The following is a 72,089-nucleotide window of genomic DNA, read 5'->3' as shown; positions in this document are numbered from 1 at the left end:
ACATAAACTGAAATTCCAACAACAATGGACTGTAAATTGACCATGCAAAATTATTAACTCAACTAGTCAATCAAAATAAAATCCATGGAATATAAGAAAAGTAGGCATCAAAATATTGAATTTGCTGGAAAAAATGTAGTCTCAAACAAAAATCCATGAGTAAAAAACAAAAGACAACCTAAGTTTCAATTTTAATTGCAGTACAACTGGTTAAAAATACTCCAAATATAACAACTCAATTGCGCTTGTGCGTGTCTTCTTGTTGTGATTGCCAACTTGGTTGCAGCGGCTACATCTCATCCTCCTCGCCACACTCTCACCCCTCGAAGGAATCATTTTTGTCTATTGTCTACCGCGTTTTGCTTGGATCGGAAATCAGGTGGATCAATTACAGCCAACAGATGACCTGCAATAGGTCAAGCAAAAGGAAGAATTGTTTTAACATAACTTTGTCTGTACAACGAAGGATGAAAGTAGTTGTCCACATAATTGAAGCCGTGTTCGCTTCGTACAATACATAAGCAGCATGAGCGCATGGAAACCCCAAAATTTGCCACGTTCCGCACAAACATACTCGGTTACTCGGTTCCATAACTCTACCACAACAACAAGCTCACTTAGTACCTCATAGATCGAGTCAGATACTTCACCAGCAACCATGTCCTAGATTCATGGACCAATGTGTCATAACATTCTTCCACCAACGGACACAATTCAGTGTGCCAAGGTAGCAGTATCGTACCTCAATAGTATTCTGATAATAATACGAAATAATAAAAAAAAATAATATATGTCTATAGAATATTGTTCATATAATCTTAGTAATGGCTACACATATATAATCTTCTTAATGGCTCAACAAAAACAACAAATAATATGTACATACCACAAAAAACGACAAAAATCTAACACTGAATAACATAACATAAGACAGACTAGCAAACATGTAAACATGATGAAACCTGTTTATCCAAAAAAAAAATCAAAATTCATTGTAAACAATTACATATATAAAAAAAATTAAATCGGTGGCAATTGACGAAACTATAAAAAACAATCATACAATTAAATTATGTAAAAAAACCACACGAATTACCAATCCAAACCCAAACAAAAACACACCTCTCACATACTGCTACAAAAATTGTACGCGCAAAATACAAAAAAAAAATAATAAATAATAAATGAATAAAATCTATCGCATCAATTAAACACAATCAATTAGTGAAAACGATATAAAAAACCTTCTTACGGCTGTAGACAAAAGAACGACTCTCAAAGATTTGTTGAATACCCAGGGTATTGATTGATATCTCCGTTAATCTCTTCGTATCGAAGTGATATAATATTACAATACGGTTACAAGATTCTATGAGTAGATTGATATGTGATCGCTAATAAGAAGGAACGTGAGATTTACCAAATCGATGTAACTCTTATTAACGCTAATACACGTTCTGTTAAAATTAAGGGTATGATGTAGATATTTAAATAAAAAAGCCTTTATTACATTTATTATACATAATGAATGATTTAGTTACGAAAAAAATATTAGGCTTGTATTCCACATCTTATTATGGTTTGTTTGAGGGACTTCCTGCATATTAGCCCTTATCTTATCTAAACCACCTACACTTAATAGAATCCAAATTTATGGGGGGAAAATATATTTTTTGCTTACTAAAATTTTGTCATTATATGTGAATACCCTTATAAATTTAAAAAATCGGGGCGCTGCCCCTTAAACCCTATTATGTTTTAGGGCTAGATTCACCCCAAAATTCTTCCTTTGAGATACCCCCTAAAGAGGCAAAAGATTATGTTGCCCTTACATTCAATTTTTGCCCTAATTGCATTCAGCATTTCCACCAACTGCATTTAGCATTTTTTTTAAACTTTTTTATTGAAAAAAATGAAATATAATTTAATTTTGTTTCTAATTTGTTTTTCCCGAAAATTTTATTGTTTCAAATATGACTATATAGGATTATATATGCCTATAGTCGACTATAGTCATATTCTTGCTTCTATTACCATTTTTTACACTTGCAACTGGAAATTGTATATTTACGATTATACGTATAGTCATATTTATCAAATTATATAAAAAAACGAATATTATTTACGAAACAAATCCATCAACGTCACTGTACATTAGAAAAAAACATACATATCTTATATATGACTATAGATGGCTATATATGACTACAAATGACTATACATGTATATGACCAAATGTGATTATATATGACTACATGTATATGACCACATGTGACTACATGACTATAGTCATATATAGTGTAGTTTGTAGTTTATAGCAAAAATGGGGAGTGATGAATCAAAACTATTTTTCATTGGTATGTGACAACAAAAAAAAAAAGGAAATAAGAAAATGTAATGTAATTCGCACACATGTAACTATATGCTACTACACGTGACTATAGTTATCTACAATAATCTATAGTTATATATAGACTATTGTAGCATGAATCCAACTTCACAAGGTGCGTCTCTGTATCTTATTCTCTGTATCTCATGAAGTTATACAAATAACAAAACCTGTGACGAAAAAATACTAGTTAAAGAAAACGAAGAGTAAAATGGAACATGCGAATTACATTACATGAAAAGCACAAACATCAATATCCAGACCTCAAATCTCTCCTAAAAAATCCATGGTAAAAAATCGAGGCTTTTTTTTGCCAAAATAGTAAAAATCTAATAGTTAATTACAAAGCCTCAAACTTTACTCAGATCTCTCTGTCCGACGATTCTCCCTGTACATTTTATTTCAGTTGGGGTAACTAAACCCTCGAGAGAGAAAAGCTAGACCATAAAAACTAATTTTGAAACAAATCAACTAAAAACCTGGTACTAATCATCTGTTTTCTCAAAATTTTCGTCTAAACGATATCTATCTTTTCAACATCTTCGTCAACGACAGGTTTGAAAGTAGGTTTGGCGGTGGTGGAATCATCAGGGTCAGAAATCATTTATGGCAGATCGGGCCTTGATGAGTAACGGCTTGAGAGCGAGCTCTATCGTGAGCCCGTAGAAAGCCAAGGCTCCAAATACAATTCCATCCAAGCGTGATTTCGCCAGCTTGATTTTGGTAGAAATATATGTAGCGAGAGAGAGTTAGAGAGAGGGAGAGATGAAGAGAGAGAAAGAGAGACGTAACGGCGTGATGTAGGTGTAAGTGGAAGAGAGAGAAGATTAATAGGGTTAGGGCAACTAAAAGGGCAAATCACGTACTTCAAGTTTCTCAGGAGGTCTGTCAAATTAAGATTGAAATTTAAGTTTTTGACTAGGACAAAAAATTTATTGGACCTCTTTATATATATTTTCAAAACTAGTGGTATCTCACATTCTCCCATTTTTTTAAATATACCTACAAATTACCTTTTTTTTTTTTTAATCTTGGAAATTCTTGTGCCAGACAAATATTGCGAAGCTTTCCCAACCATCCTTGAATTTGATGTTATTCTTGCAACTAGGAGAGTTTTCCTATATACACTAAGGTAGAAGTGACAAAAGATATATTAATTGGTAATGAAGTAGTCAAACAACTTAAACTTGTCTTGTAAGTATTGGCTGTATCAAATCATTTTGCGAATTTGATAGGTGGGGAAATGCAAGAAATATTTGTGTAGTGTAGTGTAGGTTGTAGGTTGCTGTTAGGGGTGAAATGTAACAAAATGAATCGGAAATGTCTTCTTCGATTTATTTTAATTTTTTCTCGAAAGAAAAAATGGGTTCCAATTTCCTTTCCAATGAAATCAGAATTCAAAAATTCATTCCGATTTCAGAATGGCTCGAAATTGTCGGGATTTCCATTTTTTTGGAAATTACATTAGATTATAATCTCTTGTTCCAAATTCGGATAAAATTGGAATTTTCACAATATTTTCTAGTTTTCTGAAATTTTACAGAAAAATGCAAGAAAGTTCAACAAAAAAGTAATAAATTTCCTGTAATAAAATTTAAAAAAAAAAGTATTTTCGGACTTTTTTTATGGACTCCTCAATTTTAAATATGGAAAGATAGTAGTAATGTTCCGGTGTGGATTCGATTACCTAAACTTCCGATTCCGTATTTCAATATTACATCGCTACACAAGATTGGTGCAGTGCTGGGAAACGTGCTTCAAGTAGATGACCGCACAACTGGACTTGCTCACACGATGTATGCCAGACTATGCGTAGAAATAGATGTTTCGAAACCGTTACAGAATAAAATACCCCATGTTTTCGCCCTAGATTTTGGGTTTGAAGGTGGGAGTTTTGAAAGAAATGTGAGTGCGAAAAATTAGGGATTTGAGAAACATGAATATAGCAGTTCTTCAAAGGCATGATTCATTTTCCATTTTTCCCTAATTGAGTCATGGCTTCTAGAGGGGTATTGTTTGGTTAATGAAGTAGTGGATCTGCTCATAATATTGAAATAGTCGTTGGTTCTAGACACGGTCACCGGGCGGGTCGAGTCCGGATCTGGGTCGAACCCGCCGGGCCGGCTCGACTTTTGAGGGGACCCGAAACCGACTCGTGGGGAGGCGGGTCCGGGTCCGGGGTGGGTCCATCCGGGTCCGGGCCGGGGTCCGGGTCAGGTGCAGGTCCAAACCGGTGTTTCAATTTTCTTTTTTTGTTTTTTTTTCCAAATAATTACAAGAAAGCAAAAAAAACTTAAATCGAAACTTGAAAAAACTTGAGACTAACTTTAAATTCAAAATTACACAAAAAAAAAAGAAATAAAAAATTAATTTAAACACTAAACAATTTTAGAAAAAAAAAATGAAATGATTAAAACCTTGAGACATAAACTAAATAAAATGAAAGCTGTGAAGATTGGATTAGGGGTATTTATAAGTGAAAATAATAATTGAGAAATTTTTCAAAATTTCAAAATAAAAATAAAATAAATCAAAATTCAATCTTTCTTTTAAATTAAATCGTAACTATTTATACTTTTCAAAAATAAAAATATATATGCATTTGTTATTAGTGGAGATTTTTAATATTAATAATAGTGAACATGACAATTAATAATTTATTAAAAATTAGTTATTGTTATAAAACAAGGGAAATACAAGAAGAGAACAAGTGTGTGTTGCATTTATTCTTATTCAAGTGTATCTCATCTTCATACAATGGTGTCCCTTTTATAGTACAAGAAGACCATTCAAAAGGTCATGAGTTACAAGAGAATGAATGGCCTTAACATCCACCATTATCACCTCTAATTACACAAACTACTGATTTTGTAACTCCTATAGACATCCACCATAGGTTATATAATACTCCCCCTTGGATGTCTATGACTATTGAGAGTGTGATATACTGTCTCATATAATACTCCCCCTTGGATGTCTATGACTATTGAGAGTATGATATACTGTTTCGTTAAAACCTTGCCAAGAAAAACCCATTGGGATAAAAACTTGGTCGAAGGAAAAAGATTACAGTGTTGGGTTATTAATCCCACTCCCCCTTATGCTGGCAATAGATCAAGCCAACGAATTCAAATATTGTAGATCATGCTCCCCTGATTTCAGCATGAGACATTGGAGTACGATCGCCAACGTATGGATTTGCAAACTCGTTATTAATTTGATTGTCATCAATAACTGTCAATGTCATCTTTCTTCTTTAACTCTTGAGTACTTTAGAAAACTTGAATAATTTTTCGGCCACCTCCCTTGATATAGCCAAAATCTCGTAGGTGCAATTAGACAACATTATCCTCATATATTAGGACCAAGGTCTTCATTATCTTCTCGAAGAAGAGAATATATTTCTTATGTCCAAAGATCGGATAATCATATGTTTACTCAATGAATGAGCTTTATCATATATATAAATAAATAATTGGTAAATATTTCATTCGACTAATGCTCGATCTGCAGATCAAGGCAAAATATATCCTCCCAAGATATTTTCACTTCGGATTCTTTCATCAAATAATTGATGATCTTTGTGAGCCCTTCATGAGTCTCCACAAGATTTAATTCGCCCCAAATGATAATGTAAATCAATTTATTTGATTATTCCTTTTGTAAAGGTGACAATACCGTATTCTTGAATAGATCATTCGTAGAGTCTAACTCATGAGACCTCTTATTATATGCTTCAAGCATTTTCAATTCTTTGAAATAAAAAGTTATGATCCATATAAATATGCGGTAACTGCATCCATATGGTGCATGTCAAATAATTTTGAATACCATCATAAAGTGATTGCATCATAAAAATATATTTCCAAAAGGCATTCAAATTTACCGCAATGATTTTACCCACCTTTGTACTAAAGGCTCCGCAACTTATGTGTGTTGACTTCAAGTTGATGTACAATTCATTTCATCAATAATATCAAATAATCATAGTCAGTTGCATTTGTGAATGCATATACTAATGACCAATTAGATGTCGACATTAATTAAAATGTACGAGCTTCAAGCTCTTCACATTATAAAAATAATTGTACATATAGTTATTCGATAACATGTTTCGTACTCCCCATATTTCTTTATAATCAATCAAGAGCTCACTATTTCACTTTCCGGTACCGGATTCTCCTTAGATAATTATATTCATATAAATGGGGAATGTAGCCTTGCCTTTGTGGGTACGATCTCTTGTAGAGATCCATATCTTTTCATGTACCATGTATTTTTCTCTTATAGAGAATTTTCTATATTGCATCAATAAAGTTTTGCATAATACTTTATGTGCTTGAGCTCATTATTTATTTCAATAAAAATGTCCTACATGGACAAAATGCGCGCTTTTGAGTTTCACAATGTAGAGGGAGTATTTAGGACTGCATGTCCACCTTATTTTCAAACGAAATATTATCAAATTCAATTTGGTACATGAATATGCATTCAAAAAGAATTTTCAATTCTTTAAGATATATATCGGTACAACAACAAAATTGAGAATTAATGTCTCAAATGCCTCTCTATTCACTTAGAGAGCAAGCTAACCATGATTTATTTGCCAATCAACTCTTTATTGGCACATTATGGTTCGATTTAAATGATATCGATAGCTACTGTGTAATCATCAATGATTTGCTCATCCAAATATGGATTTATGCCACCATAATTGGCAAAAAATTATCAAATCATAGTAATGGATATTGGTGTTGAGGCGTCCCCCAACATCGTCTTTAAGACGAATCCTTTCATGAATGAGATAAGTAATAGGATGAGAGTATGATGCTACTAGCGCTAGTAGACTTTAATTGAACGGTATTCACACCACTTATAAGGGTGTTAATCATTCGAACCAACATATATATCTCCCCCTCTTATATGTATAAAGTATAATTGGTTAGTTGTGTACCATAATTAATTTTCACCCATTTAGGGATTCACGATGCAATCACAATGTGAAATTTGTCTTTCGAGGACATTCGTTTTCATGGCAAAATCTAATGTGCAATGTGACCTTCTTGGACATTTTCTCTTGCACTCATTTGCAACATATGTAATACTTTAAAGTTGCCATTTTGTCGATAAATGCATCTAGCATTTTACACATTAAAATTGTTGCAATTGAATTCTTTTTTCTTTTGTGCTTAAATATTTCCATGCACAAATTTAGATGAGACAAAGATCATTTCATATAATTGACGCCGTTATACACGAACCGGCTTCTTATCTCCCCCTTAACGGCGCGAAAATTGTCTCGTTAAAATGGCAATTGACAATGTATCCCCTAGAAATATCTCCCATTAGGGGGGCAAAATATTGCATAGCATAAATAATAAACAAACCACATGATATCATGTTATGTGGCTGAATATAACTTCGTTTGAGAATCTAACAGATTCAGAACATAAATTGTCAAATTTCAAAACTTTGAAAATTCAGGGACCAAACTGTAAATATTGAAAATTTGGGGACCAAATTGTAAATTTTTAAAACTTCAGGAACAAGGCTGAAATTTTAAAAAATTCAGTGAAAACTGAAAATGTTGAAATAGATTCATAATTGCGGATGATGAAAGGAACGAGCTGCATATTCTGAAAAACATTTGGACTGACTCGTAAAAAAATTTAAATCTAGGGGACTAAAATGAAAATTTTGAAAATTTTGAAGGACTAAAATGTAAAATTTTAAAAATCAGAATATGCAGAGGTTTCGAATTTTAACAAGAAAATGAGATCCCACTTTTTATCGTTTGGTTTGAAATTTCGTGTCATCTCATCTAAAGACCAACTATAAAAAATCATGCACATACATCCATCCATAGATATGGATTTTGAATGAAATATGCATCACTAAACTTTTGTGATTCAAAATTTTTAATTGAATTGGTCAATACTGTGACACCAAAATCAACACAATTTCTTTTTCTCTTCTATTGGTGCTTGATAAAGCTTATCAACATGTTGTATCATAAAATGGATATGACCAATCATTTTTCATATTTCTCATCTCTCTTCCACTTGTAATGATGAGATAAAATTTATAGTAAATAAGCTTTAGCACCATGATAGTTTTTCATGTCAACATCTCTCTTTCAATTTTTTAATATTGTTGTTTTCACTTTCAAAGAATAACAATAATTGAACGAGTTTTGTATTAGCTCACAACTCGTATTATAGTACGATATGCTATTAAAAATCTTTATTTTGCTATTACGAGTGCAACTTGAGTTTTTATGTTGTCACTTCATGATCATAATATAGATCGATAAATTAGAGAATATTTTCTCTTACAATTCTTCATTATATGTTTCTTCAAGACACATATATCAATATGAAATATTTTACTTGTCGTTTGCAAAACAACAAGTCAAGATTTAAAGAGAGCAAATTATAGAGAGGATCAAATATTTATCTCTCTTCTTCTTCATAAGTAACTAGATGTAATGTTACTTTTACTTATGTGTTCAAGACACATACCCCAAATTAAGTACTCGTTTCTTGAAAAATGAAACAATAATATTTTGTTGGGTGTCTTCTAGACACATTTTCATTATGAAATATTTGGCTTGTGTCCTCAAGGCAAATAACAATAACACAAATATTTTGTGATATCATAAGACATAAATGGATCTTTAACTTCAATGATCCAAATTTTATAGTTATGTTCATTCTTGAACTATCAAAGATAATTTTAAACTTCATGATATTTTTGATATCTTTGTATCACAAATGAATACTCATTTTGAGTACATTCAAATCTCAAGGATTGAGTTTTATACCTTGAATTTATGTACTTGATTTGAGCCTGAAAGCTTCATATAAATCATTATATAGTACTTGTCATGAAAAAATGGTACTATAATTAACTCAAATCTTCACATATATATCATTGAACCACAAACTGAATCGTTCTTTCGAGTACAATATATTATTCAAATATCAAGGTTTGAGTTTTATACCTTGAATTTATGTACTCGATTTAGGCCTCAATCCTTTATAATTGGTACTTAGTCGGAAAATAATAGTACCTTGAGCGTGAAATACCCATTAACTCAAATATTCAATTTTGAGTATCATCACTTAGACCTTGAGTCTAATATATTCAATCGAGACTTATAGTCTTCAAACTTAATCAAGGCCTCAAAACTTTATATTTTATATTCCTCCATATAAGCTTTCATATTTAACTAGGCTTCGAGCCTAAAATTTATGAACTTCGAGTTCTTTTTCGATTGATGGAGCTTTTCAAGTTGCATAAACTAGAGAGCAAGTGGTTTTTTTTTATTCTTAATATACCACTCAAATCTTCGAGTCACTTGATTGCACGTGCTCGATTTGGCCTTCAAGCATCAATATATAATAAAAATAGTTATAGTACTTTGATCATGAAAGAATAGTACCATAAATGGGGAATACCCACTAACTCAAATGTACAAGAGTCTTATCATTTAGACTTAAAGTCTAATATACTCAATCGAGATTTCTAATCTCGTATGTAATCTAGGCTCTAGGCCTATAATCGTCCCTTTTATTTTTAGAACATTATGTTCATCTAAAAAAAAAATTGCACAAGGGACAGCTCTGGCATAGCTGAGTATTTTAAGCATATCTCTCTTGATCGAGATCCGATTTTGATGATTCAAAATGTTCCGAACAGAAAACAGAAAATGCTACAAGTTTTGAATTTTGCATTTTCTAAAATTCGGATATTATCCTGTCTAAAACAGACATCGAAGTACAGACTCGTGAATTGCACGAAAATTCACCTACAACAAAAGTAAGATGGTTAATATTTTATCAATTCAAAACAAGAATAAAATATTTAAAATCAACTCCCTTTCATCTTCTATGGCTAAGGAGTCATCTTCCTTGGATCATCTTTACTCGAAAATTTAAGTAGAACAATCGTGCTGATAACGTGTTATAAAACAAGGGAAATACAAGAAGAGAACAAGTGTGTGTATGTATTGTATTCTTATTCAAGTGTATCTCATCTTCATACAATAGTGTCCCTTTTATAGTACAAGAAGACCATTCAAAAGGTCATGAGTTACAAGGGAATGAATGGCCTTAACATCCACCATTATCACCTCTAATTACACACACTAATGATTTTGTAACTCCTATAGACATCCACCATAGGTTATATAATAGTTATACAATTATTATAATTATTTTACAGTGTTATTTATATTTATATACTTATAGTTAGGATTAATATTACATTAAGTAATTTTGCCGTTAGTACACAACTAAATCGCTCGGGCCACCGGGTTCGAACCCCAAACTCAGCATATTTTGTGATTATTTCACTTAAAATTTGGGTTGACCCGACGGGTCCTTGGGTTGGGGCGGGGTAGTTAACGGGTCGGGTCTGGGCTGGGTTCGGGTCAAAGCCGGCCCGTGGCCGAGTCTAGGTGGATCCACTCTTTTTAAAAAGGCACTTTACAAATAACCCCATCAATGGGTACTTTAATTTTTGTAAAAGACTAAAATAGCCCTTCATACTTTAATATGCTCCAATTTCATCATTTAATTTAATCTAACCTCAATTTGACCCCAAATTTCATAAATTATTGAATTTAGACCCAAAACACATTTTTATGGACAATTTCGTTCGTCACCGCCGTTGACCGCCGGCCTCCCCTGGGCAAGCCGTGATTAATACTTTTACACAGACTACGGGGAATAAGAGCCAGTATTCTCTAGTGTCAGCTGTGATATAGATTCATTTCTCTTCTTATCTAAGGCATCTGTTAGGAATGCCCAATGCGGGAAGTCAGAGAAAGAACCCTCGGCACCAGGTGGGATATCGTAGGTGTAGGAGGTGGTAGAAGGGATTGTTCAAGTTGACATATTTATAAGGTCTCTTTACAAATAATCCCATCAATGGGTACTTATTCATAAAGAGATCCAGACAGTAAATTCTTGTACAAAAAAGTCCACATATGTTCCATATTTTTGTAAAAGACTAAAATAGCCCTTCATACTTTAATATGCTCCAATTTCATCCTTTAATTTAATCGAACCTCAATTTGACACCAAATTTCACAAATTATTCATTTTTTACCCAAACCACATTTTTATGGACAATTTCCTCCGTCACCGCCGTCGACCGCCGGCCAACTGCCGTTGACTTTTTTTTTTCTTCCTGATTTTTTCGCCGGTCTCCGGCGTTGACTTTTTTTTTCTTCCTTATTTTTCAGTCACTGGTTTCCGGCGTTGACTTTTTCGAAAAAAAAATTCCTTCCTTTCTGTGACATCTTTTTTTTCCTATTGCTGTGATTGACAGTAATATTAACTATATTACTGTTAAACACAATAAAATTAACTATACTACAGTTTAACATAGTAATATTGCTATATTAATCTCTAGCACAGTAATATTAACATAACAAAACTCATTATAATTGTGTAATAGAGTAATATTACTATGTTGACCATTCAACAAATATAAACATAATAAAAAGCCAAAACAATTAATATTAATGTGAGTGACAGTAATATTACTATAACAACAGTCATATTACCGTCAACCGCAGTAATATTACAATAATAGACAGTAATATTATTACGTTACTCCATGAATAACTCAAACAAAACAAAAAAAAACCCAAACAAAATAATAATATTGATGTGGTTGACAGTAATATTACTATAACAACAGTAATATTACCGTCAACCACAGTAATATTACAATAATAGACAGTAATATTATTACGTTACTCCGTGAATAACTCATACAAAACAAAAAAACCCAAAAAATAATAATATTGATGTGGTTCACAGTAATATTATTGTGTTTACAGTTATTTTACTGTCAACGACAGTAATATAATTACGTTGACTTGTCAACAAATCAAACAAAATTAAAAAAAAATAATAACCAAAAATAAATAATAATATTACGTTAATTTACTGTCAACGGCAGTACAATTACATAGATGTACTGTCAACGGCAGTAGAATTACGTTAATGTACTGTCAGTGGCAGTATAATTATGTTAATTTACTGTCAGTGGCAATATAATTATGTTAATTTACTGTCAGTAACAGTATAATTACCGTTAATAACAGCCCTACGGGCAAAGAAAATAATTAAAAAAAAATCAACGTCGGAGAACGGCGGTTAACGCCGGAATCTGGCGGCGGAAAAAATAGACTTGAAAGAAAAAATCGAAAAGTCAATGCCGTAGACCGGCGGCAAAAAAATATTTTTTGAAAAAAAAAGTCAAAATTGGATTTTGTTGTCAAAATTGATTAAATAGGGGTTACAATTAAGAATTGGGTATAAAGGGTTGGGGGTAATTTTGTCATATACATGAATTTTTCCTTTATTTATAATAAATATTAAATGGATGGGCTTATTGGTGAAAGAGATATAGCCCCTAAACCTAGAATAATAAAAATGTTTGGTTAGAGACTTATGCACAAAAATCCCTGTTCATAAAGGGGTCCAGACAAAAAACTTTTTTACATAAAAGTCCACACATTGTCCAGAGGTTTGTAAAAGACTAAAATAGCCTTTCGCATTTTAATGTGCTCCAATTTCGTCATTTAATTTAATTTAACCTCGGTGGGCAGCTGACGGAGGGAGAGATGTGTCTTTCACAAGACATATAAATCATATTTATATGGTCATTTTGAAAACCCTAACAAGCTTAAGTTGGGTTAGAGCCAACAGCTTAAGCCCACTCTCTTTCTCGGTTCGTTTCTACCAAAATTTTGATGACGAGCACAAAATTCGTGTCGATACGAGTTCCACTTTGCAATTTACCAATATACGAAATTGGAAACCCTAATTTAGGACATGCTAATTGGGAAACTTCCCAATTTAGAAAGTTCACTAAATTTCCGTCGAATTCTTTTCCTCTACTTATTCTCATATGTAATTAAAAATTACAAATGTTGGACTCAATCACATTGACTTCCAATTACACTAAGATTAACTAATTATTTTAGCTCGTTGCGATTAAGGATCTCAGGTACACGAGAAGTGTGATCCTCGATGGTTCAGGTGTAAGCTAGCCGTAGGGACACATCACATTGTAGTTTAAACTCGTCCCTAGAGTTTTAATTAAGATGAAGCTAGTTTCAATTTAATTGCCCAACAAATCAATATTGGCGCCTAGCAATTACGCATCATGACTCCCTAAATACCAATGAAGTGCCTGCAAGAACCGTGTGATATAGTTCACGTACAGTAGGATCCCTTTGATACATATATCCCGACTGAACTAGAGGTATTGGTTCATCGAGACCTCTGTATGAGTTAAATAAATGTGTGGACGTTCTTGATTATATAATTCGTTCGTGTTTGACTTAGAGAAACACATTCTTCTAATCACAACAATTTCAGCTCTGGCCACAGACTTCATGGATTATAAATCGTAAGAATACACAGAATATCCATGACTGATCAAGAGATCGAACCCCTACTACAATGCTCAGATCTCCCACTAGTATTCAGACTGCATGAACACTGGCCTTTGGAGCGGTCCTCAGTGGGACTCATGGATAGGTCACAATACAACTGGTCCTCTAGTGAAGTCACGGCGATGTCTGGGTCTTAATGATTAATGTTGTACAAGTATATCATAAAACCTTTACTGGATTATTGGGAACCACTTAGGGATCTATAGATTGAGGGAGTTCAGTGAACTCATAAACTTATGAGCACCCACTTATATATGCCGATGTCACAACACCGTTGACTGATGAGACGCAATATACATACACTATGTGCTAGTCTCATGGGAAATGTTGATATCCTCATTAATGGCGTAACCTGACTAGGAACTATTGTTTAACAGTTACTATACTTCAATAATACTGTCTCAGATAGTAATTATACTGTCTGAGTGCAATATTACTGTTTTAGACCAAAAAAAAAAAGAGTCAATGCTAGAGACAGGCTGAAAAAATTTCGGAAAAAAAATCAGTTCAATATTACTGTCTAATACAGTAATTATATTGTCTGAGTGCAGTATTACTGTTTTACACCCAAAAAAAAAGAGTCAACGCCAGAGACAGGCTGAAAAATTTTCTGAGAAAAAGAAATTAAAAAAATTCAACCCCGGCAACTGTCCGGAAAAATAATTAGGAACAAAATAATTATGAAAAAAATAATTAAATAATCAATTGTTTTTTCAAAAAATTGTGAAAAGGGGTGTGAATATGATATATTTGTTAAATTTGGGTCAATGTAATAATTTTTTTTTCTGCAAAGGTCTTTTTTTATTTGTTTCATTACGACCCGAGGTAATAATTTTGTTTTCTGCAAAGGTCTTTTTTTATTTGTTTTTTATTTTGCTGTTTTAATGTGTATTTTGCACTTTGATGTTTATTGTATATTTTGCACTTTACTGTAATATTTGCAGTTGAGTGTTGTAACAAATGGTTTCATCTATCATAACAAAATACTTGTTTTCATTGTAGATCGTTTTCATTTGGCAGTTTGTTGTTGACAATTGCATTTGGATATGGTTATTCGCATACTTTTATTTGGTTGTTGTTGCCACTATTTTGTTGTTGTTGTTGCAATTTATATTTTTTATGCTGTTGTCTGCAATTTGAAGTTTGTTGATTGTCCCTTATATTTTATTTGATTGTGGTTTTCATTTTCCATTTTTTTAATTGACTTTGGCAATTCTGCATTTTTTAATCTGCAGCTCGTTATTGCAAATTAATATTTTTTTCACATATTTTTTGGTTCTTTTCCAAAACTCATATTGGCACGATCAAGTTTCTAGAAGATCATCGAGGATGTTTGGAAGTTGTGAATTCAGTAGGACGTCGAGACTATTTCCGTTATGACATCACCCCCAGCCAGAATCAGTTATTGCAACACTATAATGCCACACTGCTTGTATCTACTAATTTGTATCTTACAATATTTTTTATTTAATGTACTGATTATTCGTAAACAAAAGTGGTTTGTTGGTTCGTTATGTCATCTTTTATTTCATATTTTATCTTTTAAAAATATTTTATATTGTTCGAGGAAAAAAAACTTGAAGTACTGATGTTTGAGTAAATTATCATTAGTTCCATATTGTGTTGTTCTGAAAAGACATTTGTAAAATAATATTTCTGACATATGGTAGGTGGTTCCGTATTATATTTATTTTGCTATTTATTTTTGCTGTTACAAATTACAATTTGTATGTTGTTAATTGTATTTTGCAATTTGTTATTATAACTTGACACAACTTAGAAAAAAAAAAAAAAAAAAAAAAAAAAAAAAAAAAAAAAAAAAAAGGAGAGAGAAAAATGTGAGAAAGAAAAGAAGAGAGCAATGTTATTAGAACCGGACCGGACCGGCCGGTCCGACCGGTTCGACCGCGACCCGCCGGAAAACCGGTCCGGTCTAACCCCCAAACCCACATAAATTCAAAACCGGGGTCAACTACCAGAAACCCGGTCTGACCGGGTGGAACCTGGGACCCGGCGAACCGGCTTCTGACCCGGGTTCGATTCCTAAATGCTGCGTTTTATATTTTTTTTTTTAATACTTTATCAAAACGACATCGTTTTGATTATTAGGTTTAAAAAAAAAAAAATTGAATTAAAAAACACGTTAAACGTCAACACTCAACAGACTTGTTTGACAAGTCTGTACATCTTCTGCCTTCACTATTCCCGCACCCAGCCACCGCCTCCCAATCCTCCAGCCACCGCCGGCCGCCGCAAACCACCAGCCACCGCCGGCCGCCGCCAGCTACCGCCGCCCCCGCAACCTGCCGGTACCCTCTTTCGTGTAGATGAATCGTGCAATTTTTAAATTCTTTTGTTTAATCATGTGATAATAATTTTGTTTAGATTTCAATTCTTTAAAAAAAAATTGTTTAGATGTGAATTTAAAATTTCTATTTACGCTTGTAGTTTTTTCACCATTTAATATCGTATATATCAAATTATGTTATTTTCTAATACCATATCTATTGTACAAGAAATAATTTCAATGGAAAAGACATTAACGATTTATATGTTTTAGTTTTATATTTTAAATTTTAATTATGTGATGAGGATGATTTTGATGAGATACATTATTATTATGGATAATTTTTGGATTGAAGTGAAGTTTTTCATGTTGTTTAATGTTTTAAATTTTTATTTAGATGTAATTATGTGTATATAAAATTAAAAAATAAATAGAATATATAAAAAAGTAAAAAACTCGGGTTGACCCCGGTTGAACCGGTCTAACCATGACCCGAATGTCTCGCCGGTTTAATGTCCGGTCCGGTTCTGATAACATTGGAAGAGAGAGAGACGTAGGACTAGTAAAAATAAAAAAATAAAAAAGAAAGGAGAGAGAGAGAGAGAGAGAGAGAGAGAGAGAGAGAGAGAGAGAGAGAGAGAGAGAGAGAGAGAGAGAGAGAGAGAGAGAGAGAGAGAGAGAGAGAGAGAGAGAAAGGAGGAAAGAAAAGGAAAGAAAGAAAAGGAGAGAGAGAGACGTGAGGGTGAGGGGATGAGAGAGATAGTAGTCAAATGACTGATATAGAGTGAAATGTGGGATCATATTTATATTTTCCATAACTAACTACCTTAATATAAATAATAATTAAGGATATTTATGTCAATAGAAAAATAATTTAATTTAATTTATATTACATTTATTGGTCAAGGAATCTATAGCTATAATCAACTAATAAAATGGACCCATAGCCATATAAGTTCCAAATAAGGGGTCCAGCTAATTATCCCATTATCTCCTATCACGCCTCTTTCTCCTTCATTAGTTAATTAATTAATTGGGGTTTTTTTTTATGTTTAAGTTTTATAGTATTTTTATTATTTTTTAAATGATTTTTTATACATCTTTTTTTTAAAAGTTAAATTTATTAAAATAAAAATTATTTTTTACAAATTGAAATTCACTATAAACTTACAAAAAACCATTATGTGATTATGGTATTCTGTTACGGAAATCCCTTATAAAGTTATCGAAAATTTGTATGTAATTAATAAAAATAACTCTATAATTAATGATAACCAATCTATAAATTAACGAAAATCTCTATATAATTAGCAAATTCCATTAAAAAAATTCACTAAAAATTTATCAATTAACAAAAACCACTCTATAATTAATGAAAACCACTCTGTAATTAACGAAAATCACTATGTAATTAACGAGTTTCATTACAAAAATTCAGTAAAAACTTATCAAATAACGAAAACCACTCTGCAATTAATGAAAACCGCTATGTAATTAATGAAAATCATGTAATTAACAAATTTCATTACAAAAAATCACTATAAACTTATCAATTAACAAAAACCACTCTATAATTAATAAAAACCACTCTGTAATTAACGAAGATCACTATGTAATTAACGAGTTCCATTACAAAAATTCAGTAAAAAATTATCAATTAACGAAAACCATAATGAAACCACTATGTAATTAATGAAAATCACTATGTAATTAACAAATTTCATTACAAAAATTCACTATAAACTTATCAATTAACAAAAACCACTCTATAATTGCAGAGTGGTTTTCGTTAAACAAACAGGTTGCGGGCAAGGCTAATAACGCTCAGGAAGTCTTTCTGGTGGAAACGAGCTCTTCGTCGCCGTCAATGGCAAATCTGCCGCCCATTAAGGTGAGAACTGAAGGTTACAATCAGACGGCTGGGCTGGATGAGCAGTTCTCTCATGTGAGCATTGCTTCGGGATTGGCAAATGCAGCTCCGCCACCTCTTCCTAATATTAGCGCCGCCGCCGCCACATCAGGTGGAGGAGAAAACGTGAATCGGGTAATCTCAAATATGAGATGATGAGAGATCGGAGAAGTCAGATCATGGAACGGTGGCGGCGACAAGGCTGAGGAAGCCACCATTGCCATTGCCATTGCCATTGCAACAGGTGCAGAGGAAGCTTGCTGATATTCATTGCCATTATAGTGTGTGTGTGTGAGAGAGTGAGAGAATGAGTGTGTGTGTGAGAGAAAGTAGATTTCAAATCAATGAATCGATGAAAATAATCAACATTAATTTTAGTTATATATATATATATATATATATATATATATATATATATATATATATATATATACCAAAAGATTTAGATAAAAAATAATGAGGTTTATAATGGTGATAATTAATTATTTTTTATTAATAAAAATTGTTTTGGATTTATTTTAAAAATGTGAAATAAATTTGGACATGTTGTAACTACACTTTTGTGATGAGGGGAGTTTGTCAAATTTTCCCTGAAATTATATCATAAGGGCTATTTTAGGAAAAATATAAGAAATGAATTTATTTGCAAAACTGTTTTTGTCTGAATATATGTGTATTTAATCCTCCTTAAAGGTCGTGGTGTAAAGAGATAAAAGTGGTGAAAACAACATGCTCTTTAATATTTTGTTCAGCACGTCTCTTTGATATTTTGTTCAGCTATTGCAAACTAATAACCGACCTATCTTAATCAAGGTTGTAAAAAGGTGGGAATCGAATACGAATCGGTAAAGCACCGCCTCAAGATTAATCGGTGAGGCGATGATTAATCGATGATAAATTGAAAATAAATCATTTTTTTTTAAATTTAATGCAATATAATTTTAGATATTATATATAAATACAAAACATATATAAAAATATATTTAAATATGATTTTATCCCCATCATTTATACATTATAATCCCATAATAAAATTTTAATAATAATAAAATCATAATATAATAAAAATCCTTACAAAATAAAAATAAAACTAAAATCTTGTGCATCTAAACATATGCTCGAACATTGCAAGCATATATATCATTATGTCCTTTAAAAATAAAATAAAGTATAAAATCATTTTTTTATGGGTTAACTTCAAGAAATTTCCTAAACTTTGGACGTTTTTGCACTTTACTCTCTGAACGGAAAAAAGTTGCACGGGCATACCTGAATTTATTAATTTGTAGCACCAGAGCAGAAATTGTCCATTTTTAGCAAAAAGAGACTGAAATCCACAACATATGAGAAGAACATGATTAGAGCCGAGATAAATTGGTCTTTTCCTCATACACCTATTTTCTTCCTTTTTTTAATAAATATAAATAAATTTAAAAAAAAAAAGAAAAAAAAAAGAAAAAGAGAAAAGATTACATCTTCTTCACGCACCACCACCAAAAACCAAATTACTCTTCGTCCTTCTTTAGCCCACCGCCGCCCACCGCCCGCCGCCACCGCCTTTAATTCGCCGGTTGCCTGCTTTGCGACACTCTATCACCAGTTAACTCTGCTTCGCAGCCCTCCGCCGCCTCTGCTTCGCGGCCCACCGGAAATAGAGGACATAAACCTCCCATTCACCGGATGAGAAAACTTCTGCACCATCCATATCGCCGTCGATTGGCAGTGATGCCTAGCCTCACATAATCCGGCGGTGATTCTTTCCAAATTCACTAATTGAATGTGAGGGGATTTGTACTCTTAAATCTGTCCGGCGGCAGATTTGGTGGTGGTGGTGGTTTTAGAAAAGAAATTGGCCGCGGCGGCGTCGCAAGGGGTTGTTGGGTATAGGCGGAGGAATTGGACATTTGGACGAGGTGTTGGTGGAGGAATTGGTTGTGGAGTTGCAGGTGATAGTGGAGGAATTGATGGTGGAGTCGGTGGAGGCTTAGGCGTTAGTATAGGTGGCGATGTTGGTGGCAGATTTGGTGGTGGTGGTGGTGGTGGTGGTGCGGCGGCCGAGCAGATTGTTGAATGACCATTTCAACCAAAAGCTTAAGTTATTAGTGAAATGTATCATTTAGTATTAATATCTCCAACACGCCCCACAAGTGCAGGGGAATTACATTTGAAGCCTTGCACTTGAAATATTTGAATTGGGTGGCGGTGGGATTCGAACTCAGGACCTTTCATTTGGCCTGGCTCTGATACCATGTTGAATGACCATCTAAACCAAAAGTTTAAGCTATTAGTGAAATGTATCATTTAGTATTAATATCTCCAACACACATGTGGTAGTGGTGGTGATGCGGCGTCGGAGAGAGGAAGGTGACGAAGCATACCTTTTCTCTTTCTTTTTTCCCTATTTCTTTGTTTATTCTTTTTCTTTTTCTTTTGAGATTATGGATTTTTCATATTGTTTTTTTAGTAATTTGATATGATAATTTCAGATGGTGGTGTGGCGGTGGAGAGGGATGGTGGTGGCGGTGGTGTGAAAAATCTTCCTTCCCCTATTTTGCAGCAGAGGCAGACGAAGAAGATGATGGGTGGGCTTTTTTTTCTTTTTCTTTTTTTTTTTCTTTTTCCTTTTTTCTTTTTCTTTTCTCTCTTTTTTTTTATTCTTTTATCTGAAAATCTTGTGAATCGACGAGATTGCCCCTTCATTTTCATGTGTGAGTTGCACGTGTGCAATTCAGGCATAAATTTTGCTAAAAATGGATTTTTTAATGTCGGTGCAACAATTTAACAAGTTCATGTATGCCCGCGCAACTTTTTTCCGTGTAGGGGTAAAGTACAAAAACGTCCAAAGTTTAGGGGATTCTTTGTAGTTAACCTTTTTTTTTATTGAAAGCCCAACTTTTTCTTATTTAGGAAAAAAAAAACCAATTTTTAACCGGATCCGCCTACAAGGTTTGATCGCCTCGGACTGCCTAAAATTTCCTCATAGGCAAAAACCGATTTTTCAAACACACGTTAAAAATGAAAATGGTAAATATTTTAAAGAGTAAAAAGCAGTTTGCCCCCTAAACTAAGGGCAGATTTGCACTTTACCCCCCAAACAAAAAATATTTGCACGTTTTTACCCGAACTCGTTAATTCGTTGCACGGTGCCCCCTGAACTAATTTTTCCGGCAATTTTGACCGAAAAGTTAAAACATGTGCCTTGCACGTGACATTTGCAGGGGTATATTCGTCCATTCACTTACATCTTTAATATTAAATATAAATTATTCTTTAAAAAAACAAAAAAAATAAAAAATAAAAACAAAACAAAGAAAACAGAAAATAAAAAAATATTTTGTCTTCTTCACACATTCGCCCACTGTGCCACCGCCATCCCAAACCCATCCCAGCAAAAAAATTCCGTCACCCACCGGCCGCCGATGCCATTACTTGTCTCGCTTTCCTCCTCCATTTGCCGATCGAGTCTTCGACCACCTTCTCTCTTTCCGAAAAACACACACTAAAACCTCGCCTCTCTGTAATTTCTGTATATCTAATTTCTCCGATTTGTGTGTGTGTGTGTGATTGCAGGAAGTCGGCGGTAGATTCAGGCCGTATTCGGAAATAACAGGGGGGTTTTTTATCGCTGTAAAGAACAGATTGATTGGAAACGATTTCTTTCAAAATGCTAGAAAAATCGAGAAAGATTGATAAAAAATTAAGGTTTTTTTTTTTTTTTTTTTTATGAATTGGTTAATGGTATAGTCACTGATGTTAGTTGAGTTAGAAACTTACCAATTGTTTGCTGCTTTAGGCAATCAAGAATGCTCGGGAGAGGGATAGGAGATCTTTGCTAAGAGCTGTAAGTTTTTCGTCGGAATTTTTTTTTTATTTTTTTCCGATTTTTTTTGTATGTTATATTCTTGTTTCTGATCAGTATTTTGGTAGCGTATACTGTAGAGTCGGAAAATTTTGGAAATTTATTAAATTAGTTTTTGAGAATTTTTTTACAGGGATAGATGGGGTTTGGTAAGGAAGGTGGGTGATGGATGAAATGCTTCTTTTTCCTTTTTTTTATTTTTTATTTTTTTTAATATCTATTTGTATTTAATATTAAAATGCAAGTGAAGGGACGAATTTACCCCTCAAAATCTCACGTGCAAAGCACATGTTTTAACATTCCGGTCAAAATTGCCGGAAAATTGAGTTTAGGGGGCACCGTGCAACGAATTAACGAGTTCAGGTAAAAACGTGCAAATTTTTTTGTTTGGGGGGTAAAGTGCAAATCGGTCCTTAGTTTAGGGGGCAAACTGCTTTTTACTCTATTTTAAACTGCCTCTGCCTTATACACCGATTAATGGGCCGTCGTAGACCTGACCACCGGTTCGGTCAGAACCGGAACCGGAACCGGAACCGAACCGGGGTCAACGGTTTTAGAACCGAACCGGAACCGGAACCGGAACCGAAAAAACCGGTTCGGTTCCGGTTCCTCATTTTTGGAACCGGGAACCGACGGTTAGAACCGCGGTTCTAACCGTTTGAACCGGCTTTTAAATAAAAAAAAAAAATAATTAATTTTCTCTCTCTCTCTCTCTCTCTCTCTCTCTCTCTCTCTCTCTCTCTCTCTCTCTCTCTATATATATATATATATATATATATATATATATATATATATATATATATATATATATATATTTAAGTATTAAGAAAAAAAATTTACGTATTTTTTTAAAATATAAACACTTTAAGAAAAATATATTTTTAAAAGTTTATTTTAAGTTTTCTAAAGTATTTTTGAAGTTATATATATATATATATATATATATATATATATATATATATATATATATATATATATAAAATAAATAAAAAATTTATTATTAAGAACCGAACGGTTCTAACCGGGAACCGAACCGGAACCGATTAGGAACCGAACCGCAAGGAACCGTATTTTTTCGGTTCGGTTCCAGTTCCTCCAAAATCGGAACCGGAACCGGCAGTTCGGAACCGGAACCGGAACCGAACCGAACCGTGGTCAGGTCTAGGCCGCCGTAGACCGCTTTTTGGAATACTGATCTTAGGAAGAAATAGGTAATGTGATATGACAACTATCGGTCAAGAAAAACAGAGAAAAAGAAAAAAGAAAAAAAAAGTAGAAACAAAAGGAAAGGATTGGGCAATTTGTAGGAAAATGCTAGCAGGATGCGACACCCATTTACCGTTGACCATATAAATTGATGTTAATAATTGTTGTTATATTTATGTTATAAATAATAGTGTTTACGAATGGACATCTAACAATCAGAATCATAATGCAACACCTTAATCTCAAAATAATAGTCGTCTACTCGGTCTTGTTTGGATCCACAGGAGCAGCTGTTGGCTTCATCATCGGCGACCACATATCTATAAACTGCGGTTCCTCGACCACAACTTCAACAGCATCCACCGGCAGAGAATGGCTCCCAGATGCACCAACCATTATTAAAGGCTCATCATCAACAACAACAACAACAACAACAACCGCAGCAGTTCCGTACAACACAGCGCGGATCTCTCTCTCCCAATTCTCCTACACTTTTAATCTGAATCCAGGTCAGAAACTTATCCGCCTTCACTTCAACCCCACCACTTCCTACAACGGCTTCGATGACTTGTTCACCGTCGAAGCCGGCCCTTACACCCTACTCTCCAACTTCAGCGCCTCCATTACTGCACGTGCTCTTTCTCTCACTACTTTTGCTAAGGAATTCTGCATCATCATCACACACCAGAATCACCTTCCCTTCAACATTATCTTCTCCCCTTCCCCTTCTTCTTCTTCCTCCAAAAACACCTACGCTTTCATTAATGGCATCGAGATTATCTCAGTACCTTCCACCCTTTCCTACTGTCATAGTGGAGATGCTGGTGTCCAATTGGTTGCCACCAATTCCGTTATCCACATCGATAATTCTACCGCACTTGAAATTGTTCACCGACTCAATATCCGCGGCATGTTTGGGATGTCGGCAAACAAGCTTGACAACAATAATATCACCTGGAAAATACCTGTGGATGTTGGTTTCAGGTACTTGATCAGGCTTCATTTCTGCGAGCAAGGACTCCAAATGGCGCAGGCTCAGCTCAAGGACTTTACACTTTTCATTAATGACATGATTGCCACCACCAGTGAGGACATACACCGACAAAGGAAACATCAAGGCATCCTCTGGTATAACAACTACATGGTGATGGTTAATGGGAACAAACACGAGGGTAAACGTGATATCTTCGTTTCCTTGTATTCTAAACATGAATTTATGGATGGACACAGTCCACTTGAAGGTTTTGACATATTCAAGTTGAGCAACAATGACAATAGTCTTGCCAGCCCAAACCCCTTGCCCCCCCCAACACGAGATTCGTCGTCGTCCCGGGCTATCCGATTTCTACTCTCGGTTCTTGGTCGCAGAAATGCGGTTGCAACTGCTGTCATTGCTGTAATTTGTCTGCTAAGTGTCATTGTTCATATGCTGCCGCAAAATTTGGGGGATAATTTTACCCTCGAGGAGGAAGAGAAGCCACCGGCAAGGACTAATAGACTTTGCCGTTGCTTTTCACTAGCTGAGATCCTGTCGGCCACTGATGGCTTCAATGAGGCATTGGTTATTGGAAAGGGTGGATTTGGCAAAGTCTACAAAGGGTTTGTAGAAAACATGCAAGAGATTGTGGCCATAAAGCGATTAAAACCAGACTCGAAGCAAGGGAAGCGTGAATTTTGGACAGAGATTGAAATGCTTTCTGAGCTTCGACATGTCAATCTAGTGTCCCTGATTGGCTACTGCAATGAGCAAAATGAAATGATCCTTGTTTATGAGCACATGCCCTGTGGAACACTGGCTGACCATCTCTACAAACTTGCTAGGAAAGGCAATGTTTGGTTACCTCTCTCTTGGAAGCACCGACTTCAGATATGCATTGGAGCTGCCAGAGGGCTGGACTATCTTCACACTGGAAACGGAATCATACATCGTGATGTAAAGGCTTCAAATATATTGCTTGATAAAAAATTTGTAGCTAAGGTTTCGGATTTTGGCTTAGCCAAAATTGAAATTGGAAGCCAAGCTAGCACAAATATTGTTAAAGGCACATTTGGGTATTTTGACCCAGATTATCTTAGAACTCGTAAACTAACTACAAAGTGTGACACGTATTCCTTTGGTGTGGTGTTGTTAGAAGTATTGTGCGGGAGACCAGCAGTGGAGCCATGTGCTGAAGAAGATAAACAAAGCCTAACCATGTGGGCTCGAGATTACATTAGTAAGGGACAAGTTGAGCAGATTATAGCTCCAAGTCTCAGGCGGAAAATCTCGCCAGATAGCCTGAAGACCTTTGTGCTGGTCGCAGGAAGATGCTTGCGTGACGATCCGAAGAAAAGGCCAGCAATAGCAAACGTTGTACTAAAACTTGAGGTTGCACTTAAGCAGCAAGAGAATGCAGAATCTTTGGAACCGAGCGAGATAACTAGTGTTGCTGATGGTGTTCTATCCACTGTTAGAGTTCAGCATCAGGAGAACCATATTCCTTTGGTACCAAATGAGATAGCAGCAAATGTTGCTAATGTGTTGCCTCAACAGGAGAATGTGATAGCTCCAGTAACCAATGTGAGAACAAATGCGGTTGACGCCATGCAGGAGAGAGAAAAATCTTTGTCACCAAATGAGATAGCACGACAACTGATGACGGCCTCTTCTAGTGTGCAAAATGTTGCATCACCCTTGAAAGAAAAAAATAAAAGTGAAATGATTAGTTCTGGAAAAAAAGCAATGCATAGGCTATCACATCTTTTGCCGCCATGGAATGCAGTTTGGAGCTCTGCACTAAAACCATCAAAGAGAAAGGATCCAGCCAGCGTCTCGATATCAGGTATTGATTCGGTAACAGTAAGTTTAGGAAACATATCTTTCCACATGTTGCTAAAAAGCACATTAATTGCTTTCGACATGTAACTTGTTTAATGAACAATAGTACTGAAACTGGTGTATTTTTGCAGCACCAATATCACGTAGGAGTAGATTTATGAAATTGCGACAAGACAACGCTGTTCCTGACAAGGCAATAATAGGTGGAAGCAATGAGTTGATTGTAACTCCCAATTTAAGGATATTCTCCTTTTCGGAACTGAAGGCTGCCACTAGAAATTTCACAAGTGATTCATTTCTTGGAGAAGGTGGGTTTGGGAGCGTTTATAAAGGCTGGATCCATGAGAAATCAACCTCCCAAAATGAAAGAGAAACCGTAGTTGCTGTTAAGCGGTTGAGTTCTCAAAGCATGCAGGGATTTCTAGAGTGGAAGGTAATTAGTAACTACATTGACAAGTTTCTGAATTGCAGTACTATTTTTGTTGTCTGTATTCACTTTGCCATCACACTTGTGTTTTGATTATGCTCAATGTGCAATGATATCCTGTCATACTAATTAAGTCGGTAGATCAGGCCATGCCATGATAATTGACCATACATAACGACGAGATACATACGCGATCTGAGATTCTTTAAATTATTCATGTAATTGTTAATAACAAGATTAAAAAAAAAATTTACTTTATTGAATGTTTGCAGGCTGAGGTGGAATTCCTTGGAAGACTTTCTCACCCCAATCTGATAAAGCTGTTGGGCTACTGTTTGGAGGACCAACACTTGCTGCTCGTGTATGAATTTATGCCAAGAGGAAGCTTAGAGGCGCAACTTTTTAGAAGTATGAAATTAAATTCCTCTACCGATCGATGTGGTCGACTTAAATGATTCATTAATTATTGGAATAGGTCCACAAAATATTGTGTTAATATTGGGTTTTGGTGTTTAGGAGGTTATGCATTTCTGGTGCTTCCATGGGAGATTAGACTCAAGATATTAATTGGAGTAGCTCGTGCTGTGGCATTCTTGCATGGATCAGATGTACAAATTATCTTTAGAGACTTGAAGACCTCAAACATATTGCTGGATGAGGTAATTAAGAAGCTCTAGACATATTTCATTGATAAGTTGGTGTTTTTTGTTGACATTAATTGGTGTATTAATTTTATCTCAGTCATACAATGCTAAGCTCTCGGACTTTGGTCTGGCAAGAGACGGTCCGATGTCCGATTATTCGCATGTGACAACTCAAGTATTGGGGACATACGGTTATGCCGCCCCTGAGTACATAGCAACAGGTAAAACAATATGCAAAAAAAGAAAAAAAAAAAAAAAAAAAAATATATATATATATATATTGAAAGCATGCATGTAGTGTATAGTTGATGCTGATGGATGATTGAGTTCTAATAGCTAGGGGCATGTTTGTTTGTTTGTTTGTTTGTTTAGGACACTTGTACGTAAAGAGTGATGTATATAGTTTCGGTGTGATCATAGTTGAAATGCTGACTGGGTTACGAGCATTAGACAAAAAACGTCCATCTGAACAACATCGTCTTGTGAATTGGATAAAGCCATATTTACGCAAGCCAAATAAGTTGAAGACTGTAATGGATTCACGTTTACAAGCAGGATATCCATCTAAATCTGCTTTTGAGATTGCTCAGCTTGCTCTAGATTGTCTCGAAATCGAACCAAAAAAGAGACCTTCCATGCAACAAAGTGTTGAGATACTTGAAAGATTAATCGACAAGAAACCTAGATACCCTATAGCAGTAAACTTTAGTAATCTATAGATCTAGCTAGTATTTATACTTGGCCAGAGATTGTACACTAACTTGTACTGTACTACCTTTTTTTTTTTTTTTTTTTTTTTTTCTGATGCAATATAAATATATAATGATTGCCTTGTTGTGTGTAATTGGTGCTACCTAGCCAGTGAATTTTATTTTGTAATTTTAGTGGGAAGTAATTGTGTTGTATTTGTATCAGCTTAATCTGAAACTGTGCTTGTTTAAAGATTTGACTGACTGTAAGAAGAGTTTTCTTTTTTTTTTTTTTCTTTCCTTTATGATGAATATTGTAAGAAGAATGTTTTGAAAAAGTGTTGCTTTGTGGAGATTAGCAATAACAGCAGGATCATATCATTATATTACACATTGATAGTCATGGTTGCCCAATCATCGAGATTAAGTAAGTGTGTACATGATAAATTTAGGGAATTGCTATTTGCGGTTTGAAAATTACTATTTGTTGTTTATAACAAAACCCCCTAAAAAGACACTTTATCTCTCTAAAACCCCAAAACTTCCCAAAAAAATCCAAAAACCCCCCAAAACGCGTAAAAGTCCAACGTGGGCGCCCATTCATGCAATGCATGCCCAAGTTGGGCGTGCAAGCTGCATTTGGGCACCCGAGTTGGGCGTCCAGTGCAATTTGTTTTTTTTTTTAATTGAACGCCCATCTTGGGCGTTTGAACATATTTTTTTGCGAAAAAAAAACCCTACAAATCGATTTGTAGGGCTTTTTAACATGAAATTGGTTCCGTAATCAACCTACCGAATGCATATTACACATAAAAGAGTCGAAATTACATCAAAAAATCGAAGCCCAACCCTTCTTCAAGCTTGATTTCGAATTTTCGATTTTTTTTTTTTTGCTATTTGCAGTTTTGGGGGGTTTTTGAATATTTTTAAAAGTTTTGGGGGTTTTGTTATAAACCGCAAATAGCAATTTTGTGACCGTAAATAGCATTTCATTAAATTTAATGGTAAAAAATAATGGGCTATTAGTAAGAACCTCTGTAGTGTTTTTTTAATATGCGGTTTTTGTGCATAAGACCCTAATCAACCATCTTTATTATTGTAGGTTTATGGGCTATATTTTTTTTGTCAATGAGTCTATTCTTTTAATATGTATTATAAATAAAGGAAAAATTCATATATATGATAAAATTACCAAAATTACCCCCAACTCTTTTACATCTAATTTTTAATTGTAACCCAATTTAATCAATTTTGACCACAAAAATAATTTTGACTTTTTTTTTTAAATTAAAAAATTATTGTACTGCCGCCGGTCTCCGGCGTTGACTTTTCGATTTTATTTTATTTCATTTTTTTCTGGTTTGTTATTTCTCCCGCCGGTCTCTGGCATTGATTTTTTTTAGTGATTTTTTTTTTTTTTTTTTCACGTCCGTCGCTAAACGTTGACCGTAATTGTACTGTCATTAACAACAGTAGTTATACTGTCGTTGACAGTACAATTAGAGTCAACGACGATATTAATATTTTTTTGGCTTAATTTTATTTGATTTCTTGACAAGTCAACGTAATTGTATTACTGTCGCTGACAATAAAATAACTATAAACACAATAATATTACTATCAACCACATCAAATTTTTCTTTTTTTTTTGTTTTTTGTTTTGTTTGAGTTGTTGACGTAGTCATTATATTGAATGATTGAAATATTGGAGTTAGCATTTCTTTATAAAAAAAAAAAAAAAAAAAAAAAACCGAGGGGGGGGGGGGGGGGGGGGGGGGGGGGGGGGGGGGGGGGGGGGGATGATTATGGAACGAATTCTAGCAGTGGTTCAAGTGCTGAATCTTAAATCATCCTACTTGTAATCTCCTTTGTTATTTTGGAACTTCCATATATCTCAATATATGCTATTAAGTTGAATATTATATGTGATCTGATATTCAGGGGAGTTTGAAGATCCAAAGTGTTTAATGCAGGGGGGAGCTCAAATTATTTTATGCAAGAGGAGTTGATGAAAAATTAGGTTTTGATCAGAAAGTTAAAAGTGGGAAGATTGTTGGATGTTTGATTTTTGAGTCAAATATAATTAATTGTTTTGACTTTCTAAATTTTTTTATTATTTCCGAATTTACTATTATTATAGGATTTATTATTTTAATTCGGATTTATTATCTAGAATTACTGGGCGGTTATTGTTAGTTTTGTGGGTAGTTATTTAAGCACATGTTTAATTAATCAATTAACTCATTATCTCACTAACTCATTATCTCTCCTAGTGTGTTTATTACGTGCAAGGCAATGAGCTCTTGGACTCTATAAATAAAAGAACTCAGTTCATTTCTCACCTTTCTGCAGAGACTTGAGAGCACAGAGCTTCGGGTGTTGGCAACATCTTCGACAACACCCTATTTACCTTATGAATTTCTCACTACAGAATTGAGTCTCTTTTGTATTCAATATCATTGGATACTACTGATTTGTATTCTTAGAGTGCTCCTAAGCAATATCATCATAGATTCTAGGAATTGGTTTACGAAGAAATCAACTTGTGATTTCTTCTTAGAAGAGAAGATCTTGGCTTCTCATTTGTGTTCTTTTGAATACTGAATTATATTTCTAGAGAGTTGTTAAGCTATAGAGTCTAGGAATTGATTTACGAAGAAATCAACTTGTGATTTCTTCTTAAAAGAGAAGATATTGGCTTCTCATTTGTATTCTTTTGAATACTGTTTTTCGCCTATGAAGGCACCATCCACAAGTTATATACTTGTGGATAATGATTTAAAACTTGTGTCATTTATATTCCGCTGCAAAATCTTTATCAATACAAGTTTTTGTTTATCTTGTATGTTTAAAGATCTCTGATTTTATACAAGTTGTATTTAAATTACACGAATTCGGAGGCATTGAATTCTTTCATTCCCCTATGTGATTATTGATCCCCCAGTTCTCTCAATTATGCAAGCAATTAACATAGGTTACTAACCTCATATGCTAAATTAATCATAACACGCTTCCGCGTGTATCATGATTATATTATTTTAAACTGAGTTAATGTATTCCTACGCAATTAAATCTAGAACAAAGTATATCATTAAACACAATATAATTAAACCACAAATATAATTAAAAACTAAATAAAAGATTCACGTAAAGTAAACATATTTTGTGAATTCTACACTCAACAAGAATGTGTATCCTAAAGGCACTCAATGGTAGCTTTGGAAAAGTAGCATAGAATATATATCTAGTCCTCTAAATTGAAGATAGTTGAGAATCGTTTTACTGTGTTCCAGCACCCGACGCCTGAATTAGACTGAACTTACTATGCGTACAACACATAGCATATATCCGAGGCATAAGGAATTGCGCCCTCATCCTCTTAATCTCATAAAATTTCTTAGGATATTGATCATTAGATAAAGGGAATTCATGTCTAAAAGGTAAAGCACCTTTCTTCGAGTCTGCGTGTTAAAACGACCGGGAAAGGAAGTTGTCGTTATAACTTGATTGTGATAGCTCTATCAACTTATTTTTTGATCTTGCATAAGCTTGATCCTAAGAATATTAATCATGTTACCCTAGTCTTCATATTGAATTAACTCAATCTATAGTGTCGTTCTGTTTTTCACCGTTGGAAATAATTTTTCAAACGAATATAAGAGTTAGAAAAATGCTCTTTTGGTGTAGCGACAATTTATAAAACTACAAATTTCAAGTAATTTTGAACTCACATACATGCATCCTCGTTTTACCGACATTGTTTTCATGTAAGCAACACATAAAATATAGGGGCAATTGCAAAAACAACCATGACAAGAACACTTAATTAAAAGAGGAACATCTTACTTTTCTTCCTTCCAAATATATCCACACCCATTCAAACTTTATTTGCAACTAAGGAAAAGTCTCTAATAGTAATATATACCAAAATTACCCATAACTCCTTCAATCCCCAATTCACACCCAATTTCATGATTTAAACTCTACTTTAGTCTCAATTTCGCCAATTAACCAATTTCGACCTCAATTTAAACCGTCAATACCGGTGTTCGGTGTTGGCCTTTTTTTCGGTATTTGTTTTCCGGCCGGTCTCCGGCGTTGACAGTAAAATAACTGTGTTGGTTGTTAAAAAAAAATCAACGGTGGAGAACAACGGTCAACTCCGGCAACCGGCCGGTAAAAATTCCAGCAAACAGAAAATTTTTCAAAAAACAAAAAAAAAAATCAACGCAGGCGATCGGCTGGAAAAAAATAATTCCATAGAAAAAAAAATTGAAAAAAATTGTGAAAATGGGGTGAATGTGATATATTTGTTTAATTTGGGGTCAATGTGTATTATTGGTTAAGTTAGAGTTTAAAGAAAGAAAGTGGTTCAAATTATATCATAAGAGGTATTTTAAAAAAAATATATAGTGAATCAAAAAAATATATATATATATATAGGAATAGATTTATTTGTGAAATTGTTCTGGACATATGTGCATTTAAGTCTCTCGTTGGGTTCTATGCAATTCGGCTTAAAATATAAGGATAATAATAGGGTAAATGAAGTGATATATATTTTGAATAATTTTATTTTTGAAAACATTTCACAACAAAAAAAAATTAAAAAAAAATGATAGTTGATATTTCAGGGAAGGACGCTGCAGACAACAATATCTGGGTGTGTACTGTGAAGTAAGTGAAAACGGCCTTATATAAATAACTGGTCCCATAGCCTGCATGCATTCACGTGCCATTGCTGCCTTTGCCGTTAAATTACACCATCACCCCCTCTCTCTCTCTCTCTCTGCATTTCTTTTGCTTTGGATTCTAAATGCCCCCACACACACACACACACACACAACACAGCTAGCTGCTCTTCCAAACTTATTATAATATAATAACTATTTTATATATATTAAGTAATTGAAATTGAGTGAACTAGTACTGCACACCCCACGTGTGTCTATGACACGTGCGAATCACCCTCCAATAGCATCAACATCTTTGCCTGTCCACTTATTGGACTGTAGTGCCCACAATGTCTGCATGCCCACCTATTTACTACTCTCCCTGCAATACAAAACAAACTTCTCTCTCATGATGATTCAATAAGAGAGAGAAATAAATATATATACATATATATAATTAGCAGCTGAGAGAGAGCTAGAGAGAGAGATTGTGTGTGTTTTTTCTTTGATTCAAGTTTTATATCTCTTTCTATTGTTTTTCATTTGCCAATTTACAGCGAGCGATCAAAGACCAATATGTTTGATGGTGTGTCGTCGTCGAGTAGTGAGCAGTTCCACCAATTCATGGCGGCAAGAACAACATCTTCTTCTTCGTCACTAATAGCCAATAATTATCCTCTGATGTCGTCTTTCAGTAATCTTCATCATCATCATCAGGAAAACCCATCATCTAATTTCTCTGCTGGTTTTGATAATACATACTCTTCTTCTTCACCTTCTCTAGTACTGCACCACCACCACAACCACCACCACCACCAAGAATCATCGCCCCCCAATAACAACACCACCACCAAAGAGGACACTGATATTGATGTTGATGTTGATGTTGATGTGAAGCATGTTGTCATCGGATCCATAGATCCATGGTCCGATGAAGAGGTCCTTGCCCTTCTCAGACTCAGATCCACCATGGAGATTTGGTTCCCCGATTTCACTTGGCTACATATTTCAAGGTCTTTTTTCTATTTTTTTTTCTGTACTATGATGAAAGTTACTTTTTTGGAATCTTGAAAACACCATCATCAATCTTGATCCTCTTTTTTTTTTTTTGTTTGTGGGATGACTTTCTTAATTATCTTAGTGATCTTTTTCTTGTTTGTTTGAGCTAGCTGCTAGCTAGCTTGCTCTTTTTTTTTGTTAAATAGTAACTAAGTGCATATCTGAGGTTGTTCACACTAGCTAGTCCTAATTTATTTGTCCATGATAACTATTATAATAATTGTGTAGGAAACTTTCGGAGCTCGGGTTCAAAAGGAGCGCAGAGCAGTGCAAGGACAGGTTCGACCAGGAAACCAAACACTTGAATACTAGTACTAATGTTAACTTCAACAAGAACAACTACAGGAATATTCTAATGAGCGAACTCGACGAATTTTATCCCCCCGCTGATCAAGAACAACCTCCGGTTTCACCTCCAAAACAGATCGATCAGAAATTATTGTACAAGAACGTTAATGTGGAATTAGAAAGTGAAGCGAATTTAGCACCTAACCCATCTCAAGAAAGTGAAGATGCAGTAATAATGACGACGACGACAAAGAAACCAATTAATAAGAGGAGGAAGAAGAAAAGGAAAGACAAGTTTGAGATATTCAAGGGTTTTTGTCAGGCAGTGGTGAACAAGATGATGGCCCAACAAGAAGATCTGCACAACAAGTTGATCGACGATATTGTGAAGAGGGACAAGGAAACTATTGCCAGGGACGAAGCTCGAAAAAACGAAGAGATGGAAAGGTTGAAGAGGGAGATGGATGTACGGGCCAAGGAGCAAGCCATTGCTAGAGAGAGACAGGCCACTCTAATCGAATTCTTGAAGAAATTCACATCCCAAGATGATGAAGATGAAAATATTGTCAACAACGAAGCTCTCAATTCTTTCGTTACTTTGTCAGTACTTTGTCCTGACAAAGAAACAGCGGCCGCAGCCTCATCAACTACTACTACTACTACTACTACTACAACTATCTTAGCCGAACTACCGAGACAGATTTATAAGACTCCATCTCCGGTTAATATCGTCCACGAAGAAAGAGGTGGTGGAGACTTGGGCAAGAGATGGCCGAGAGACGAAGTGTTGGCACTGATAAACCTGAGGTGCAAGCTGAGCAGTAGCAGTAGCAGTAGTAGTAATAGTAATAGTAATAACGATGATGAACATGGAGAGATGGTGAGTGCAGCAGCAAAGGGAATACCTCTGTGGGAGAGAATATCACAAGGGATGATCGAATTGGGTTACAAAAGGAATGCGAAAAGATGCAAAGAGAAATGGGAAAACATCAACAAATATTTCAGGAAAACAAAAGATAGCAACAAGAAGAGGTCTATTAACTCAAGGACGTGTCCTTACTTTCAGCAGCTCACCTCTTTATACAGCCAACCTGGAACAGTTTTACTTGTGGGGCCCCCAACTAATAATATTATTAATAATGTCCCGGAAAATTAAACCAGTAGTAGATACACTATGCCCCTTTATTAATTTTATTTCAACTCCGATCCATCGGCTTCTATTCTAAGTTTTGCTTCATCACTGAGCTTATAATTCCCTTTTTTTTTTTTTTTTTGAAAGACTAAAGTGTTATTTTAGATTATGTAAGTTATTCACTTTTATTATTTATTTTATTCTCTAGCTAGTTTAATTCGTTATCTATTAATTAAGTGATGGTTTGAGCATTTTTTTATGAAGGACTATGTTTTAGTCTTTAAATCGCTATTTATTTATCATTTATTTTTTCTAAAGTTGTATGGATAGTTGAGATTAGGGGTGAAAATTGGAATAAAATTTTCGAATTCCGCCAAATGAATGGTTTGATTTAAAACAATATTGTTTCTTAGTATTTTTATGTGCAATATTTGTTCGTAGAATCATTCATATCCATAGAAATATTTTCTATGCAGTTAATTAGATTAGGAACATTTTAGTTTTAAATTTAATGTTTTTTTCATGTCTAGGAATTGTAATTTATATATAAAAATATATTTTTTATAAGCTTTTAGTAAAGTTTTAAATGCAAAATAATATGTTCTGAAAAAAGGATGGGTGTGTTTGCTAGCTAAAGCCATAGGTTATGAGATTTAACATAAGAGATGGTAAAACAAAATCATTTAGTTTTTTAACATAATAAAGAAAAAGATGAATTCATTAAAGAAAGATAATGAACATAACATTACTCTTCAACGGAAGAGAGAAAGATATCTATTCTTTTTTAGATAGAAAAAAATATATGTTGCCTAAGTTGGAGTTAAAAAAAAGGATAGTCGGAGACGAAGAAAAAGTGAGGAGCGTTGAAAGTAGAGAAAAAAAGAAAGGAATAGTAGTAGAAAAACAAAGATTTTTTTGAGAAATAGTTTGTTAAAAGAAGAAGAAACTTAACACTAATTGAATTGGCAACATATTAGACACCCACTTATAATAATAGAAATATTAGGACACACTCTTCAAGACTGCAAAAACAACTTCTTCAAAATAAAATAATAAAATACGAATACAAAAAAGTTATTTAAAGTTTAAAAAAAATATTTATTATATAGGGGTATTCTTAAATACTAATGACACAAGTATTATTATATGAAAATTGTCATGAGATGTTCTCAACCGAGTCAAGTCATACTTGATTTCTATAGGAAGCTCAAAATATACATTTTAGTATAAAAAATAATTTGAAAAATTAACAACTTTACAAATGAAGATAGAGAAAAATACAAATAAGAACTTAGAATATAAAAAAATAACTTATTTTCATAATCTTTCTTCTTTCCTAATAAATAATAGGGTAAATTACAATCATACCCCTGAGGTATGCTTAAATAACTTTAACATCCCTATGGTATCGCTAATTACACTCACCCCTGAAACGTAGTTAAAAACTCTAATTGGATAATGCATTGGATACGTTATTCCAATAGGGTTCTAACAGACTATTACTTTTAGCTAGTGGTGGAGACAATATAGAATTATGGGGTGGCATGGCTCCACCAACATTTCTTACATCACCCATAGCGATCTTTGTTGTCTCCAGCACTTCCTGAAACCAATAGTTCGTTAGAACTCTATCGGAATAACGTATCTAATACATTATCCCATTAGAGTTTCTAACTACGTTTCAGATGGGGTGAGTGTAATTATCGATACCACAGGGACCTTAAAGTTATTTAAGCATACCTCAGAGGTGTGGATGTAATTTACACTAAATAATATTACGATGAAATCATAAGTTCTACGTACATTCATGCAAAAATTGCATGACATCACTCTTTAAGATTGACAAAAACACTTCTCCAAAATACAATAATAAGAACACACGTACAATATAAAGGTAATCACCGATACCAAAACAAAAATAGTATTATTTTTACTAACAAAAAAAATGGTCAACTTCTTATACAAATGGATCTTAGTTATCAAAGGATAAAAGGCAAGGAAAACATTGATGTCCAATTAGTAGAAATCTTGAATTGATAGTAGATTTTGAGTTATAGTTAATTTCATTAAAAAACAATCATACAAATGCGTGTAGGTAAATACCGTTTCATGAAGCAGCGGCTTTAACATAAATAAATAAACCAATTAATAATAATATAGTTAATTATCATTTGAAGATAAATAAATTATAGCACTAAAAAATCATATGCTTAAAATGATTCTAATTTTCCAAACACCAAAATAATAATGTATCAACAAAATTATGAATTATGATAACTCATTAAGAGCCATAATTGAGGCAATACAACTGTTAACCCCGAACAAAAATGACATAAGAAATCAATTTTTTTTTTACGAAGGACTATGTTTTAACCTTTAAATCGCTATTTATTTATCATTTTTTTTCTTAAGTTTTATGGACAGTTGAGATTAGGGTTGGAAATTGGAATGAAATTTCTGAATTTCGCCAATTCCCATCCGACAATATTTGAATTTGAACCGTACTTTTCATTTCGATTTCCGATTTTTCTGAATTTATTTGGAAATGAATCGGAATGGTATATAAAATTAGCAGAAATTCCGATTTCCAATCCGATTTTAGTTCTGAATATTTTTATGGTTTATGAAATAAATAATATAGTTTTATCATATATAGTTTGAAAAATTATACATTTTAGTATAAAAAATAATTTGAAAAATTAACAACTTTACAAATGAAGATAGAGAAAAATACAAATAAGAACTTAGAATATAAAAAAATAACTTATTTTCATAATCTTTCCTAATAAATAATAGGGTAAATTACAATCATACCCCTGAGGTATGCTTAAATAACTTTAACATCCCTATGGTATCGCTAATTACACTCACCGCTGAAACGTAGTTAAAAACTCTAATTGGATAATGCATTGGATACGTTATTCCAATGGGGTTCTAACACACTATTACTTTTAGCTAGTGGTGGAGACAATATAGAATTATGGGGTGGCATGGCTCCACCAACATTTCTTACATCACCCATAGCGATCTTTGTTGTCTCCAGCACTTCTTGGTTTATAAAATGAAATTGGTTTTATCATTTCGACTCTTTTATGTGTAACATGCATTGGGTAGGTCGATTACGGAACCAATTTCATGTTAAAAAGCCCTACAAATCAATTTGTAGGGCTTTTTTTTTCGCAAAAGAATGTTCGAACGCCCAAGATGGGCGCCCAAGGCGTGTACGAATGCCCGTTCCGCCTTGGGCGGCCATCTTGGGCGTTCGAACATTTAAAAAAAAAAAAAAAAAAAATTTTTTGCACTGGACGCCCAACTTGGGCGTGCACTGCATGAATGGGCGCCCAAGTTGGGCGTTTACGCGTTTTGGGGGGTGTTTTTGGATTTTTTTGGAAAGTTTTGGGGTTTTAGTGAAATAAAGTGTTTTTTTGGGGGGTTTTGTTAGAAACCGCAAATAGCAATTTTCAAACCGCAAAAAGCAATTCCCTATATTTTATATGAAAATTATAAATATCGAAGGGTCAAGTAAATTAAAACTTTTAATTTAAAAAGATTAATTGGTGTCAGAAACTTTACGTTGCATTTTTACTTATATGAAAATTTATGTTTCAATTTGTTGTTCCTACATGTGTTTTATTTATTGTGTTTTGTCGAACTCTCTTTTCAATTTTCTTGCATTTTCCTGAAAAAATTTCTAAAAAAATTCAAGAATATTGTGAAATTTTCTGTTATATCTGTATTTGGAACAAGAGATTATAAGCTACTGTGATTTCCAAAATTTCCGAAACCCCGCCAATTCCGCGGGATTCCGAAATTAGAAAGAATTTTTGCATTCCGATTATTTTTTGAACGAAAACTGGAACCCGTTTTTTTTCTTCCAAAAAAATCATTTTCGATCAATTCTGTCCGATTTCCAAAATTTCCGAAACTCCGCCAATTCCGTGGGATTCCGAAATTAGAAAGAATTTATGCATTCCGATTATTTTTTGAACAAAAACTGGAACCCGTTTTTTTTCTTCCAGAAAAATCATTTTCGATCAATTCTGTCCGATTTTCACTCATAGTTGAGATGTCTACCTAACCCCACACACGAAGGGTGTATGGTTAAAAATATAAACAAAAAGGGAGAATTGTGAAAAAACCTATGACACAGACACTTAATTAAAAAGGGACATCAAACCTTTTTGTCTTGCAAGTGTACCCACTCCTGTTCAAACTTATTTGCTAATAAGAAAAAAAAATGTATACCAAAATTACCCCAAACTCATTGAAACCCCAATTCAACTTCAATTTCATTATTCAAACTCTAATTTAATAACAATTTCATCAATTAACCAATTTTGACTGCCACCGCCGGTCACCGACGTTGACCTTTTTTTTTTGTAATTTTTTTCTTGAAAAAAAAATTTAGTTAGGTCAATCGCCGTTGAGCGCCGGTCTCCGGCTGTGATTTTTTTTTTAAAATATTTTTTAACTCTTTTTAGTAATAATATTGTGTTAATATTCATAATATTATCTGAGACAGTAATATTATTATGTTAATATTTGTAGTATTGTCTCAACCTACAATATTACTATCTCAAACAGTAATTTTACTGTGTGAGACACTAATATTATTGTCGCAGATTGCATTATTACTTTCTCAGACAATAATTTTACAGCTTGTGCTAGTAATATTACTGTCTCAATGGTATACTATTGTCTGAGACAATAATATCTGAGACAATAATATTACTGTCTCAGCAGGCAATATTATTGTCTCAGACAGTAAAATTATTGTGTTGGTTGTTAAAAAAAATCAACGCCTGAGACCAGAGGTTAACACCGAACAATGGTCGGAAAAAAATTCATAATTTTTTTTTCAAAAATTGTGAAAATAGGTTAATGTGATATATTTGTTGATTTTAAATGCCTATGGAAATCTAGTCAACTATTGAGACAGACTACGTGTTACGACATTAGGTGTGGTAACAAAATTCTTGTGTTGTTACAGTAATAAACCTACTAAAAGCAGAATAAAAAACACAAGAATTTAATGTGGTTCGGATAAAAATGTACCCTACATCCACGAGGACTTGCAAAACTAGTTCAGATTTAAGTGTACATTAATAGGACTTAATAAAACACTAAAGACTCCCTCTTTATGTGATACGCTGTTCTTGCACACGACTCGAACTTGTTGATAATCAAAGCAATTCCTCCTCCGCACTCTTGGACTTCCTCCAATGTTGAACTCCCTTCAAACGGCGGATTGACCTCTCCCGAGATCTTTTAAGCACTTCTCCCGAAATGCCGATCTTCTTTATGGCCTGGTAGAAGAAACCTAGTCTGTTGCCACACCTGATGTGCCGACGGGGCTGCAGCACGGGCAGCACCCTTCAAAACCTTTATGCTGGGATTTTTCTTATTAAAGCTCCATCGGACTCATATGAGGTTGAGGGCCTTATATAGGCACGAAATTACCACCCTAAACCTAACTTGGGCCCTAAGAAATCGATTTAACTAGGTAATAGAATCCTAGTCGATTTCTACTTCTATTCTAGATAGGTACAAAAGATACCTAACTAAAATATAATACATGGAAATAAATCTAAGTCCTAATAAAAACATTACAAGAATAGGACTCTAATTAATTCCAAAATAAACATGGAAAACAAATCTTTGCCAATCTTTAGTTTCCACGTATGGCGGATTTCTTCAATCTTCACTAACAGAAATTTGGTGCCAACAATCTCCCCCTTTGGCATAGATTGGTTAGAATCCATGTTTAACACGAACTCCTCCTGCAGATGAGATTTACTCCCCCTGCAACATAGATGTCACTTTTCTTCACCCATCTTTGTCTTCTATCAGAGTGTCCAATCACGGGGCATGTTACAACGCAACGGAATTAGGTGAATATCGTGACAGACTTCCGTCTCAACCTTCCTTGTGAACACGTCATCCAATAAGCAAAGCCAATAAATCAAAACCCAAAATCAGACACTAAGTATATCTAGTGACCCGCTCTGATGCCAATTGTTGATTTTAAATGCCTATGGAAATCTAGTCAACTATTGAGACAGACTACGTGTTACGACATTAGGTGTGGTAACAGAATTCTTGTGTTGTTACAGTAATAAACCTACTAAAAGCAGAATAAAAAATACAAGAATTTAATGTGGTTCGGATAAAAATGTACCCTACATCCAGGAGGACTTGCAAAACTAGTTCATATTTAAGTGTACATTAATAGGACTTAATAAAACACTAAAGACTCCCTCTTTATGTGATACGCCGTTCTTGCACACGACTCGAACTTGTTGATAATCAAAGCAATTCCTCCTCCGCACTCTTGGACCTCCTCCAATGTTGAACTCCCTTCAAACGGCGGATCGACCTCTCCCGAGATCTTTTAAGCACTTCTCCCGAAACACCGATCTTCTTTATGGCCTGGTAGAAGAAACCTGTTCTGTTGCCACACCTGATGTGCCGACGGGGCTGCAGCACGGGCTGCACCCTTCAAAGCCTTTATGCTGGGATTTTTCTTATTAAAGCTCCATAGGACTCATATGAGGTTGAGGGCCTTATATAGGCACGAAATCACCACCCTAAACCTAATTTGGGCCCTAAGAAATCGATTTAACTAAGTAATAGAATCCTAGTCGATTTCTACTTATATTCTAGATAAGTACAAAAGATACCTAACTAGAATATAATACATTGAAATAAATCTAAGTCCTAATAAAAATATTACAAGAATAGGACTCTAATTAATTACAAAATAAACATGGAAAACAAATCTTTGTCAATCTTTAGTTTCCACGTATGGCGGATTTCTTCAATCTTCACTAAAAGAAATTTGGTGCCAACAATATTTATTAAAATTTGGGGTCAATCTAATATTTATTAAGTTATGAAATTATGGATCAAGTTGATGTAAATTATATTTCACGGTGTATTTTGGACAAGAGACAAGAGGATGGACTTTTTTGTAGGACTAATTTTGAAGTAGATAAGAGTAAAAGTTATATTCTGATGTAAGTTATCGGGATAACTACTGAGAACCCCCAAGACATTTGACTATATTATGATGGATACAATTTCTTTTGCAATATTAGTGAGACCCCCTTAATCATTAATTTTTTTTAAGTGCTATGTATTATGCCTAATTTGTCCTTAATGCTATTTTTATTTAAGATTTGCCCTAATTTTCTTTCCCCTCTAATCCCCTGTCCACCTTCTTTTTTATCTTACTTTCTTTCATCATCTCCGCCCCATCTCCTTCATTTTCTGTCTCGTGTTTACTAAAATGCATGGTGCGACAAGAACCACATCCACCTTCGCTGTCACCACCGACCCTTGAGATTTTGGGAACAGCCTCAAGGACGCGCTCGTAGCGCATATCCGCTCCCTCAACATCGACGTCGAACACCTCGGCATCACCAATACTACTCCATCGGCGAAGAAATCGGCCGTCGCACTATCCAAGGAAAGAAAATCAATTCCTCCGTCGAAATATGTGACCTCGTTTCTTGCCGCACTGGCATCTACGCCAGCCCTCACCCCCGGTGACACCCGAAACGCCAAAACCATCATCAACTTCAATTTCTTTATAGTTTCCGGCATTTCCACCGATCCAAAAGCTGCAACATAGATCCTCATCATCTTTCTCAACTCACTTTCAAACACCCCCCCGGCCTTCGGATCCAACCCATGGCCGGAGGAGATCCAGAGTTTCTCTACGGATCTACAATTTTTTTTTTTTTGAGTAACACTGCAATTGAAATGTATAGACTCGGAACGGATTATAGTTTATTATAGTAGTTTATTTAAATTGGGGTTTTATATTTTGTAGTTGATCTCGATAACTTCTTGTTGTTTTCGATTTTTATAATTGGTTTCAACAATTTTATAGTTGATTTCGACAAATTTTTAGTTGATTTCTATATTTTATAGTTTGATTTTCATTATTTTGTAGTTGCTTTACAATTTTCTTATAATTTATTTTAGACAAAAAAAAGGAACAAAAAAAGCATTATTTTGAAGAAAAGAAAAACATCAAAAAATTGAATTAAAAAAAAAAACTAAATTATAGTTTATTTTGGAAATATTACGGTTGATTTCAGAAATTTTCAGTTGATTATGAAGGGGAAAAAAAAACCGAAAAAGATATTCTGAAAGTAATATTTTTTTTTAATTTTTTTATAAAATAAATAAACGAAAAATATAAATTAAAAAAAAATGAAAAACGCTAAATAGTAGATAATGGATAGAAGACATAGAAAGGGTAAATTTCGGAACAAATAAATAATGAGTCTCTCACTAATAAAGGAAAAGGGAATGGATCCACCATTATAAAATAATGCTAGAGGGGTTTCTCACTAATAGTCCCAAAATTATAAGTCCTCTTTCTTGAGATCATATGCAATTTGCCCGAACAAAAATTACCTAATCGCCGCTACGTAAAGAATTTGATAACTAAATATCGGATTTTTTTAGGGGCAATTTGCTATAGGTCCTCCTATAGTAAATTTTATATGTATAAATCCAACTAATAGTTTTATATTTTAATTAAATTTATTGTGTGTTTTTTGTCTAAAATACCCCTATCAATATATGGAAATAAAAATCCCACAATAATAGCCTAATCTATTGAACCTTTTAATTGTTGTTTTTATCCCCAAAAGATAGTATTCAGCAACTCCGTAAAATGCCAAAATCCCAAAAATCAACCCATGTGCAGAAACTAGTTTGAACCCATCAGCAAAAACCAATTTCAACATTAAGAAAATCCTAGACAAAAATTGCATCATGCACGCCATAGCAAGGGCCTTCAGATCGTTTGTAATTTGCAAATTTCGTTTGTTGTTTGTTGTATCTATGTTGTAATTGTCTCTGCTCGGGCTTCATTTGTACTTTGGAGACATCGTTTGCTATTTTGGGGGAAAGTTCAAAGCTTTATCGCCATAACTTAAAAGGATGTGGAATCGAATCTCTGATTTGAACAAGAGGGACTTTGACACAAGGGGGTAAATGAGGGAAAAAAGCAAAGTTCTAAACCCTGAAGAATCTGCTCTTTATTTTTGTTGTTTTGCAATTTCTTATTTGAAGTTTCTTGTTTGCAATTGTTGTTTGGCATTTGTTTTTGGCATTTTTTAGTATTTTTTTGGGTCAAATTTGCTAGACACCCCTTATTTTGGACTTATATAGTTAGAGATCCTAGTTACTAGATGAATATAGATATAGGTCCTTTGACTCAAAAAAATAATATAAATAAAATAAAATAATTAGTGTATAGACATAATCACCCTCAATTAATAAGAAAACAAATCTCATATATCTTCTCTCTCAAATCTCACGTTTCTTTCACCCTATATTTAATCTCTCATATCTTTCTCTTCCTCTGTCTCACGCCTTTCTCCATCTCTCGAGCTTCTCTGTTTTTTTTTTTTCTTTTTCTTTACTTTTTTGATAAAAAAATATTATAGAGAAGGAAAAAAAAAGGGATCTTTTTAGATTATGATATGATTTCTTGGTGGAACAATTAAAGAGGACAACAAAAATTCAGAAATCCAAAATCATAGCCAAAATTCACATTGTGTCTCCCGTATGTAGAACATTCCCATCGTTTTTGTTGTTAGCAATTTTCGTTTGCAGGTTGGTTTAACTTCGTTTGTTGTTTGAAGAATTGCTTTTGATGTTGAGATTCAATTCCTCTGGTTTACAATTTGCAAGGTATGTCATAGGTATTTTATTGTTTTCAATGCAATAATATAAAATATAATTTTCAGTTTGCTATTTGCAGTTCGCGGAGTCATAGGCGTCGCAGTTCCCGGATCATAGGCGGTGGTGGGGTTGTGGTGGCGTTTTTAGAGTATGAGTTTATAAAATAAATTGTATATTTTTGTTATAAATTAATTTCATTTGTTTGAGTTAATATTTAGAAGAGAAATGTTTGGGAATTTGTTTTGATAGAGAGATTTTTTGGGATTTGATTTGATTTAATTAAGGGTATTTTTGCCACAATAAATATTATTAATTTATTAAAATATTAAATTTTGACTTGGATTTACACACATAAATTATAATATAGAGGGACCTATAGCAAATTGTCCCATTTTTTTTTTGGTATCTCCCACTTTATTGTTTGCAATTTCTTATTTGAAGTTTCTTGTTTGCAAATGCTTATTTTACATTTGTTGTTTGCCATTTGTATCGTTTCTTTGGTATTTCCATGTTCGTATTTGCTGCCAGCATTTTGGTTTTTGGTCTCAATCTCAATTTACATCTAGGAACTCTTTGTGATGGTAAAATGTTTGTTATGCATTTTGGTTTTCTTACTACTAATTTGTGAATAACTTATTTTGTCAATTTTAATGGTTGTTTGCATGCTAGATGTTGCTACATTTTACTTGTGTCAAATATGGTCGCATTTTATTGTTGTTTGATAATGTTTCTGCATTTGATTGATTGTTTATATTTGCATCTATTACAATATTGTTTTGTAATTGAATCTCTTAATATTTTTTATTTTTTTTCGTTTAGTGCCACGAAATATTGATCAAACCTATTTTTTTGGTTAATGCCACAGACATGATGAAGATCCACGAGAGCGCGAGTGATGAACAAAAGTTGAGATTTGAGTAAATGCAAGTTTGATTCTGCCATTCCTTCACCATATTACAATCCTAATTCGGTGGCTTGCGGGTTGTTTTTAATGTTTAGTGCACGTCAGTTAGTTTTGCTTGCAGCAACCGGTAGTGCAAATTTTCATGGATAGTGAAATTAGTGAGCTGAGATCTGAATTTCTTTTATTCATGGTTTCTAAATGATAAGCACGTCATGTTTGATTAGAACATATTATGTACATGGAATTGTGCCTTGTACTACTACTCTGTTGATAAAAGTGTTTGATGTTTCACATTCACCTTGCAAATTCCAAGTTTAAATTGCAAATGAATAAAATGTATGTGTTGCTATTGCATTCTGCAATATTGTTATTTTCAAACTAATGAAATCATAAATTTATGTTTGTTGTTTTTATATTAGCATTATTTAGGGTGGAATATGTTGTTTGCTATTTACTAAAATGATTAGTAGTGACACTGAATGAACAAAAAGATAAAACAACATCCTTAAAAATTCAAAATAAAGTATAAACGTACAAAACATTTTTCTAAAATGAATGAAGAGAGGGGGGAATATATTTAAGTGAAATTAAAGAAAGCGAGAGAAAGAGTCTGCGAGGGAGATGAGAGAGAGATAGAAACGTGTGAGATGTGAGAGAGAGAGAGGGGAATGGAAAAAGAGAGTGATATATCGAGATTTGTTGTCATTTTCTATGATTCACTATTTCTTAGAAACATATATTATGTGGGTATTAATGTTTATATACTTTTAATTTTATTTAATTAATATTATTATTTTAGCTCAAAGGACCTTGGTCTATATTCATCTTGTTCATAGGACCTCTACTTATATAAGTCCAACATTAGGGGTGTCTCTCGTCAATTTCCCCCTTTTTTTAATTAAAATTCCTCCATTCAAATTTTTATTTTCTAAAATTCCATTGATTAACCTTTGAAAATAGGGCACTTTACGAATAAGTCCATTAATGAGTACTTATTCATAAAGGGGTCTAGACAAAAAACACTTTTACAAAAAAGTCCACACATGTCACATGGTCCAGAGGTTTGTAAATGATTAAAATAGCCCCTCACATTTTAATATGCTCCAATTTCATCATTTATTCTTCCTGATTTTCCTGCCGGTTTCCGGCGTTGACTTTTTCGATTTTTTTTTTCTTCCTGGTTATTCCACCACTTTCCGGCGTTGACTTTTTCGATTTTCCTTTTTTTTTTTTTTTTTGAATTTTTTTTCCTTTAACATCTTTTTGCACCTCGTTTAAACACCAATATTGTTGTGGTTGACAGTAATATTAACTATACTACTGTTAAACATGGTAAAATTAACTATACTACAATTTAATACAATAATATTGTTATATTAATCTCTAGCACAATAATATTAACACAACAAAAGTCATTATTATTGTGATATAGAGTAATATTAATATGTTTTCCATTCAACAAAGGTAAACAAAATAAAAGGCCAAAAGAATTAATATTATTGTGGTTGACAGTAATATGACTATAACAACGGTAATATTACCGTCAACCACAGTAATATTATTGTGTTTACAGTAATATTATTGTGTTTACAGTTATGTTTCAATAAGAGACAGTAATATTATTACGTTACTCCATCAATAACTCAAACAAAACAAAACAAAAAACCAAAAAAAATAATAAATTGATGTGATTGACAATTTTATTATTGTGTTTACAGTTATTTTACTGTCAACGACAGTCATATAATTACGTTGACTTGTCAACAAATCAAACAAAATGAGAAAAAACCCAAAAAATAATAATATTATCGTTAACTCTAATTGTACTGACAACGACAGTACAATTACATAAATGTACTGTCAACAGCAGTACAATTACGTTAATGTACTGTCAACGACAGTATAATTCCGTTAATGTACTGTCAGTGATAGTATAATTATTGTTAATGACAGTATAATCACGGTCAACGTTTAGCGGCGAACGTAAAAAAAACGGATAAAATTTTATAAGGAAAAAAATCACTAAAAAAATCAACGTCGGAATCCGATGGCGGAAAAGAAAAAAAGTCAATGCCGGAATCCGGCCGGCGGAAAAAACAGACTAGAAAAAAAAATTGAAAAGTCAACGCCGGAAACCGGCGGCAAAAAAATATTTAAAAAAAAAAGTCAAAATTGGATTTTTGTGGTCAAAATTGATTAAATTTGGGTTACGGTTAATAATTTGGTGTAAAGGGTTGAGGGTAATTTTGTCATATACATTAATTTTTCATTTATTTATAATAAATATTTATGGGATTGACTTATTGGTTAAAGAGATATGACCCATAAACCTAGAATAATAATGATGGTTGGTCAGAGACTTATGCACAAAAACCCCTTAAAATAAATCTGGCTGCCTTGCCCTCGTTTCATCCCTTATAACTGATGTAGCCAAACTTTTTCGAAACAAAAACCATCTACTAGGATTTAGGAATAAATTAACTACGATTTTAGTATTATAACACACAAATGAACTACGATGTTAGTAGTTTAATACACAAATCAAATACGATTTTAGTAGTTCATCTATATAATATATAAAAGTTGAATTCTACACCTAATTGATTGACATTTGTCAATTTCAATTGGTGACATGTATTAAATTTCATCCCATGTGACAAATTGGTTGGTGAAAATAAATTATCAAAAAACATGTCATCATTTCCAAAATTAAAGGTAATTAAATATATTTTATTAATATATTTATATCCTACCATTTATAAAATTTCTAAATATATTAACTTTCTTGGAAACTATAAATAGATTTATTTTTGAATTTAATTTTGATAGTAATTAATTTAATTTAAATTTAATTAAATTCAATTTAAAGGCTTCTCTTATTAATGTTGCATGATTGGTTATGTTACGGAAATTTTGTATTTTAATTAATAAATTTTGATTTATATTAAAAAAAATACGCTGAATAAATTATTTGATATTCATATATTATACATTTTACATGAACATAATCAGAGAATATGTTTTTTTTGTACTAATTTAATATTATATATTTACATTATATGTATAAAAGAAAGATACATGTTTGAATTTATTATATTGCGGAAATTGACACTATTTTTTCTTTCTTGCCATGTGTGCAGTAATATTATGCAATTATTTACCATATTGAAAATTATTCTACATGAATTTCATGTTATTGTTTTAACTTTTTTTTTTCTTCACAGAATCCAGTGACAATAAATTTTATGATTGATTTTTTTTTTTAATTATATACTAATTAAAATACAAACTTTCTCATGATTATACTAATAAATTGAAAACATAAATTAAGCTTAATCAATTGATAAAAAAAATATTTATTTTATATTTCAAAATATGACAATACTATTCTAAATCTTTGGTATTAAATTCGTTTATTCACTTTATTTAATACCAAAAATTAAAATATCAATTGTTTTGTTTAAAATGTATAATGATCGTATAAACTATATACTGTATTCTACTAATAAGTATTTATCTATAACTTTGAAGATATAATTAAGTACATATCTAGAGCAACTACAACTCAAAAGTATCAAAATGATTTTGCAAATATTTATGTGATATTTAATAAGCTCTAATCATAGGTATTAAATGGTTGTTAGTTAAAAATAATTGAATTACGTTATATATCTAACTCCCACATGTCATAATATAAATGGACACTGAGGTGGTTAAATTCATAACTCAGGTTTGATGTTTTATTCCGCATGAAGTATTTTTAAATTCTGAAAGATGAAATATCAAAATACAACCCTTATTTCATAACTCTATTGAAATTAAAATTACTATTTTTTTAGTATGAAAATTGTGGTTAAAGGTTTTGATAGCCCATTTAATAACCCCACTCGAGGTGTTTTTACTTTAAATAGTTTACATTAACAAATACAATATCAACCGGGAAATCATTAGTTTCTACGATCCATTTTTAGTTATAAACTCAATAATATATTTATATATTATATAAAAGACTACAATTATATAAGAACTAATTGCATAATTATGTGTGTGTCTTTCCAAATCCAGAAAGTTTGATGCAATATTGTTGCTATAGATGGAAAAAGTTATCAAATTTCAAGTATCATAGTATACCAATAAAAGATTATCTAACAAATATCAAATTACTGGTTATCATTTCATTTGGTACAATATTGGTACCATATTGAAATTATACGAGATTTACTACAATCCATTATAGTGTGGGTAAAGATATAGACATACTACCACGGAAAAAAAATGTTTAGCTACAAATTTTTAAAATTAAAATTTTAAATCATAGGAAAATAAAAATATTAATGTAGGGTATTATAGCTTAAATAATTGATTATTAAATATTTTAACATCGTATACGTCTTGCTATATCTTGATATTGGAATACATGAGTTCTTTTGTCTAACTTACAAGTTATGTATGTAAATTAGTGAAATATTCTTAAATTTCTATTTCCCCATCATATATAATAAGATATATTTATTTTGTTAATTTACATTTTTAAAATATTTATAAAATACAATTATTTATTTTATAATGTCTATAAGAATCTAATATCGATTCTAAACCTCTAATGATTTTTTAAATGACAATATATTCGACTGATTTATACAAAAAATCAATTAATTTTTATTTTTCCATTTATTATTTATATAAGAATTTTATAGTGACTTTTGTTTACTTGAAATTTGATATATTTTCATTAGCATCAGCCTTTATGTTAGCTTTTAACATATGGTCATACGTGTAAATCAATTTAAGTTGTATATTACTAGGGATAAATTACGAAAATCCCCTGAACTAGGCTAATTTAAGAAAAATACCCCCACATATTCGTAATTACCAAAATTTCCTGATGTTTGTTTCGGTCTTACATCAATCCCTTTACAGTATGACTTTTCACGGATTTTTTTATTACTTGAAATATTCCCCGAAAAATGCTTATTCTACCTTGCACACGCGACAAAAATTACCATAAGGGAGACTTTACACGGAATCTTAATTTATTCTTCTTAAATAACAGTTTCAAAACTGTTTAATATTACAACTACCTCCCTTAAGAGTAATTTTTGTATTAAAAAAGTAGGATAAAAGAAATGTCACGTCTACAAGGATAGAATCCATATTTTTGGGGATATTACATGGAATAAAAAAGATTCCGTAAAAAATCACACCTTAAGGGGGTCGTGTAAGATAGAAACAAAATTTTGGTAATTTTGGTAATTACCGACAAATGGGGGTGTTTTCCGTAATTTAGCCAAAGTTCATGAGAATTTCATAATTTATCCTATTAACAACGATTATTGTTCTTTTTACGTCTTAACATTTGCTTATACACTTATAATTTTAAATAATTTTAATGTCAGTTTGATAATATAATTAAATATTAATTTCTAATATATTTAATATGTGTTTTTGGACACTTCAGCTACCACACATAAGGAAGTTGATATAAAGGTTGCGAGATTTAATGTAATTGTTATTGATACAAAATAGTAGATCATTGCAAAAAACATTGATACAAAATTAGAATTAGGATTGTGATTAATATTAGCATTAGTATTAGCATTAGAATTATGATTATAATTAATCTTCTTTGAATTAGTATTAGTATTAAAACTAGGATTATGATTCGGATTAATATAGTATTAGAATTAATATTAGGATTATGATTAATATTAGTATTAGAATTACAATTAAGATTATGATTATGATTAGTACTACAATTAGTGACATGCATTAGTATTGGGATTATGAATAGCATTAGGATTAGGATTATGATTAGAATTAAAATTAGAATTAAGATTAGAATTATAATTAGAATTAACATTAGCATTTGCATTCGCATTAGCATTAGCATTATTAGTATTAAAATCATTAGGGTTAGATTTAGTCTTATGATTAGTGTTAGGAATATGATTAGGATTAGAATCATTAATAGTGTTATGAATAGGATTAGGAATATAATAAGGATTTGGGTAATTTAGGATTACAATTATGATTAGTATTAGCATATCCAAATTAGCATTAACATAAAAATTAGTATTAGCATTAGTACATGTAAATTAGCATTTACATTAACAATATTAACATCATAATATTAATATTAGAATTAGTATTCGTATTAGTATTAGTATTAGTATTAGTATTAGTATTAGTATTAGTATTAGTATTAGTATTAGTATTAGTATCAGTATCAGTATCAGTATTAGTATCAGTATCAGTATCAGTACGAATATCAGTATTAGTATTAATATCACTATTAGTATTAGTATTAGTATTAGCATTAGTATTAATATTAATATTAGTATCAATATTAACATTAATATTGGTATTAGTATTGAAATTAGTATTACCCGTGATGCCGATGCTAATTTACATGTAGTAATCCTACTATTAATAATACTAATTATTATTATTATTATTATTATTATTATTATTATTATTATTATTATTATTATTATTATTATTATTATTATTATTATTATTATTATTATTATTATTATTATTATTATTATTATTATTATTATTATTATTATTATTATTATTATTATTATTATTATTATTATTATTATTATTATTATTATTATTATTATTATTATTATTATTATTATTATTATTATTATTATTATTATTATTATTATTATTATTATTATTATTATTATTATTATTATTATTATTATTATTATTATTATTATTATTATTATTATTATTATTATTATTATTATTATTATTATTATTATTATTATTATTATTATTATTATTATTATTATTATTATTATTATTATTATTATTATTATTATTATTATTATTATTATTATTATTATTATTATTATTATTATTATTATTATTATTATTATTATTATTATTATTATTATTATTATTATTATTATTATTATTATTATTATTATTATTATTATTATTATTATTATTATTATTATTATTATTATTATTATTATTATTATTATTATTATTATTATTATTATTATTATTATTATTATTATTATTATTATTATTATTATTATTATTATTATTATTATTATTATTATTATTATTATTATTATTATTATTATTATTATTATTATTATTATTATTATTATTATTATTATTATTATTATTATTATTATTATTATTATTATTATTATTATTATTATTATTATTATTATTATTATTATTATTATTATTATTATTATTATTATTATTATTATTATTATTATTATTATTATTATTATTATTATTATTATTATTATTATTATTATTATTATTATTATTATTATTATTATTATTATTATTATTATTATTATTATTATTATTATTATTATTATTATTATTATTATTATTATTATTATTATTATTATTATTATTATTATTATTATTATTATTATTATTATTATTATTATTATTATTATTATTATTATTATTATTATTATTATTATTATTATTATTATTATTATTATTATTATTATTATTATTATTATTATTATTATTATTATTATTATTATTATTATTATTATTATTATTATTATTATTATTATTATTATTATTATTATTATTATTATTATTATTATTATTATTATTATTATTATTATTATTATTATTATTATTATTATTATTATTATTATTATTATTATTATGTATTTATGTCTATATACTAATTATTATTTTTTATGTATAGTAATGTATACAGTCTGCAGAAAACTGTAACTTTGAAGCATATATAACTTCAACCAAATTTTTTTACACCTTCAAGGAGATGATCAATGGCGCTGCAATTAAAACCAAAACAAAACAAAAATTACTTTAGCGCAAATCAACAAAATTTGAAGAAACATCAAAACACTCAAAAATCAACAAACACTAAGAGATCGAGAGATAGAGAGAGAGAGGTTATTGTTGGGAAATGCTACAGATTTTAAATCAAACAGACAGTGACTCCTCACCCCCTTGCCTCCTACCAAAACCCTAGCCGCCGCTAATAACCACCCACGGTTCTGTGCGCCCACAAATGCAAAAAAATATAGAAATAAATTGAAAACATAAAAATAAACAAAATTACCATCAAAATATAGATTTCGACGAGAGGAATCCAACGGTGGGTGCTCGTCAAATTTCGACTGGTGGAACATAAAATACACCTCCGGCAAGATCACCGTCGTCGAATGAAAAAAAATTGCAGAAACAGACCAGCGCTCCAAACTGAATGAAATCACCACCAAAACGAAGAGCTCGACGAGAGGAACCCAACGGTAGTTAAACCATCGAATTCCGACCACCGGAGAGAGAGTTATGACTCCGGGAAGCAATTTCGCCGATGGGAGGTTTGTGGAGGCGAGATTTTGAATCTGGGAAAGGAAGAGAGAGACGATTGTAGTGGCAATGGTTTAAAACTGATTTTAAAAGGGTATTATAGGGAGTTCAGGGTGGCCCAGGGGGTTTGTCAAAATATTTTCGAAATGAGAGAGTTCTCCCCTAGGATGCAATCCACTTGGTAGTTAGTTCTATATAATTTGGAAATGTTTAATTGTAATTTTAACGATGCCACTACTTACTATACTATAGTATGGAATGCAGTTAGTTGCCCACGTCCAAGCAAATCCCCCGCACACGGCGTTAGATACTGAAAATGCAAATAATACTCTCGGTGCGAACGTTTTTGAACCAAATACAATTTAAACCCTACCCCCCCATACAGATACTTACCGCCCCTCTAAAACCCTCCTTGTCCCGCCGTACGACGACGGTGGTTAGAAGCATGACTTCCGCTGAAGAATCTGATGTTGGAATCCTCTGCTACATTTCTCCACTCCCCGGCTTTCGTGGAATTCTCAAGCAGAGGTTTCTCCCTTTCTACTTTTGCTGCTTGCTTTTACCATTGTCTTATCACATTTCACCTTCGCTTTTTTTTTTTTTTTTTTTTTTGGTAAGAATTCTAGATGCAAACAAATTTGAGTTGCGCATAGTTCTTGGGAACCTTTATATATATATCTCTCACTTTGTAAGTGTTTGCCTGATCTAATTGTTTGTGGCTGTAAAATTTTAAGTAGAAAATTTCGTATACGGAGTGGAATTTGGTTGCTTTTCAGGGTTAGAGTGTTTTTGCAGAATGAGATTTTTGGAATGTTGTCCCTTCATTTGATACGTTTACAGAGGAAATACTATAGCACAACCGTGGTTATCCTTTTTCGAGTTTTTATTTTTTCTCATAGATAATTCGCCGTACCTGTTTAGGGATAACCGATACCTTGGGTCAAATGTAATTGCAGTGCCGTTCCGGCTACCCATGTTTGGATCAATTACACTCGCAGTTTTGATTGACTAGCTAATCTTACGAAATTGAAGTGAGCAATTACAGTGCACAACTTCATTTAGAATACATTGATGTGATGGGAAGGAATTGATGGACATTGAATGTTATATGAAGCTCAAAACCTCCACTAAACATATGAGACCTTCTCTGAAGTTTATATAACCGGGTGGTAGCCTGAGCTTAGTTAAGATGAAGTTATGAATAATTTTACTATAGATAGCCGTATATGTTACATTAGTTCGAATGAAATATATGCTGACAAACTTGAGCTTGAAGAAGTTTATCACATGGCAACACTGGTGGTGCCTATAAAGTGCGGTCCTTTTCCTCTGATAGGAGGAGAATAAGTCGTCGAGTTAAGTTATTTGGCCAGAATTTAGGCAGTTGCTCAAGGTAGTGTAACAAGTATTGCTAATACCAAGGTTTCATATGTACGTTATCCATAATTGATATATTTATTAATGAGTATTTGAGCTACGACTTCTGGAGAAAATGAGTACAAGCCTTTATCTTATTGGTTCCTTTTCAGGTATTCGGATTTTATTGTAAATGAAGTCGACATGGATGGAAATGTCGTTCACTTAACCTCACTGGAGGCTCCTCCATCAGAGGTGCGCAGCTATTTCTTACTCATTGCACAGTCATTTTGTCTAATTATTTAGCATTGAAGCTTTGGTGATGCGCTGACACATAATTTGGTTTGATAGGCTGCTGGAGAAAAGAAAGAAAAGGTAGCTGATCAACTGGAGAAAGACTATGCTTCGGAGATAGAATCTTTTAGAACTCTTGTTGGTGATTCTGATGCTGAGAAGTTGAAATTTTTTATAGATCAAATTAGTTCAGGAGTTAAAACCAATGACGAATCAATTGTTCTTTCCCCAAGCTCTGATAAAACCCACCGAACGGTAATCCCGCACAGTTTATTTATTTATTATTATTTTTTAATGCTAGGTTATACATAATATTCCTTACTATTCATGGCAACATGATTGATTTTCAGGCTGTTCACAACTTCTTCAAAGAGAGACTGAAATTCCTTGTTACTGACACAGTTGATGGACCTGATTCCTCATCAAAATGTATTCGTGTGCGATTGAACTCAGGAATTAATAATAATGCCAGGGGAAACAACTCCAGGAAACGAAAAGATAGAGGGCAACAGCAGTATGATTCTAGAGGCACAGATAGTTGGCCAGATAACACTGGCAAGTTTCTTAGGTGATGCTTCCATTTCAAGCACTTTCTTTTATCTTTTTAATGCCCATAATATCTTTATTTTAATCAACTAAATTACATTCCTTTTTTTTTTTTGGTAATGAGATCGAATTTACAAATGAATGTGAATCATAAGGAAATGAAATGATATGCATGGTTAAAACAAAATAATTCAATAACAAAGGTAATTCTTAAGGCAAATTTTTGGGTGGCTAAATGAATACCAGGCCTGAACTTATTCTGTTACTGTTTGGGAGACGTATGTATTGACGGGAAGAGAGGCGGAGAGGGCATACAATTATATGTATTGAAAGATGTGAATGACTTTTCTTCCCTACTTATACTATACGAAATGTAAAAAAAGCAACTAGAGCAATAGAAAAAAGGAGAAAGAAGGACTTCTAAAGTTCACCTGATTCCTTTTCTTTTAACCTGATTCAATCTTTAGATTGGACTTGATGTTGGATGTAAAGCTGTTAAAAGTTTTAGGGTGCATCTCTCATGTGATGTTGAAAAATATTGTACTCATTGTGATGCTGGAAGTTAAACATTTTTTTCCCGGTGATACTGGAATATGCTAACTACATGGATAATCATTATTCGAGTAACAACGGCATACATAATCATTGACGGTTAAAAGTCCATCTTCCAATATCATTGAGTATGTAACTAATTTAAAAAACTATGGCGGGGGCCTGGATGCTGGTTTATACAATGACAACACAAGTGTTTGAAAGAGGTGTTCTAGTAAGAACTGCAGGCAATTGACATATTTAACAAGGACTGGGCTATTGAAGTTGTTTATAAATTGTGGTTACCATTCCTAGCTGGAGAGGAAAAAATGAACTTGAGAATACATGCTCCAAAAAAATTAGATGTATCAGAGGAATATGCTTCTTGGCTGGTTTATAATTATGGCATTTAACGTTGAAATTTATAATAAAAATTAGAAAATATGTGGTAGCCATTTAATTTTGGATTTTCAAATAAAATAACCATTTCATGCTCTGTATTTTGCTTCACCTTTTTTTATTTTCCTAAAAATAAATTGTTAAAAAATCACAGCCTGTTGGTTCTATTTTAAATCACTTGTTGCCGCATGTATCCTTTTCTCTCTTAACTGAATAATGTAAATTATTTGGTGGCTGGATTGTGTTTGAAGAGTAATTACCTTTTATACTTTCAATTTGGTTTTTGAATAGTGTATGTCACCGAAGAAGGTTAAAGGCAATGAATGCGTTCTATGATTTAAATTGTTATTGTACTCACTTTTCTTGCTAGAGTTTTGCATGAATTTTTCTGCTGGTTACTTAAAAAAACCGATACTTATCTCGATTAGGTCAGTAGAAACATCCAGTTGCTATCTTGAAAATCGATACTTATCTTGTTCTTTTTGCTGTATTAGGGATATTAACCTGTGGATTTGCAGCCAGCTGCACGTGCCTGAAAAGCTGTTTTCTTATGAAAATTTTGCATTTATCTTACTTTCGTGATGATCAGTTGACTTTACAGAATTTGTTTTCTCCTGAATTTTGTAACTGCTCCTTGTTTGGCTAATTTCATGCTCATGGAATTTAGTGGTATGAAATAACTGATAGAGATTGATATTGTATTCATAGGTTTTATCTATACAAGGAGAACAAGGATACACAGGAGGCTCTAGGGATCCTCGGAAAGATGATTGGTGTTCAGGTACTTTCAAGTATTCCTATATCTTCTTCAGTGATAAGTGCTACGAACTTTATTAACGGCTGTATTCAGTAGTTTCCCTTGATTGTTAACCCTTTTTATTATTCATTAAATTATTGAAGCAAATCTTCCAAGTGTTTATGACTTGACGTTATACTTCCAATTTCTGATTTGGCAGCCGAGGTCTTTTGGGTTTGCTGGCACAAAAGATAAACGCTCTGTATCTACTCAAAGGGTAACTTCATTTTTTATTTTGTTCCATATAAAACTCTTAACCATTTCTGGTTATTGAAAGACTACTGTCTCTTTTGACTTACTTCCATGTGATAATTATTTAGTAAGTTCTGTGGGTGATTGAAGATCCCATTGAAATAGTGCAAATTGAAATATTGACATATTAGTTAGGTCCAATTAATAGTTGTGGGGTTCATCTTGAGTTAAGTGATCTCAATACATTTCAATAGGAAGATTTCTAGGTGTATGTCTCATACTTATTATATAATAAGTAGAGATAGTTGATATTACTGAGTCCATTTACTCTAATTTGAATCAAAATGATGGGAATAGTGATAGAGAAGTCATATTAGTGTTTTCTATAGAGTTGAAGTTAAATTATACGTTTTGGATATTAGTTTTTGTGGAAAAAATGATCAGATGAACTTGGCATATGGATGAAATAAGCATGAAGTTCTGAGAGTATAAAATTGGAAGTGGATTGAGAACTGGAACATATATTCTGGTCTATATATGTTTGAGATTGTATTGTCTCAGAGCCGAGATTCTTGTACCCTTGATAGGTTGTCCACTCAAAGTTCAACGATTTTAAATAATTTTTGCAAGAATTAAGATTATAGGCTATTCACTGCTGAATTTAAATTGAGTGAATTTAAATTAATCTGCGTGCCAAAAATCATTTCTTTGTAAGTGCCTTAGTTTTTCGCTAAAGCTCTACGTTCTGACTTATGTTACTGAGCCAGATTAGAATGAAGGGAAAGTATACCTGGTTATCTCATTGCGCATACTAGAGGCTCCTTGTCCCTAACAATTTAGTTCTTTTCTTAAAAGAGTAAGAAGATGAAAGGAAAAAAAAACATGGTGGAACAATTGTTGTCTTACCTTCATTTGTCAGCTGAAATTTGTACTGTTGAACATTCCATATGTAAAAACTAAGGTAACCATCATTAACACTCGTGTTTGAAAGGATAGGACATATAAATTCACCTTTGTGTTGTTATTTATATAAAGTTGTTATTTGTTCAGAGTAAAATTTATCCGTAATGAATTATGATCACAATTTTTTAGATGGCATCAAGTTTTTGATTATAAAAAATGGTATTGCCTTCTTAAAATATTTCCAGGAGTTTTTATTTATATGTTTACGTATCATATATTGCATCTTTAATCGAGTGGTGTGCTTGACTGTTTGACATCTTATTCTCATTTTATCGTATACTTCTTACACATCTCTGTGTTCTTTCATCTTTGCATTTAGGTTACTGTTTTTAAGCAGCGGGCGAGTAAATTAGCAGCACTTAATGATAGGTTATTTGGTATCAAAGTCGGAAATTTCTGGTAAGAGCATACATGCAATTTTTGCCTATATGCATGTCATGATTTATATTTATGCACCATTCCCTGATTGAATTGTTTTCTTTTGCAGCTATGTTGATGAAGAACTTGTTCTTGGTAAACTTCAAGGAAATCGATTCACAATTACATTAAGGTGTGTCATGTTGCGTGAATTCCTATATCCGCCAATGATTTCCTATCATACTGTGCTTTTGATCATTGAAACTACAATTGTACTTTTCCATGTTTGCAGAAGTGTTAGTTCCGATGTTGAAGATATTATTAGAGCATCTGCTACTGCCTTAGGAAATAATGGATTTATCAACTACTTTGGTTTGCAGGTTATTAAGGACCATCTTCTCTTGCTTTTATTCTACCTCTGTCAATACTGTTAAATACTCTGCTTTCCAATTTTGGAAGTCTCAACTTCAAGCACCAGGTTTGAAAACTTAAACTTCAACCGATTGTGACCCATTCATAAATCCGTACCCAGTCAGCAACTTATCATTGTTAGTCAACAGTTGATCACTGGGCAGCTTTGGAACATTATCCCATGTTACTTGAAAGGGGCATTTTGGATTGGTATATCGTATAGGAATCATGGACATTCTAAGATTGAGTTTTTTCCAGATTCTGATCGGGCAAGATTTAAGGTTGATAGGAGGCCCACTTCAGGTTACCTTGTCTTTGTTAGATGGAACTTGGTCTCATGGAAAAGTAAGAAATAAAATGTTGTATCCTATCCAGTATATAATAAGAATATAGAAACCATGTTTTCGGATAATTTTCTCTTGACTGAAGTTCGTGTTACTCATCATTACCAGCAAAGCTGAGATGATCAGGTTGCTCTGCATGTTGCCTCACAGATCCAATATTCATGAAACAACTAAACAGATTGAAGTTGATTGTCCTTTCGTTTGAGAGAAAATTTAAGAAATTCGATATCTAATGGTGACGGGTAGACATGAAACCAACTAGGGGACATCTTACCAAAGGCTCTAAACGGGAATCAAGCAGAATATATTTGTAACAAGTTATGCATGATTAATATTTTTAATTTAACCTGAGAGGAGTGTTACAGAAAAACTGATTTAGCTAAAATGCGAAACTGATTATAGAGCTAATTAGTAGGGATTTCGGTTGTATTTAATCTAAAATGTATATATTTTGATCAAAAGGATGCATTGTCTATGAAAATATTCAGTTAGTTGAAATATAATACATGCTTCCTATTACTTGCAATATTTTGAGAATGCTGAGAGATATTTTATTAATGTACATTTGTTTGTAGCCTAGGTGGCTTCCTCCGACAGTAGGTTGTTATCCTAGTCATTAAACTTTTTAGATTTGTAATAACATGGATGTGGATATATGCCTTTAACCCTGTAACACTCTTAACCAAACTTCAAAATCCAATTGAGCTAATAAAATTAAGCCAAGAATGTTCACTTTTCATCACTAATAAAATATTATGATTTGTAATGCCAAGGAAATTTCTTTCAGAAGGAAAAATTAACCATGTGTATTAATCCTTGGATTAGTATACATATGTTTACAGAACCATAACAGAGCAGCTTGTTTAACAACAACAAAACTGCTCGATCTTTCTGACCCTTCTGGAGACTAGGTGAACCACTAAACGTGTATATCATCATCACCTGCATCATAAAAACCTAACGAACCAATGACTTGGTAATATAAAATGGATGTAATTACAATGTCACATCACATTCGTGGATGAGTATATACATTCTACAATATAATTACATTCTCTCTTAATTTTGTCTTTTACTTTTTTATTAGCCAAGTCATTGTCTCGCTAGGTTTTTATGATGCAGGTGATGATGGATATGCACGTTTAGTCTCTTAATTTTGTTTTTTTACCTTTTTATTAGCCGACTATTCACAAACATAGTTTGAAAATAATGGTACATAGTTATCAATTACCTTCCCCATTATTGATGTTTTTGCATGGTTTGGTGCTCAATGAAAAGTTTTGTAAGCAATCTTGGATATCCATCAGTGGTCCAGAGAAGAGAATTTAATAGCATTATCTAAATTACATAATTTTTTTGATGCTTGTGATAGTTAATAGATAATTTGACATGCTAAAATATAAGTCATTGTGTTGGTTTCAGAGATATTTTTCCATTTCAAATTATCATGTGCTTATATATCGAACTTAAACTATTCACCTTTCATTAAGGATGATGTTTATGTAGTTGATGGAGAAACACTTTTTATTTCATATTTCGAGCATCAACTAACTCTGAAGCTTGATGCTATTCAGCGGTTTGGAAGCAGTTCTATACCAACTCATCTCATTGGAGCTGCATTACTTCGTGGAGAATGGAAAGCTGCTGTTAGCATGATTCTTGACCCACGAGAAGGAGATATCCTTTTCCATATTTATTAGCGTGTTTACATATTTCTTAACAAGAATGGACTTGTTAAACTGCTGGATCATATATTTATTTTTCTTGACTAAGATGTCTGAGTACAGAAGGATGTCACAAGGACTATAAGGGAATATTACAAGGAAAGTGGTGATATCGAGGGAACTCTAAGACAGTTACCACGCCATCTGGTTGCGGAACGTTCTATTGTAAGTCTTGTTATACTAACTTAATAGTCTTTCTCTATATATGCTATTTATCTCGAATTATCACTGATCATGTACACTCAATTGGATTCATTATAACCCGTGTTCATGACAAACGATTTCCATTTTGATATCCAGCTGTATTGTTTTCAAAAAAATCCTGGAAATTACTTACAAGCTCTTTTGGCTATACCCAGGACACTAAGAATGATGTAAGTATCCTTTACACGATCAACATTATTTCGTAGTTATCTGCATTTGTGTTTTTCATATCGTTGTTTTTATTCAATAGTTTGTTTGCTTGTATTTATATGCTAACTGGTATAAAGGTTGTACCTGGTATGACGGAACCTTTATTTTTGGAGGAAAAGAGTACTTCACTAGATCTTGGCTTGCAACATGCCAAAATTAAGACAACCGTATCCTGTCTGAATGCCAGACTGTTCTGCTCTTATTTAGCTATAAGTTGTTGGCATAACTATGCCAACACTCAACATTACTTGACAAAGTTATAATAAATTGTAACCGTGTCAATGAATTTTAGCTTCAAATGCCTTTCCATCTTCGTTTCATTATGGTGTGTAAATATATAGTGGGCTGAGTGATCAACTTGAGCCTTTGCACAAAAACCTTCACTGCGTTCTTTCATCTTTACCTTTTGAAATTGAAGTCTCTTCACGCTTTAGTAATGGAATACATTTTCATCTTTCAGGTTTGTGCATAGCTATCAAAGCTATTTATGGAACCATGCAGCAAGTATGAGGGTACAAAAATATGGTATGTGACCTTTAGATTTTTCTTTTGTTCCTCTCTTTGGCTCAAAAACAAATAAGCTTTTCTTTTCAGCTGAAACCTTTCAGGTCATTAGAATTAAGGGAAGTATTACATTTTGATATTTTTCAGTCCACTTCTACCAAAAATCTGCTATCATTAAAATCTGATTATTTCGAACAAATTCAAGGTTTCTCTCTGTGCGTCTATTACTCACGTACAATTGAATTGTTGTAATCTAAAATGCAAAAATCAATCTTACTAATCATGTTATTTTATTTAACACCAACATGAGCAATGGACTTTCAGCTTCTGAATGTTCTTTTTAGAGGGACAAATTTACCTGGGGTTTGACTTCTTAGTTCTTCTAATGGTATAAAATAATACTGCAGGGATGCACCAGGTTGTGTTGGGTGATTTGGTATACTGCAAAGACCAAGAGATTGAAAAAGAAACTAAATTCTCGAACTCGGAGTGTGAAGATGGTAATGGCAATGATACACATGATGATTGCCATGTAGACGAACTATCCGTCATTGATCTTTCTGAAGCAAGAAATACAGTGGTGAAGGTACTTTTCTTCAATGTTTATATCAACAATCTTCTCAATAAGATTTTCAAACAAACCTTAAGGAACATATATCTGTTCAGATTTTTATTTTCTCTCTTTTCTTTTTGCAACCTTCTTTGATGTCATGTTAGAATAGAAAATTCAGGAAACACTAGAGTGTATTTTATTGAATAAACCGACCCTTAAATGGAGATGAGAAAAACCAAGTCATAACAAGAAAATAAACACAAACGACCAAATACTATCTAACATAACACTAGTTGTAGCTTGGGTTGGGTGGGGTTTGGGCCCGTTGGGATGTTCCGAATAGATCCAGTAGCAAAAACTTCGACTCTAGTGCTCTTATTTTGAGATGACCTGCTTAGTGTAGCAAGGTTGCATAAACTTGATTTTTTTGGAAATCATATTAACTCGTATTCGTAGCAGTATCTCATCCATATGTTAATATGGAATTTTGATGCTGGTCAACATGCTGAATATAAGCTTTAGCTGATTTATACCAAAAGATAATTTATACATGTTATTCCGATATAGTTTTTAAGAGACTCATGCTATTCCTAGTGATATATATCATGACAAGTCTTACAATTTCGATATGTTCCTTATCTTAATTATAGGGAATCTATGTTAATTCCTTCTTATGGACAGGTAATCAGTGAGGAAGATATAGCTGCTGGAACTTATACAATTGACGATATAGTCCTTCCTTTACCTGGGTAAAGTTTAACTGGAGCGTAGACGTCTTTATTGCACAATTTCTCAACAAGATGCAAATTCCCCAATTAAAGGGTGCAACGTATGTATATCTACCTTTCATACTATTTTGTTTGCAGGTCGAGGATAACTTATCCATTGAATGATATTGGGAAAATCTATCACGATATAGCAAGAAAGGTATAGTTTTTTTAACTATCAATGCAGCCGAGCCTCCTGTTATGGCTATTAAAGTCACAGTTATATCACGTAATCTCGACCCATTTTCTATCAGAAAAATATTTATCTCGACTTCAATATAATAGCTGTCGTATATTTCTATTGCTTTTGGTAACTTCTGACGAATTTCGATATGTTTACTTGTCAGGATAATATCAGCTTAACAGATGGTGCACATAATTCCAAGTGAGTTGTTGACATAATCCTTTATGTTTTGAAACCTTCATTGACGCTTTTCTAGTACATTCTTGATTATACTACCCAAAAGATTACCATGAAACCTTTCATCTCCCAAATACTTGTCTGTTTTCAGAATCTTCTATCTGATGCCTAATTACTCCACATTTCCTAACACAAACTCTACCCTATGTGCTTGCCCTTTTAATTCTCGATTGTTAGCGCTATCGCAAGCATGCCTCATCTTTTGAAATTCTGCTGCTGCTTACAGGGAATTTTCATTCACCAGCATTACTGGTGCATATAGGAGGGTGTTTCAAAAGCCTAAGGACTTTGAGTGGTATGTTCGAGTCTTTTCTGTTCTCCCTCTAGTGAACTTTGTTGAATGTTGGAAATTTATTGTTGCTTGCTTCGTCTGCAGGGAATTGCTCAAATACACAGATGCAAATATACCACTGGCCGAGACAGATCTAGACATCATTGCTAAGTCAGGTACATCTACTTGTGTTGGAGACTCGAACGATAAGGAACAAATCAAACTTCAAAATGGTTGTAGCTCCACGCCAGAAAATTTAGACGACAAGATTGAGCGATCCACAGGTTCCGAAGAAACTGAACGTGTTAGAGAAGAAGATATACATATAGAGGAATCTCTTGGTGCCCCTAAAGCACTGGAAAGTCAGATGGCTCTGAAGTTGAGCTTTACACTCCCTTCTTCTTGTTATGCAACTATGGCCATACGAGAACTGCTGAAAACATCAACTTCGGTATGTATCTAACTAAACTTTTTTTTTTTCTATAAAGTTCTTGGCGTTATTTAGCTAAAAGACTGCCCATGCAGTGCAAAGGATACCGTTGGTTAAATTTAGAATATGTGATTGCTTTATGGAGTTTTTATGGTCGCTAATTATCAAATATATACAGTCGGAAATATCTGAAAAGTGTAAATATGTGTATGCCTTCAGCGTATCGCAGCAGGTTTCCAGTTGCTATAGTTCCTTCAGATTTTGCTCAATCTTTTTAGTTTATTTTAAAAGCATATCTTTAGTTATTTTATGCATTCAAGTATAGCTTATCTGTTAGTTTCATATTAACACTTTAACCATCTTTTGGTAGTTCAAAGGCATGGTGGAAAGATGACTTATCCTTTTTTTTGTGAGCAGGTTGCCTTCCATAAGGCAATGAACTAGTAAGCGTGACCTAAAGACAGTGGAGAAACTCGTTATTTTCTTGATGGAAGTATCCACAATATATAATACTTCGCCAAAGGTAAGGCGCTCATCTCATGCTTGCATTACCTTAATTGAGCATGTGGTGAAATGTTTATTTCTTGTTCCTTACCAGGATACCGAGATAATTACCAGAACAACGAACCACATGCATCTGGAGTGAGATTATGTTCCTGCCCCTGCGATTCGATATGGACAGGAAAATTCGGAGATAGTAAACCAGGTTAATTATTTGTCGCAATATCAGTAAAATATTTTATTCTGTCCGTTTAAGGTATCTCTGCTTGATGTTTGTATTCGTTTAACTACAGTGTTGTATCTGTATTATGGTCGAATAATTTGCTTTGTTGATGTTAGGAGACTGACTGGTGCCTAGAATGAAATAACTTTTATTTTCAGTAAAAAACTGTGTACCGAGTAAAAGTAAATAGTTCTTGTAATAGCTTAACTGGAAGAAACTCTTTTACTGAGTAACTCTCATTTTTGGGTGAAGACTAGACATGAATTGAAGCATGCAATTGCGGGTACACTTATCAACACAAAATAATCATAATCGAAGGACCACTTTTGTTTTTTCGTTCCTTTTACTTAAAGCAAAAATACTCACCTTATTTAAATTCTTCGTGAAAATTTAATAGTATGATATAAATTGAATCTCGAAAATCGCAAAACACAATTTGTAGATTTTACGTCGGCAAAGCAACTTAAAATCGGTGCAATTGAAGAGAGTATGATCAATGTAAATTACGAAATTTTTATCGCAATTATTTTTAATTTGAATCTTTCAGATTGCAAATATTTGACCTTGCAAGTCTATTTGTTAATTTTACGGCAAAATTTGACTCAACCTAATTGACGTAAAAATATGAAGGTTACGGTCTAATACGCTATTGTCGACAGTAAGATTAAGATCCAATTTGAATCGTGTCAACTGAATTTTTATGGTAAAAATGAAATGGATAGTAAGATTATGACAGTAGTATTGAATTTAATTTTCGATCATGGTCCAAATAGAATCTTAGAAAATGCAATTGAAAGTTGTACGACTTGACTTGTTCACGTCTTTCTAAGGCAACTTGAAGTAGGGAAATTCAAGTTCGTAAGCAAACAAGTGATAAAATAAGCAATCGTACTGTCACTGACATTAGTACTAAAATAAGGACAACAATATTGAATGCAATTTTGAACATGATCCAAATATAATCTCAGAAAACACAAAACGAAAATTGAAGATAGCATCGGAGAATAACCTTGCGGACGTATTCAAGAAGTGTCTTCTGGTGTAGACTTTCAATAATAACCTTGAATGATTAGATTTGAGATGTATAGCTGCGTGACTTTAGTCTAAGGGGAAGATTATTAGGATAGTAGACTGAGTCTCGTTTTTATCTATGCAAACTATCTTTTTTAATTTTTTAGTTAATAAAGTTTAATATTTCATACTGAGAGTCTACGTTTGGACATTGTATGCATTTAATTTATTTGGCAACTAATTCCATGGCCTGTTATTCTATTCGTAAGCAAAATGACGTGTTGAGTTCTATAGAATACAAGGTATATGGGCTGTTTTATAAATCCCATCCCCAAATTTCAATAGGATTAATTTTACTTACCTTTACTTACATCCCCTTTACTATAAAATTCTTCAATTACCCCTTTAGATTATATGTTATACTAATTATACTCTTTTCTCTTAAGTTTTTAAAGACAAGTCTCCGTCTTACATTAATTTACAAACTTGAATCTTTTAAATTTTATAATAAAAAATATTATAGTATTTATAATTTATACTCATTGTTTTTAATATTTGCTCGTATTTGTTTTGTATTTACTTGTGTTGAACCCTCTAATTATATTTTCATTTCACTTATATTTGTTCTAAATATAAGTAATATGTGAAGTATCGTAAGAACTAGAGTGAAAATAATTTTTTACTCAATAGTTTGTCTATTAGTTATTACAAAATATTTAAAATGATATTTGCTATTTAAATTTTATTATACACCTTCAGTTTTGGTTTTTTAAAGATATTATTTATCGTGGCGTATTATTTTGATTAGATAAATCTAATAATTAAAACCAATAATGAAATATTTAATAATTATAAAAAATAAAATGTCCACACTTGTAATTAATTAGATGGAAATTTAAAATTAATTTATATGTTTAAGTTTATGATAAATAAAATAAATATATTTTTATTGTGGTTTCTTATTATAATTTACTTTTAAGAGAATTTTTTCACCTATAAAATCGAACGAAAATAAAAAGAAACATAAATAATAAAAATAATAATGATAGTGATTTTAAGGAGTATGTATATCTAGACTTGACCACGGTTCGATTCGGTTCCGGTTCCGGTTCTGATTTTGGAGGAACCGGAACCGAACCGAAAATATCCGGTTCTTTATGGTTGGGTTCCAAATAGGTTCCGCCGTTCCGGTTTGGTTCCCAGTTCGAACCGGTAGAACCGGCCGGTTCTTAATAATAATTTTAATTTTAATTTTTTATTTATTTTTTATATATAACTTAAAAAAACTTTTAAAAATAGTTCTTCTTTTTTAAATGGAAAGAATATTTAAAAAAATTAATTGTTTTTTTAAATAAGTAATTTTTTTTGTTTAATTTAACCGTTGGAAATATTTTTCTTAATACATAAATATATATATATATATATATATCTATATATATATATATATATATATATATATATATATATATATATATATATATATATATATATATATATATATATATATATATTATATACTACAGTTTAACACAGTAATATTGTTATATTAATCTCTAGCACAATAATATTAACACAACAAAACTCATTATTATTGTGTAATAGAGTAATATTACTATGTTGACCGTTTAACAAATGTAAACATTATAAAAAGCCAAAAGAATTAATATTACTCTGAGTGACAATAATATTACTATAACAACAATAATATTACAGTAATAGACAGTAATATTATTACGTTACTCCGTGAATAACTCAAACAAACAAAAAAATCCAAACAAAATAATAATATTGATGTGGTTGTCAGCAATATTACTATAAGAATTAATATTACTGTCAACCACAGTAAGATTATTGTGTTTACAGTAATACTACAATAATAGACAGTAATATTATTACGTTACTCCGTGAATAACTCAAATAAAACAAAAAACCCAAAAAAATAATAATATTGATGTTGTTGACAATAATATTATTGTGTTTACAGTTATTTTACTGTCAACAACGACAGTAATATAATTACGTTGAATTGTCAACAAATCAAACAAAATAAAAAAATAACAAAAACCAAAATATAATAATATTACGTTAATTTACTGTCAACGGCAGAACAATTACATAAATGTATTGTCAACAGTAGTACAATTACGTTTAACTGTTAATTGACAGTATAATTACGTTCAACGTTTAGCGGCAGGCGTTAAAAAAAAACACACACTAAAAAAAGTCAAAGCCGGAATCCGGCGGCGGAAAAAAACAGACCAGCAAAAAAAAAAAAAAGTCAACGCCGGAATCCGGCAGCAACTTTTTTTCTTTTTTTGAAAAAAAAAGAAGTTTTTGAAAAAAAAAGGTCAAAATTAGATTTTTGTAGTCAAAATTGATTAAATTGGGGTTACAATTAAGAATTAGGTATAAAGGATTGTGGTTAATTTTGCCATCTACATGATTGTTTCTTTATTTATAATAAATATTAAATGGATGAGCTTATTGGTGAAATAGATATAACCCATAAACCTAGAATAATAAAGATGCTTGGTTAGAGACCTGTGCACAAAAACAATATATATATATATATATATATATATATATATATATATATATATATATATATATATATATATATATGGGACTTGCTTTTTACGGTTTGAAAATTGCTATTTACAGTTCAAAACACTAATTGAACGCCCAAGACGGGCGCCCAGGGCATGTACGAACGCCCATGGGCGCCCTTCGTGGGCTTTCTACCATGTTTTTGCGAAAAAAAAAGCTCTACAAATCGATTTGTAGGGCTTTTTAACATGAAAATGGTTCCGTAATCGACCTACCCAATGCATATTACACATAAATGAGTCGAAATTACCTAAAAACATCGAAGCCCAACCCTTCTTCAAGCTTGATTTCGAATTTTCGATTTTTTTTTCTTTTTTGCTATTTGGAGTTTGGGGTGTTTTGGGGTTTTTTGGGAGGTTTTCGGGTTTTAGAGAGATAAAGAGTTTTTTTATGAACGGTAAATAGCAATTTTCAAACCGTAAAAAGCATTTGACACGCACACACACACACACACACACACACACACACACACACACATATATATATATATATATATATATATATATATATATATATATATATTAATTTGACTTAGGAGATTAATTTTTTTATTTTATTTTATTTTTTATTTTTATAAACCGGTTCAAACGGCTCGGTTCTAACCGTCGGTTCTCGGTTCCGAAAATGAGAAACCAAAACCAAACCGATTTTTTTCGGTTCTGTTCGGTTTTAAAACTGTTGACCCCGGTTCGGTTTGATTCTACCGAATCTGTGGTCATGTCCATGTATACCAATGTAACTTGATGGACATTATTATTAGAAATAAAGAGGGAGATATAACTTTAAAGAATGGCATAATATGTACAACATATAATTTTTTTTGGGGGATAAGTGTTGTTTTTTTTTTGAGTAAGGATAAGTGTAGGTTTTGATAGTACAAGGAGGCATGTGAAGGTTTCTCACTAGTACATGGGTAGGGATGGCAATATTACCCGACCCGGCGGGTACTTGCCCTTTCCCGCCCCATTTTAGACGGGGAATACCCGCCCCGTTTAGGATTGGGGCGGGTAAGTGTTTTACAATTTATATCCGCCCTGTTTACCATTCATATTTTTTATTTACGTATAATACCCTCGTATGTATTGTTTTTCTATTTATTTTGTATTAAGTATTGTCGAACATAGGTGACTGGGTGGCTTGTTAAAAGACAACGATGCTTGCTTTTAATTTCTGATGTAATATGTTATTTTATAAAATGATTGTTGATTTGCATTTATATTTTAATTGTATATATATATATATATATATTTGCATTGGAAAAAAACTATTTTTTTAAAGGAACATAACTAGAATTGATTTTTATATTCAAAATAAGAAGGAAAAGCTTAAATGGAAGAGAAAAGGAAAAACAGGTCGTCAAAAAACGGGGCGGGTACCCGCAGGTGCAAAATGGGTCGGGGGCGGGCTCTAAAATTCCAACCCGCAACGGGTATGGGGTGGGTGCGGATTGCTTGATTTTCTAAACGGGGCGGGTGCGGGGATTGCAATACCTGCTCCATGGGCATCCCTATACATGGGAGGTAAATGAGATTAACCCTTTTCAATATTGGTGAGAGCCCCATCATTTTTTTATTTTACACCTAGTGCATATTTTCTTTATTTAGTTTATTTATTTATTTTCCTTTAATTAATTTTTATTTAACTTTTATTTTTACCTTTTTAATATATTTTTTTTCAATATTTTTTTCTCGTTAATTTCATTTTTTCCAGCAAATTTACTAAAATTGAAATCAATTACAAAATTAGATTAATCAACTACAAATTTATGAAAACCAGTACTTCACCCGTGCGTTGCACGGAGTCAGTTTTGTAATGAGAAAAAATAATAATATGGAAACGATTATCTCTTTATAATGTCACGAATTCAAGTAAAATAAAGTGGAAGGAAATAAAAAAAACATAAACTTTATCTCTTAATTCAGAGTTGTAACGTATGAAATTCAAATATTACAAAGAAAAAAACGCGAAGCGCGCAAAACACGATATGAAGATTAAGTGAAATCATTTAAAACATATGGTATAACTCTATTTCGTGGAATGCATACTACTACACCATGTCAATCTTCTGCAAAGTAACTAACTTAACAACAAATACGGTAGAAGAGAAGTAACACAATAGATATTCAAATAACCTGTAAGTTGATCACTAACGACGTTCAATTAGTGATGTACATTACTCAAACAACAATACAACTTATAAATATTGTAAAAGAGATAAGATGTATACGCCATTATTGATACCAATGCCGATACCAATATTGATACCAACACGGATAGCAACACTGATACCAATATTGATATTAATATTGATACTACTATTGATACTAATATCGATACTAGTACTAATACTAATACTAATACTGATACTAATATCGATATTAATACTAATACTAATACTGATACTAATATTAATACTACTTCTAATACTACTACTAATACTAATACTAATACTAATACTAATACTAATACTAATACTAATACTAATACTAATACTAATACTAATACTAATACTATTACTATTACTAATCGTAATCCTACAAATACTAATACTAATTTAAATACCTATACCAATATTAATGTTAATACTGATACTAATATTAATATTAATACTAATGCTAATACTAATACTAATACTAATAGTGATACTAATACTAATACTGATATTCGTA

General features: G+C 32.3%; 3 protein-coding genes and 2 long non-coding RNA genes across 5 annotated transcripts; 4 read left to right on the top strand and 1 right to left on the bottom strand.

Moving 5' to 3' along the window:
• Positions 1-20,494: 20,494 nt before the first annotated feature.
• LOC105974556 (receptor-like protein kinase FERONIA) lies at positions 20,495-27,737 on the top strand. Its single transcript, XM_088814978.1, has 7 exons — positions 20,495-20,646; positions 23,414-25,951; positions 26,079-26,380; positions 26,647-26,782; positions 26,891-27,033; positions 27,116-27,239; positions 27,391-27,737. Exons 1-7 carry the CDS (start codon positions 20,538-20,540, stop codon positions 27,735-27,737), a joined length of 3,699 nt encoding a protein of 1,232 aa, XP_088671104.1. The 5' UTR covers positions 20,495-20,537.
• Positions 21,245-21,980, bottom strand: LOC105968619 (uncharacterized). The gene is made up of 2 exons (XR_001173762.2): positions 21,839-21,980; positions 21,245-21,689 (listed from the first exon to the last, which is right to left on the bottom strand). It is a non-coding gene; the product is annotated as an uncharacterized LOC105968619 (long non-coding RNA).
• On the top strand, positions 21,626-22,045 carry LOC105968618 (uncharacterized). Its single transcript, XR_001173761.2, has 2 exons — positions 21,626-21,766; positions 21,858-22,045. It is a non-coding gene; the product is annotated as an uncharacterized LOC105968618 (long non-coding RNA).
• Positions 27,738-32,713: 4,976 nt separating the features above from the next.
• LOC105974565 (trihelix transcription factor GTL2) lies at positions 32,714-35,091 on the top strand. Its single transcript, XM_012999679.2, has 2 exons — positions 32,714-33,393; positions 33,668-35,091. Exons 1-2 carry the CDS (start codon positions 32,957-32,959, stop codon positions 34,881-34,883), a joined length of 1,653 nt encoding a protein of 550 aa, XP_012855133.2. The 5' UTR covers positions 32,714-32,956; the 3' UTR covers positions 34,884-35,091.
• Positions 35,092-54,053: 18,962 nt separating this feature from the next.
• LOC105974560 (Pseudouridine synthase family protein) lies at positions 54,054-65,917 on the top strand. The gene is made up of 21 exons (XM_088827193.1): positions 54,054-54,333; positions 55,335-55,416; positions 55,513-55,710; positions 55,806-56,023; positions 57,640-57,712; positions 57,888-57,944; positions 59,202-59,281; positions 59,370-59,432; positions 59,532-59,619; positions 61,569-61,672; positions 61,781-61,883; positions 62,019-62,092; positions 62,593-62,657; positions 63,044-63,222; positions 63,871-63,938; positions 64,056-64,116; positions 64,304-64,341; positions 64,604-64,672; positions 64,754-65,099; positions 65,496-65,600; positions 65,675-65,917. The coding sequence occupies exons 1-20, from the start codon at positions 54,122-54,124 to the stop codon at positions 65,520-65,522; spliced, it is 2,205 nt and encodes a 734-aa protein (XP_088683319.1). The 5' UTR covers positions 54,054-54,121; the 3' UTR covers positions 65,523-65,600; positions 65,675-65,917.
• Positions 65,918-72,089: the final 6,172 nt, after the last annotated feature.

This window comes from Erythranthe guttata, chromosome 2, assembly GCF_056151865.1.
Source record: "Erythranthe guttata isolate IM_541 chromosome 2, IM_541, whole genome shotgun sequence".
Taxonomy (NCBI): Eukaryota; Viridiplantae; Streptophyta; class Magnoliopsida; order Lamiales; family Phrymaceae; genus Erythranthe; species Erythranthe guttata.
Note: the sequence above shows the minus strand (reverse complement) of the source record. Positions and strands in the feature narration are given on the sequence as shown.

Excerpts from the sequence above, each read along its gene's own strand:
- LOC105974560 (XM_088827193.1), top strand. The coding sequence starts at position 54,122 with ATGCAAATAATACTCTCGGTGCGAACGTTTTTGAACCAAATACAATTT. Across the intron at positions 55,711-55,805 it reads CTGATAAAACCCACCGAACG|GCTGTTCACAACTTCTTCAA; the intron begins GTAATCCCGCAC and ends ATTGATTTTCAG. Across the intron at positions 61,884-62,018 it reads TGGTTGCGGAACGTTCTATT|CTGTATTGTTTTCAAAAAAA; the intron begins GTAAGTCTTGTT and ends TTTGATATCCAG.
- LOC105974556 (XM_088814978.1), top strand. The coding sequence starts at position 20,538 with ATGATAATTTCAGATGGTGGTGTGGCGGTGGAGAGGGATGGTGGTGGC. Across the intron at positions 20,647-23,413 it reads GCAGACGAAGAAGATGATGG|GAGCAGCTGTTGGCTTCATC; the intron begins GTGGGCTTTTTT and ends TTGGATCCACAG. Across the intron at positions 26,783-26,890 it reads AGAGGCGCAACTTTTTAGAA|GAGGTTATGCATTTCTGGTG; the intron begins GTATGAAATTAA and ends TTTGGTGTTTAG.
- LOC105974565 (XM_012999679.2), top strand. The coding sequence starts at position 32,957 with ATGTTTGATGGTGTGTCGTCGTCGAGTAGTGAGCAGTTCCACCAATTC. Across the intron at positions 33,394-33,667 it reads ACTTGGCTACATATTTCAAG|GAAACTTTCGGAGCTCGGGT; the intron begins GTCTTTTTTCTA and ends ATAATTGTGTAG.